The sequence below is a fragment of the Thalassophryne amazonica genome, chromosome 18 (genome assembly GCF_902500255.1).
Source record: "Thalassophryne amazonica chromosome 18, fThaAma1.1, whole genome shotgun sequence".
Classification (NCBI taxonomy): domain Eukaryota; kingdom Metazoa; phylum Chordata; class Actinopteri; order Batrachoidiformes; family Batrachoididae; genus Thalassophryne; species Thalassophryne amazonica.
The window spans coordinates 66632859-66692866 of record NC_047120.1 but is presented as its reverse complement, the minus strand read 5'-3'; the positions used below and the strand labels follow the sequence as shown (position 1 = coordinate 66692866).

The 60008-nt window shown below is 41.8% G+C and overlaps 1 protein-coding gene across 1 annotated transcript; it reads left to right on the top strand.

Annotated features, from left to right (window-relative positions):
* The first annotated feature begins 10048 nt into the window (after nucleotides 1-10048).
* On the top strand, nucleotides 10049-53995 carry shisa8b (shisa family member 8b). The gene is made up of 5 exons (XM_034194770.1): nucleotides 10049-10263; nucleotides 12473-13140; nucleotides 24658-24782; nucleotides 51821-51934; nucleotides 53287-53995. Exons 2-5 carry the CDS (start codon nucleotides 12485-12487, stop codon nucleotides 53814-53816), a joined length of 1425 nt encoding a protein of 474 aa, XP_034050661.1. The 5' UTR covers nucleotides 10049-10263; nucleotides 12473-12484; the 3' UTR covers nucleotides 53817-53995.
* Nucleotides 53996-60008: the final 6013 nt, after the last annotated feature.

Here is a 60008-nt window from a genome sequence, read left to right as displayed (position 1 = left end):
TTGAAATATTGAACATCTTGATTTATGATTTATTATGATTTATGATTCATGACAATTTGTGGCACTGCAAAAAAATGGTTGTTAAGTTAATGATGTGTATCATAGAGTTAAATTAATTTTGAAACAATTCATTGCAAGAGATTAAATTGTTATATTGGTATATATGGTTATATGGTTGAATGGTTATATTTGGATAATTTATAGGTGTCTTAGCTGTAGTGTCCATACATCAGTATGCACCAAAATAATTGGAATTAACAAGTATGTGAAACAACCATGATGTGATATATATCTGCCTGAAAAACCGTGTATGATATTCCATGTGTCTAAAAACCCACATCATCTACATTACCTAAATTATTTACTTATCCTTGTTCTGTTATACATACGAGGTCTATTAGAAAAGTATCCGACCTTATTATTTTTTTCAAAAACCATATGGATTTGAATCACGTGTGATTACATCAGACATGCTTGAACCCTCGTGGGCATGCCAGAGTTTTTTCACGCCTGTCGGTTACGTCATTCGCCTGTGGGCAGTCTTTGAGTGAGGAGTGGCCCACCCTCTCGTTGATTTTTTCATTGTTTAGGAATGGCTCAGACTGCTGCTTTGTTTGATCAAACTTTTTTCAAAACTGTAAGGCACAACTGAGTGGACACCATTCGATAAATTCAGCTGGTTTCGGTAAAAATTTTAACGGCTGATGAGAGATTTTGGTCTGGTAGTGTCGCCGTAAGGACGGCCCACGGTGCCTGACTGCGATCTGCGCTTCGAGGCGGCAGCGTCTTGTCGTTTCAAGTTGAAAACTTCCACATTTCAGGCTCTGTTGACCCAGGAAGTCATCAGAGAACAGAGAACTTTCAGAAGAAGTCGGCATGAGGAGTTTATTCGGACATTCCATTGTTAACGGACATTTTGTAATGAAAGAACATGCGGGCAGAGTCGTACGTCGGGCCGGACCCGACAGTGGGGGTCGCGACAAGAAAAACACCTCCGTTGGAAAACTTAACGGGCAAGTTGGAACATGCCCAAGCTGTTAAACAATTTCTCAGTTACTCACTTGCTGAAAGCCATCAAAAGCCGCCTGAATTTTACAAATGGTTTTCAACACGGAGGTGTTTTTCCTGTCGCGGCGCACACAGATTTGCCGAGTCGTCACGGGAACGACTCAGCAAATTTGCGCGCACGTCTTTCATTTAAAAAATGTCCTTAAACAAAGTCCTCATGCCGGCCTCTTCTGAATCTTCTCTGTTCTCTCACGACGTCCTGGGTGAATTAAGCCTTAAATTAGGATGTTTTCAGGTCGAAACAGGCCGACGACGGCGCCTGGAAGCGCTGCGCGACGTCCCGCTCCGTGGGAAGTCCTTACAGCGACAGAAACACCCCATAATCTCTCATCAGCCGTTAAACTTTTCACCGAAAACCAGCTTAATTTCTCGAATAGTGTCCACTCGGATATTCCTCACAGGTCCAGAAAAAATTCTGATAAAGCAACGCGCGCCTTCTTGAGCAGCGTGTGAAACAAAGGAATTCAGCCGAGAGGGCGGGACCACATCTCACTCAAGGCCTGCCCACAGGGAAATGACGTCACTGACACGCGTGAAAAAACTCACGCATGCGCACGAGGGTTCAAGCATGACTGGTGCAATCGCATGTCATTCAAATCCATATAGTTAAAAAAATAAATAAAAGGGTCGGTTTATTACCTAATAGACCTCGTATATTTGGTTGAACATGATACTAACTTTCCTGTAAAAAGTACAGTTCACACCAAGAACTATGGTCACATGTATCTCTGACAATACAAAGAACACTACAATCACAACCTAAAAACTGATAATATAATCACGTACAAGAGAGCTATTACAATAGCATGTAGTGTCCGTACATAGCCAATTTCAGAATTTAGCGTTTAGTTCAGTGCGCTGTAATTTTGCAATGACAGTTACTTCAAAAATAATTTCAGGCATTGAGCTCTGGATACCATAGATCGTTTTAGAAGTATTTTCAACTTCATCTGAAGAACTTCATTTTTCACCTCTTGTGCACCACAGTTGGTCCACTTGATTGTGATTCAGCTGTGTGTATCAACAAAACCGCGTTGTATTCCTGTGTGCTTGTGTTAGGGGACGTTGTAGCGCTTGTTGATTCCTCTTTGTCTTTGCTTTCCTAATTATGTACCAACAGCTAAACTCAGGAATGTCGCTAATAATTCAGCGGCTTCAGTTTTCTGTTCGCACACGACCCTCCGGTGGCCATATTGATGGTTGTCATCTTTTAGCTAATTTAACTGTCACTTCCTCCCGTCTGAGCCTTCGTGCGGACAGACTTATTAAGAAAGAAATGGATAAAAAAGGATAACAAGACCTTTAGAAGTCCAGAGGCAGCTGTTGGTTTGGCAGCGACTTTGAAAGAATCTCTAGCCTGTTTTCTAATTGCACACAATCCAGTTTTTCACCGTGTCTTCTACATTTCCTGATGGAATTTTTTTTGAAAGCATCGTCAGCAGAACAGAAAAACAGGACTAAGTCAAATTTTATTACTGCAGTTTAATCCTTTTTTTTTACTGTCTGTAATGAGCTTTTCCAGCATAATATCAGAAGAGTTAAATTAACAGTTGTAATTAATGTTCGTTAAAAGCTCCTCACGTGAAGTCAGTAAGAAGAATAAACTTCAAATCCAGAAACACCTCAAATCATATAAACACTAAGATATCATTAACATGATCATTTTAATCAAGAAATTTGACTTGATTGATTCCATAACAGAAGATTAACTGACAAATTCTGGCAGATTACAAATGTGAAATTATTTTACTGTTGCTCAAATTGAATGTGTGAGTTTAATAAATTAGAACAGTAATTTATCCTTGATATTGATGATGACTGAACCAGGATTACAATATTCTAACTCACTCCTGATATTCTTCAGTGATTTTAATAGACAATGTCACATCAGGTCACTTCTGGTTTCCTCGGCTGTGGGTTCCTCTCAGGATTGATTTTAAAACTTTATCAATTACTCCCAGTGTCTGTCTGAGGCTGATTCCTAGTTACATTTTTCCTCTTTTTTTTTTTTTTGCAGTAATCCTGTTTGAAAGACCAGCCTGGAAAATCTTTCACAGCAGCTTTTAAAAACTTTTTATTCTCTCCTTTTTTTATTGTTTTATATACCCTTTAAAAGTCTTCATCTGAAGCAGAGGAAACAAATGCTCTGTATATATTTTCAATGTATAAAGGTATTCTGTAAACATCACTATTAAAACTATTCCATAAAATTACTTCACTAAATAATGAAAATTTCAATTTATTTATTCACTTTGGCATTCCTCATTTCAAGGAACATCAGCTGTTTTAATGTTTTACCCACTTTAAAAATTCTTATAATTATTCTAACAAAAATTCCACTGGAGAATAAACTTGACTCTACAAAAGTTTCCCAATTTTTATTTTTTATTTTTTTTCCAAATGGGATTATTGAAAACATCACACTAGGTAATATCTTCCGTTTTATGACACCCTCCAGTATGAGTTCATCTACTGATTTTAGAAGTTTAAAAGGTTAATCCCCCCCACACACACACACACACATATACACTTTATTTCCCAGAATCCTCTGAATGGAGCAGCATCAAAGCCCTGGCCTCTATTATCTCATTAAGGTGCTTCTTTCTGATCACAGCCGTGCACGACTCCCGGGCTCTGTGCACGGCTCCTCAGCTGGAACAAAGCTCAGTCTGTGATGCAAAGCCTTTCCCACACATGCAGACAAGCGAGCGCACGATACCGCCAATTTAGAATTATCAAACGTTACCACAGAAGTCAGACCAACTGAATCAAAGTTTTAGGAAAAGTAAGACACATCCAGCATTCAGGCCGATCTCTCAAAAGGCTTTTTCACAGAACCTAGACGTCAGCGCCTCTGCACGCTCAGATCTGGAACATAAACCTAAGAAGAAGCAGTAAAATAACTTTGGGTGCCTGCATGTCCTCCTCTGGATGAGGAACACAGTCACAGAGTTTCAGCTGAAACAGAAGCTCCGACTGTTTAACGCCACGGAAGCAAAAGATGAAATCATTATCGCCTCCACCAACCAACATCAGACGTTTATGATGTCATAAGGGAGTTAAAGGATTGTGAACGAGATCAAAGGAAACATTTTGCAGCAGAACACAAACCCACCTGAACAATGAACCAACAAACTCTGGTAAATCACACAGACACACAAAGAAATTATTTATTTGTGATACTGAATCAAGAACATGTTTAAATCTCTCCTCTTCAAGTGTACAACGAAGCAAATTAAATTAAAATATGAAATAAACTGATAAACGACTGCTCCCTGCAATGAAATGATCACTTTTACAGCCACTTTTACAGGTGGCACAGACACAACTACATTTCCAAATCATTGAATATCTCTGTGTTCAGTCAAATCACTTTTTTTTTTACGTCCGCCAAGGACGTAATAAAATCATCAGTGTGTATTTATTTGTCTGTCTGTCTGTTAGCAGGATTATGTCAAAACTACTGCACGAATTTTGACGAAATTTTCACAACAGATACATATTAGGCCATAAGACGACATTCAATTTTGGAGGTGATCTGGATCTGATCCAGTGTCACCGACCTAACGGCCCCCCTTGCCTTCATTGCACATGCGTCATTTCTGAGCGTCAGCCGCGATTCACCGATTATCGCCTCGTTTCTGCTTCAAACGGCCTCCAGTCATCATCTGTCTGAGAGGCAGATATCTGAAGCTTTTGTACAACAATTATTTCCACATAAATTCAGCATTATGTCATTAAAAAAAGATGGGAGAGTGATCAGAGCGCCACAGCAGTGCAACTGAGTCTGACTCTCTGAGTCTGACTCTCTACACCCAAAGCGATCAAAGGGAATAATGTGATTATTAACCAGATCAGATGACAAAGTAAAAACCTCTTAAAGCATTCTAAAGTCAGTTTTAAGCAGAAACAAGGCGATAATCAGTGAATCGCTGCTGACGCTTCGAAATGATGATTTCTCACCACACTACAGATACAGTAGTGTTCAGAATAATAGTAGTACTATGTGACTAAAAATATTAATCCAGGTTTTGAGTATATTTCTTATTGTTACATGGGAAACAAGGTACCAGTAGATTCAGTAGATTCTCACAAATCCAACAAGACCAAGCATTCATGATCTGCACACTCTTAAGGCTATGAAATTGGGCTATTAGTAAAAAAAAGTAGAAAAGGGGGTGTTCACAATAATAGTAGTGTGGCATTCAGTCAGTGAGTTTGTCAATTTTGTGGAACAAACAGGTGTGAATCAGGTGTCCCCTATGTAAGGATGAAGCCAGCACCTGTTGAACATGCTTTTCTCTTTGAAAGCCTGAGGAAAATGGGACATTCAAGACATTGTTCAGAAGAACAGCATAGTTTGATTAAAAAGTTGATTGGAGAGGGGAAAACTTATACGCAGGTGCAAAAAATTATAGGCTGTTCATCTACAATGATCTCCAATGTTTTAAAATGGACAAAAAAACCGAGATGCGTGGAAGAAAACGGAAAACAACCATGAAAATGGATAGAAGAATAACCAGAATGGCAAAGGCTCACCCATTGATCAGCTCCAGGATGATCAAAGACAGTCTGGAGTTACCTGTAAGTGCTGTGACAGAAGACGCCTGTGTGAAACTAATTTATTTGCAGGAATCCCCCGCAAAGTCCCTCTGTTAAATAAAAGACGTGCAGAAGAGGTTACAATTTGCCAAAGAACACATCAACTGGCCTAAAGAGAAATGGAGGAATATTTTGTGGACTGATGAGAGTAAAATTGTTCTTTTTGGGTCCAAGGGCCGCACACAGTTTGTGAGACGGCCCCCAAACTCAGTTCACAGTGAAGACAGTGAAGCATGGTGGTGCAAGCATCATGATATGGGCATGTTTCTCCTACTATGGTGTTGGGCCTATATATCACATACCAGGTATCATGGATCAGTTTGGATATGTCAAAATACTTGAAGAGGTCATGTTGCCTTATGTTGAAGAGGTCATGCCCTTGAAATGGGTGTTTCAACAAGACAATGACCCCAAGCACACTAGTAAACCAGCAAAATCTTGGTTCCAAACCAACGAAACTAATGCCTCACACATGTGAAGAAATCATGCAAAACTGTGGTTATACAACTAAATACTAGTTTAGTGATTCACAGGATTGCTAAAAAAGCAGTTTGAACATAATAGTTTTGAGTTTGTAGCGTCAACAGCAGATGCTCCTATTATTGTGAACACCCTCTTTTTCTACTTTTTTTTTTTACTAATAGCCCAATTTCATAGCCTTAAGAGTGTGCATATCATGAATGCTTGGTCTTGTTGGATTTGTGAGAATCTACTGAATCTACTGGTACCTTGTTTCCCATGTAACAATAAGAAATATACTCAAAACCTGGATTAATCTTTTTAGTCACATAGAAGTACTATTATTCTGAACACTACTGTACATATTAGGCCATAAGACTCCATTAAATTTCTTCTGACTTTGCCCGTCTGTTGCGTAACCACAGACAGGCTGACATGCGTTAAATCTTTACAGCGTCGTTACTGTAAACCAGATATCATCTTTCCTTTCATTTGCACATCTCCTCATCGTAGCTCCTAGTTTCCTTCTTGCCACTACACCTGTCTGCTTGCTACATCCCAAAAACTCATTTCTCACTCATCTTCCTTCCGCCTACTTTTTCTTTCTAAACTCATCTCCTCTTCTTTTCCCAGTTTTCTCATCTTCTAGCTTCTCCTCCCCCACTTTCTCTCTCTCCGTCAGCCCCCCCCACCACCACCACCACCACCGCTGCCCTACATTCATCTTTTCATTCTCTCAACTAGACATTCCTCCCTCTCTACAGCGTGCATCATCTCACTCTGATATCCAGCGCGCAACAGAAACAAAAAAATATATATATCACACGAATGCGTCCAGTTTGTTCCCAGAATGACGAGACATAAAAGGGGGAGAATTTGGGAGGCGTGATTAAGTGAAAAAAGCAAACCGAAGAGCTCCTTGTCAGTCTGGCTTACTATTCCATTAAATCTGCACATGCACCAGTTTAGAAAAACTCCTATAATTGGCCTTGGCGGTTTGTGCCAGCTTGTCTTAGATCCTGGTTTTGGCAGAGACTCTTTCCCGGCATCCTACATCACTTTGGATTTAAACAAAGGAAGATGCAAAGCAGAGAATCTGGAGTTGGACCCTGCTGACTTCTGAATCTTTCTGATGCAAACAGACACAAACAGCAGCACAAATCTGCAAACAAATTTCTTATATGCGCCCAAGCGGGGATTTGATGCCAAGAGACGGAAGAAGAAAGCAATAAGGAGGAGAAGAGGGCTGATGGAGGGGAGGAGGTGCAGAGCTGATCGTAAGAGACGGTGATGAACGTAAGCAGGAGGTGTAAAAAGGAGCGGATGAGCAGGAGTGACCACAGCAGGTGTTGGTCATCCTGCATTTGCCACACAAATACACAAACTTTATACGAGTATTCTGGGAACTTCTACTTTTTAAATCTGCATAGGTTTGTCAGGTCAGGTCTGGGAGTGTGCACGTCACCACACCCACCACACATACTGTCATCCAGGCAGACCGCTATATAACACTGTACAATCTAAAGACTTTATTGTGTTGGTTAGGACGGTTTTGAGCTACTTCTAAAAATTAATTTATACAAACAAAATTTTATGCAGCAGTTTTCTCATCAATTGGAACCTATTTCGGGGGGTCAGAGTATTAACTTTCAAAACTTTGCAAAATTAAGGACCGCCCTACCGGTCCATCCCCACCAATCAAAAGTAATTATCGATCTTCTGCTGCCAGGTGAACTGTGGACATGTTCTTGACCTTCTGGGGTTCTCAACACTGAGGCACAGAGAAACGCACCACATGACCAAAATGTTTGACGACTGAGTTCATTCCATGTAATTCTCCTTCTTTTTGTTTTACTGAGGCAGACTCACATGGTACACATCCTGGAATCCAATAACAAAAGGAAAATGGCATATACATTATATGCACGTCTGTGGCACAGAGAGCATGTTCTCGTGTACTCATATAAAGTATGTTCTTAAAAAGTCACTCAAACTCCCAAAGTGCTCACGTCCCAACTCCATAAAAATAAATACATAAATAAAATGTACCATATGCCGAATCTGTAATTCTATCTCAAACATTTGAACACAGTCTTTGTATTTGAAATTGTTAAATTCTATTAAATTGACTAAGTTGAAAGAACTGAAAATATTAAGTTAATTTAATCAGTATTTTTAAGGAAGCCACAAACAAAAGCTATAAGTAACACTAACTTCAAAGTTTGAGTAACTTATTACTTTGGAGTATGTAAGCTTTGAAAATCTAAATTTTCCACCAACTTGTCTGGGTTAATAGTGTGTTGGTGTTGCAGGCTGACAAGCAAGACATCTAGCTGACAGCTTCAGGTAGATGGCAGTTAAACCTATCCAAGATGGCAGTTAACAAACCTATCCAAGATGGCAGTGGCTAACGTGTTAGCAAAACAACTGATTTTTATGAAGATTTGGCCTACAAATGTAAATACAGTTGTAAAAACAAATCAACAATTTTCTCAGTTGCAGCACAATAACAGATGTACAAATGCACACTTGTCATTCATTTATTACTGGCCAGTAGCTACACAAGCTATCCTAGCTATCATGGCAGTGGCTATCATGGTTAGGCTACACCCACCACAATTTACCAACTTGAGTCAAACTAAAATCCTGTAATATCTTCACACAACATTTGTATTGCATGAAGGTATTATGTAGAGTTTGGCAAATTTATCAGAATGTATTATTTGCTTCTGAATACACACAAAAAGCTAACAAGCTCATTGAGGTCATTTGCTACAAAGTCTTGCCAGGTTAGCCTGAAATGCTTGACAGCATGCTTTTTGTGTGTATTCAGAAGCAAATAATACATTCTGATAAATTTGCCAATGAACTTGTTAGCTATTACTTACTGGATAACAAGCTACCGTTTAGTTGTATTTTTTGAAATAATACATTTGAACAGATTTTGCATCAGTTCATACTTTGGTGGAGCCAGATTTAATAAAACTAGCTTAAAACAGCTAGCTAGTATCATTTTTGCCTCCATTTGAACACTGTTTCTACATAGTAACAAAACTTTGACCAACAATTCCGGTGAGGGTGTCAAAAATGGCACTTTCAATTAACTTGCCCCTTTGCAGATCAGTGCCATCGATTGCACTGGAGGACTATGTTACAGATTTTCATAGCCCAATCTTAGTTTTTTTTTCTTTTCTAAATTGTTATTGATTTGTTACCTCAAAATCATAATTATCACATACCCTGGAGTATAAGTCGTGACTTATAGTTACTAGTTTTCGATTGCGATTTATACTCCGGTGCGACTTATATACCAAAACAATATAAGAATAATATTAAAAAAATATAAGAATAGCTAATACGTTTATGTTGCGGACATGAATGAGCAAACTTTTTCTTTTGAGTAAATGCTTCTGGGGAGCATTAGCATGGCTAAAAACCTAACTATAATGGCTATTTACATACAACTTTCCCAGGAATCAAAGTATTAAACCAAATAAACTCTAATAATGAAATACAAAGTGCACTACAACAATGCACAAAAATCCAATTTAAAAAGCTGATAATGCAAAAAAGGGTGCAAGTTATACTCTTAACTACATTTGGACTTTTTTTTCTTTCTTTTTTTTAATTCAGGAGTTGAGAGATGCTAAGCTTGCCTCTCTCTCTCTCTCTCTCTCTCTCTCTCTCACTCTCTCTCTCAGCAGAAGTAAACAGAGGAGAGAATCTCACTTGGCTGCTGAACTGTTGCATTTTAAAGGACTCTGTGCAGTCACATAGTCTCTCTCACAAAGACGGATCCTGGCAGCACAAACCAACAACCTACCAGGTTCAAACATCTCAGACTGCAGCCAGCGGCGACTGAGCGGCAGCCGTTAACTACCAGGTGACAAGAGAGGAGAAGGGAAAGGAGGGCAAACAGGATCAAGAGCAAGCATGTGCTTTTTGTTTGATTCCTTTGGACCTCCAGCCCAGAGCTGAACATGGAGAACACCTGAGGAGGAGACGGAGCCACTGGGATGGTGCTACTGAGGAGAACCCACGGATGTTTCTCGAGAGAATTCTTCACGCAGAAACTTTGGAAGGAATTAGGAAAGCTGACGGCTTGCATAACCAAAGAGTAAAAAAAAAAAAAAAAAGAAGAAAAAAAAAAAAGAAGGTGAGAGTGCTTATACTGCTTACACACACACACACACACACACACGTAGTTTAAAAAATTAAAAGAAAATATGTTTATTTTTATTTATTTTTTAGCTAAAATGCAAGTTGGGCTTGCTGATTTCAAACATGTATCTTCTTTAAATATATATATATATATATATATATATATATATATATATATATATATATATATATATATATATATATATATACACACACACACACACACACACCAACAACAACTGCGATTCCAATCCAACTGACTTCTTTAAAACGTCCTCTGCCCTCTTTTCATGACTGATTGAATAAACGTGAGATCAATAGATGCAGCATGTATGCGTTACTTGGTCTAAAAATCAATACTTCAGTGTTTTCTGGGGAACATGACATCAGTTTGTTTTCGATTGGTTACACTCAGCAAGTTTCACAACTTAATCCGTGAACTCATGAATTTATCTGATGTGCTTTGAAACTCCAAAAACCAACATTACCAAAACTGAGCACAAATGGCCGATTGTTTAAAAAGTTTTGTGAAACAATAACCTCTGCAGGAGAAACTTGAGTGACATCATCTGTGTGCGTTCATAACCTTTCACCCCTGTTTGTTCGTCTGTTTGTGAACAGCCTGGAGCCCACAATTTTTCATGTATCTTTATGAGATTGTGAGTGAGGTGCAGACTGGCACTCACTATCACCTGACAAAGTTTGATCCAAATCTGATCCAGATTGTGGATTTTGCAGACATTTTAATTTAATATTGAAAAGGCCATTTGGTGTACATTTTGCATTATATCTCAATCAAACGTGCCTCTGTCACTCTTATTTGTGACAATGAGGTGCAAAGTGGCACTCTCAATGAACAGACTAAGCCTGATCCGTTTTGTGGATTTAGCAGATATTTGATATTAACATTGAAAAATGTCCCAGGTCACCCTGTCAAATTCTTATGTACAGAGAAATCTCAAATATTAAGCCTGTATAATTCATGCTTTTGAAACTACAGCCGTTTGAAATTTGAAATCATTTAATGCATTTTACCAAATAACTTCCAACTTCTAACATTTTGTAGGTCCAGCTTTGAAACTTTGCAACTTTTCTGTAAAATTCCAATATGTCACCAGATCACATGTATCCTGTACTTTTCCTGGCACAAGGTTCTGAATATGCCCAAAAGTTCCAAAAATAACAGCACAGCACTGCCTTTGAGAGTTTCAAAATGCCAGATAAAGCACTTTCCCCTTGTTGGTTATGATATGTTAGGCCATGTGTGTACAGGAACTATAGTACTGTGCAAAAGTTCTAGGCATCCCAGAGTTACAATAAAAGTAGCGTTTGATGCTACTCCGCACAAAACCTTTTTTTTTATTTGTATGTCAACACAAAATCATTTCCAACAAAAGTGAATATGTGAGCTATAATTTGCATTCCATAATAATAATAATAATAATAATAATATCTTTGTAAATACGTGGCCAGTAGAATACTACACAAACACAGTTACAAATGTTTATACATCATTCAAATGATTGTAAAACAAAATTACAAATTGAGGTCCTGCGACTTACATTCTGGTGCAGTTTATACTGTACACTGAAAAAATCACACGTAAATAGAACCCGATTTTCATATCGATTATCATTAAAGTGGATTCATCACATTTAATTTATTCATAAATATTTATCAAGTTTTCATAGATTTTAATGCTTTATGATGCATTAAAATGTGACTAAAATATTTGCACAGTACTGTATATTTATAAGTGTTACACAACAGTGTCAGAATACATTCTTTGAAATGTCCTCAATTTTAATATTTTTTTCAAATGTTCTTCTGATCATGTGGGTAGTAAACATTCTTTTTCATATTGTTACCATTTGTTCTTATATACCTGAAGATGTTCTGACAAAAAGTTGGTGTTGTTGCTGAGCTTCCTCCTGGAGTTATATAACTTTTTAAGAATGAGCTGCCATGTTCTCATTACTGTACAAATTATACAAAAATACAAGTCAGTTACAGAATTCTCACACAGACTTCCCTTCATAAAATTAGAGTGAAAATAAAGGTATGTATGAACTCTAACAGGAGTCAGTTTATTGTTTTGTTGGAAGTAACGTTCTCCTCAGCACTCTTCATTCTGTCTTCATCACTCTTCCACGTGTCTCCCGACTCCTCGTTCAAACCTCCAGGTTCCACAGTGATGCCCCGCAGCAGCAGCATGGTGACCATCAAGTCAACCTCCTGCCAGCTTTTCTTTCTCTTCTTCATCTTGTTCCTAATCACCCAGCTCAGCTCCAGCCAGGATCCATCTGTCACCACGGTGATGGTATCAGATGGAGAGCCGTTCATCGCTCCAACAAACCTGGTCAACCAAACAACTCCAAGCTACACAGACATGGACAGCACCCAGAACCCTCCTCTGGAGACGGGGCCGTCAACGCCCGCCAGCGGAGGGGATGCAGATGATGAGGACGTGCTTCCTGTCGGTGGGACCCGTTGCCAGGGTTACTACGATGTGATGGGCCAGTGGGACCCGCCTTTCCACTGTAACGCCGGTGTCTTTCTGTACTGCTGCGGGACCTGCTTCTACCGCTTCTGCTGCCAGTTCCGCCAGCAGCGGCTGGACCAGAGCATCTGCTCCAACTATGACACGCCCATCTGGGCCAATACCGGTAAGCCCGTGGCCACCATCACCGAAGGCCAAGAGGACCAGGACCGGGACCGCACTCATCTCATCGTCTACATAATATGTGGCGTGGTGGCCATCATGGTGCTGGTGGGCATCTTCACCAAACTGGGCCTGGAAAAGAGCCACAGAGGAGGAACCGGGGCGGCGCACGCCGACCTCAACGCCAGGTGATGTCGTTAGAGAGAATGCATGGGAACAAATAGCTTTGTGTGGATGCATGTTTGTTCCTGCGTGCACATTTCTGATGCACTGGCAGGAAGTTGGACCTTCAAGTTCCTTTAGTCAAAAAAAAAAAAAATAGTAATCATAACCAAAAGAAAAGAGAAAAACAGTGAGACGTCATGTTTGTCTGGTAACCTGAAACCTGACAGGTTGCAGGTGTTTTTCTGCAGAAGCAGTAAAATGTATTTTTGCACGTCTCCTTCACAAATGAGCGCTGCATTAAACCATTTTGTTGAAAATTACGTTTGCAATTTTGAGAGTGAGACTTGTGATGGTTTTCAGCCATGAATCATGTGATCGCTTACATACACCATTGATGGGTTTTGGATTCGAACAGAAAGAGGCAGGTCATTGTCAAAAAAAAAAAAATTAAATAAAAAAAACAGATGCCCTCTCCACACAGTCTGACCTATGAGTTTAACAAACGTTTCCACTCCTGCAGCATGTGGAGCATTTTATTTATTTATCTTCCCCTTCTGTAATGTCCAGACATTATAATTAATAATAAAAAAAAAATAGAACAGAAGCTGATTATTTATCCTGGAGGCAGAACTGGAAAGTTTGCCAAAGTTTCCATTAATGGAGCAAAAGTCAGGGATAAGAAAAAAAAATTGAAGAAAAATCTCTATTATCGATTTGTTATGTTGATTTTTCACAACAGACATTTAGAATTAACACCAAAAACTGAGAGCCCTGTCTGAGGAGTCCGAATGGGATCAAAATGTCAAAGCGGGCAAAATAATTAACATTAAAGGGATTCAAAGCTTCAGAGTTGTGAAACATCTATTTTGTGACTCAATCTTCAAACTGTAAATTGATGCATGTTCATAAGTCACAAATAACAAATATGCAGCAACAAATACAAACAGATCTTATTTTCATTTGCTCACTTTTTAAATCACGTCTCATTTTGCATATTTATTTTTATTGCACTGCATGTTTTTTCCATTTTCTCTTCTGTTTTAGCCCTTGTGTAGCTTTGCTTCTAATTAATATCTGGAATCAACTGATTTTTAAAAATGAACAAACTTTACCGTTGCAGAGTTGTCAACGAAGCGTTTGTGTGTATCTGTGGATGAGCTCGTTTCTAAATCACCTCAGGTGTGCAAATCCGTCACAGCGTTACAAAGAACGCATCTTAAATCACTTCTTTTGGATTGAAAAACTAATAACCATGTGGGCCGGACTGCATTTAAATTTGTGGAGGAGAAATTCATTACGTGCTGCTTTAATGAGAAACACAACCAAAATCAGTTAAGAAGTGAAACTCATCATCTTCTAGAATTTGCAGTTGACACACAAACTGGCCTGATGCTCATTAAGCCTGCGGTGCGGTTCGATTGTTCATGAGGTCGATACAGAAAATGACACACAGCGTGGACTCAGATTCCTTCAGTTCACCCTAATTATTGCCCTCCCTCTTCTTTTGGTGCTACAGGAACTCTTTCAGATACTGGGAACCTTTTTAAGAACTGTTCAGTTTATTATGCGTTTACTGAATCATTTTTATTTCCGACTCTAGAGCATTGCAACTATAAAGCAACTTACTTTAGCTTTCAGTTAAGTTTTTTTTTTTTGGAATGCTTAATTACTGTATTTTCTAGAGTATAAGTCGCACCTTTTTTCCTGTATGTGAAAATCACTGTTTCCCTGGAGACGGGTTTGATAATGGACAGGAACTCAGTGTAGCACATGTGCACACCACAGCCTGTGTTGTAACTTAATACAAGGACTTTTATATTAAAAAGTAACATGTTGGACAACATATTGGATGTAATTTGATGCAGTTCAGAGACAGTAACTTAAACAGTGGATTTATGCAAGGAGCCCTCAGCTTGTGGTGTGTAACATAAGGACTGTTAAATTCTTTTTAAAAACGCCCAAAAATTATATAAATATTATAATTTAATATGCAATTTTTTTTAATTTATTGGTATATAACTCACACTGCAGAATAAGCCACAGGACCTCCCAAACTGCTTTAAAAATAAGATGTGATTTATACTTTGGAAAATACTGTAATCAGTTTCATGTGTCAGACCAACAATGCCTCAATTCCGTTGTACATCTGGAAGGACTTCCAGAGTAAAACTTGTGTCAAACTGACTTGCAGACTCATACCAGATCTGCTGCAGAACAAGAAATGGCAAAATAAATTAGTTTAGCAAATAAAATCACTCGGATTTATATGTCGTGCGTCTTTTTCAGGTGCGATGTGAACGTGATCTTTGAACTAAGTGCAGGAACCACACAGTTCCTCTTCAGCAGAACTGTGAGTCATCTTCCTTCAGGCTCACTGAAACTCGCAGGGACAAACTCACTTTTTAAACTCCATCTCTTCTTTCCAGATCCCACCTGCGCCTTCTCTCACCTCCTTCTCCTCCTTTGTCAGAAAGCTGAACCTTCCTGATTCTCTCCTCCCTCTGACTTCACTTTGTGAGTTTTAAGTAAGTGATGGAGCATCACTTTGCTCAGTGAAGCTCCATCACGGTGCGTGCAGCTCCCATTAACCTGCACCGGAAAGCCACTGGGCGGATAATCCAGAACCAGGATTAAGATTTCCTGCAGTGTAGCACCTCGCTGAAATGGAGGCACAAACACATCCCTGTGTGCGCCCGTTCTACCGGATTACTGCTCTTCTTTTTTGTTAAATTTCAGCACGGCTCTGCCTGCACCAGTGTTTGGGTATTAGCCTGTTGACACAAATCCCTGGTCCAACAACCCTGCAAAGGGTACAGACATCATCAGGTAAAAGGAAATGACCATGCACATTAGAAGGCAAATAATGCAGCTCATAGTGCAGAACAGCAGCATTAATTTGAGGCTAATTGCATCCAAATTGGCTCAACTGTGCAGGAAAAACAGCAATTTTGGTGTGGGTCTTTGTTTTAGAGGACCAAAAGTAAAGTCCAGGTGTGTGTTCTAAAAGATCTGGAGTTGACACATATCTTGCAGTTTGGTTAAATCCATTATTAACACATTATGGTAAATCTGCAGGGGGGGGGTCATTGTTAACATAAAGTAATGTGCTCGCGGGAGACGCTGAGATATTAAAGACAACATGATGCATGGGTGACGCTAACCATTGGTGACCGCCGATCACAGTTTGACTGTTGCCAGGCCATCTTATGGAAATGGTATCCTGTTAAAGCCAAGAGTGTGCATCGTGGCTAACAGGGTAACACAGATTAGCATTTTTGCAGATACAGTCGTCAACAGTCAAATGCAACATGCTGACGCACAGAGCATCCAGAAAGTATTCACAGTGCTTCACTTTTTCCATGTTAGGTTACAGCCTTATTCCAAGATGGAGCAAATTCATTTTGCCCTTAAAATTCTACTCACAACACCCCATAATGACAACATATATTTTTTTTATTTTTGCAAATTTATAAAAAACTAAGAAATCACATCTACATAAGTATTCACAGCCTTTGCTCAATACTTGTTGATGTACCTTTGCCAGCAATTACAGCCTCAAGTCTTCTTGAATATGATGCCACAAGCTTGGTGCACCTTGTAGTGTAAAAATATCAAATTCTGACCCCCACCTGCTCTTTTATAATTAACTGTTCCTATGTTGCACAATCTTTTCACCCTTTAGTCCTCCATAAATACTGCAAGAAGAAGATGATTCACGCTTTGAAAAGGGACCATCAGGAACAGCTTTGAAAATTTAAAAAACAAAAATGCATATCACAGTGTGTGCCGTCAAACTGAACCAGGTTCAGTTGGTTCGTGTGGCGAACGGTGTCTCAGCCAGCAGAGGGAAGAGCAAAGACCACCTGAGGTCACACTTGTCACATCTAATGAAGGACCTGACCCGGAGCGGGTCTGGATCCACACCAGGAGAGTAAACAACCACTGATGACCTTCATGAGTTTACACAAACCCCAAAGACAAACACACGTATACATACACACAAACACACACACGCACAAGCAGTGATTTATAGTTCAATTAACAAAAATGAATGATAGCCGTGGCATTTAGGTTGCAGGAGCACGTTTCGGGTCAGCACCGTGAGGTCAGGCTCCTCCAACGTCCAGCAAACACTGAATGCCATTTTTAACAAAGCCGGAGTGAAAACAAACCATCTTCCTGTTCTTTCCTCTTCTCTTTGGGGGATATAATCTTACTTTTGCTTTTCGACTAATTTTCAGTGAAAAATGTAAAAATCAAATGTTTTAACTTCCTACATTTGTAATGTTGAAAAAAATAAATGCACAATTCTCTTTCAGCCGCAGTTCTAACTGCATCAACCATTAAAAAAAAAAAAAACCCTAAAAAAAAAAAAACAACCCTCGCCTGAAATACGTAATGTAGGTCTATCTCTGAATACAGTTTGTATCATGGACTCTTCCATTATCGCACATACTTAGAATTGCTTGCTTCAATAGCGAAATCTACACTGATCGAGGACCAATGTCTGCACCAATCCTACGGTCACATTAGCTCCAACTGACACCAAGCAGCAGAGGCAATGTAACTTACCGGAACTTACCGTTCATTTTCAGTCATAGTGGGTGTTACGCAGAGACAAGAGACAACGATCACTATGCCGCCAGCTAGGCGGCGCCGAAACAGACCAGAAGTCTATTTTATGCGAATGGTGACGACTGCCAATCTGAGTAAAAAGGCAGCGTGACGTCACTCCAACAAAATAAACCACGATGGTGGAAAGCACTCCAAAACAGCTTATTTCTGTATAAATCTAACGTGTGGCATTTTTCTCATTTATTTGGTGAATGTTAGTGAGAAATAAAATCTTCAAAATTGAAAAATGTTGTTTTTGTAACCAGATAACATCTCTGAAGTGATTTACAGGACATCCTACAGAGATGTTAGCATGCTAGCTAGCGATACGCAAATGTCACTAAGAAAGACGAACTGAAACATATCAAGGGAATTTTAGCTCCATTAAGCAGTCAAGCATGAAGTAAAAACTCACAGCAGCTGTGCACATTAACACCAAGTAACTACGAGCTAGCCACGCCCTGGGAACGCCCAAATGCCAATTGTTTGTCACCCTCATTTGTAGCTAATGTGACCGTAGGATAACGTTAGCTTGTCTTTTTGTTGCTGCACTCCATTCAATTCATTTTCAATTTATTTTCATTTATATAGCGCCAAATCACAACAGAGTTGCCTCAAGGCGCTTCACACAGGTAAGGTCTAACCTTACCAACCCCCAGAGCAACAGTGGTAAGGAAAAACTCCCTCTGAGGAAGAAACCTCAAGCAGACCAGACTCAAAGAGGTGACCCTCTGCTTGGGTCATGATACAAACATAAATTACAGAAACAATTCCCAGAACAATTCCCAGACGAATATACAAGAATTGCTATTGGCGTACAGGACAGGAGGATCGCCAACACAAATACACTCCCATCTCTGGATAAAGCTGCACCTTAAACAGAGAAAAAAAAACAGAATCAGGCATCAGAAAGACAAAAATACTGTATAATTTGCCAGCATTAAACAAGAAAAACAGAGAAATACTAAGGTGACCACCGGCCACTAGCCCTAAACTTCACTAAAAGACCCAGAATTTAGGTGAAGTTGAGGCAGCAGCCCGCTCCAATTACTAATAACATGAATTAAAAGAGTAAAAAGCGTAAAACAAAACTGTACCAGTATGCTAGCCATATGAAAGGGAAAATAAGTGCGTCTTAAGTCTGGACTTGAAAGTCTCCACAGAATCTGATTGTTTTATTGATGCAGGGAGACCATTCCACAGAAAAGGTACACGATAAGAGAAAGCTCTGTGACCCACAGACTTCTTATTCACCCTAGGGACACAAAGTAGTCCTGCACCCTGAGAACGTAAAGCCCGGGCCGGTACGTAAGGTTTAGTTAGGTTAGGTAGGTAGGGAGGTGCCAGTCCATGAATAATTTTATAGGTTAGTAACAGAACCATTGTACTCAGAACACAGGGAACAAAAGAGCTTTGAGTTGGAAAAGTGCAATGGAATGGCCATTCAAGTTGGATTTCCAAATCGGACAGTTGGGCAATATCCATATAACCAGAGTTCGTCAAGCTGATGTCCCGCCAATATGGCGGCACACACAGTGAGCAGTAAGCAGAATTAACTTTGATTCATTTGTACTTGTATGTGGTGTTTGATGGAAGGTTTTATGCATTTGATCGGTATTGACCCGAGTTGTGGATCTTGGTGTTGCCTGTCAGCACAGCAGCGGGTCGCAAGCTTATGACAATCCCCTTCCCAAGATGGCAAATGAAAATATCATAGAAAAAACTTTGATGTCCTGAGTCATAAAACAGTGAGACCTCTCGTGTTTTCCTGAGCAGATGCACTGGAACACATTTAGACCGGATGTCGGAAATAGCAACTCGAAATTAATGACTTCCGACATGTTCAACGAACAGCAACAACATTTGGGGCACCAGGTCAGGTCTGGGATCATGCGCTGGGGTAACATGTCCCCTCATCCTTCACAATACAGAACTGCCCTATCTATGTCCTGGATGGCAACCACCCAGGCAGGCAACCAGTTCATCTCCACTTCTCCAAAGTAACCATCTATTGGCTGCAAGGAGGTGAAGTGTGACTTTAATCTCACTTTTTATCACTGGTTGTATTTTCACATGTGCAGTATTTATGCATTTAGAGATGCATGCTGACTGTTGCCCGCTGCAGACCCGAACACACTCAAAAGATGCAAAAGAACCTGCTGTTAAACAGGTGTGTGCAGTATTTTCTTGTAAAACATGCTGTGTTTTAAGGGGATGTAGGACGTCACCAGTGAGTGCGTTTGGCACCTTTGCCCGTGACCCTGTTTTCATTGGCTCCGCCCTCTTTACTGTATTCCTGACGCTGTGCATTAGAGCCATCAGTGGAGTGATGCTGCAGAGAGAGACAGCGGGTCGATTCCACTGCAGAGTCCTGATCCAGGCGAGCTGATGGATTGTTACAGGACATTAATAAAGTCTCATCTCACCGTGGCAATGACGTGAAGTGAGCGCACGAAGGAGGGCTAATGATATCACAGACGTCTATGTTGCATAACTAAAAAAAATAAAAAAATACAGTCACCAGGCGGGAACGGATGGAACACAAGATGCACGGAATTCTAACAGTGAGTGTGTAGTTTACATTGAGAAAAAGCAGAATGACATCAGTGGCCGGGCAGCACGGTGGCTTAGTGGTTAGCACTGTTGCCTCACAGCAAGAAGGTCATAGGTACAATTCCCACCTGTGGCCTTTCTGTGTGGAGTTTGCATGTTTGTGTTGGTTCTCTCCGGGTGCTCCGGCTTCCTCCCAAATCCAAAGACACACAGGTTATATGTGAGTGTGAGAATGTGACCTTTGACCTTGAACACAACTTTGATGCATTGGGTGCAAATCTGGTCCAAATTAGAGAAGAACTAAAGGAGGAATCGTGTTTTTCCAGAAAACTGATTAAGTGTACCCACTTGATTTTAGAAGTTGACCTTTGACCTTGCACAATACTTTGATAGAGGTGAACCTGGGGGACATTGTGTGCAAATTTAATCCAAATTGGACCAACTTAACTGCAGGATGGTCATGGTAAGAAATCAGCTGGATTTTGATGGATCTTTAAAAAAAATGGTGCCTGATTGGCCGTTATATGTGATTTTATTTTACTGATTTCATCACAAGCTTTTTTCAGACTTGGTACGTCTTAACCTTTGGCCTCTTCTAACCAGCTGCAGCGTCAATGTATCTCGGTATTAGCAGACACTTAGCGACGCTCACCCAGCTCTCCATAAGCACCGCGCAGCCTGGAGACAGCTGCCGTTTTTGTTGCAGATTAAAAGTCGGAATCAGCAAATTGCTTGAGCAGTGAGCTAACAGATGAGAGTGCCGAAGCCCGAGGCGCTCCACGGTAGCAACGAGTCACAGCAAAGAGAGTTTAAAGAGGACAGAGAGGAGCGAGAGACAGATTCAGGGCTGTGTTCGGGTGATACAGTGGAAACCACATTAGGAGGCGTTTCAAATCTTTTATTCTGCGACGCATGTGTGTGGAAGTGAAAGATTTCATGTCATAATCTAATACTCTGACAAATACATATGTGCACACTGTGTATGTGAAAGGACTCACAATAAGATGATTGAAATCTGAATTCATTTAAATAAATGAATATGATTTCACTTCCAAAATCAGCTTCCATAAATAGATTGTAGCTCAGCTTTTCAGCCATTTTTCATGTTATTTCTCCTATTACTGAGCTGTTCTGGTGTAGGTAAACTATTAAGTCCATGCATGTATATTAACATGAGTGATTTCCTGCATTTAACAAAAACCTTTAATCATCTTGCAATTAAAATATCTTTATTCCAAGCGATGATTGTGTATGTTATCAGTGTGTGAAGGAAAGAGAAATGTGAAGTCGGAGAAAAAGATCAGGCAGTCGTGTATTTTAACTTGATTGCAGTGTTTTCCCTACTGTATTATAGGCCTGTAGGGCCGCCAGGCCAACCAGAACCCTCGCAAGGCCAGAAATGTGTTGTTAACTCTCTGAGGATGATGGATGCTCCAACTCTGGTTTTTGTCATGTTTCTATGAATAAATGAGTGACGGAACATCACAGAGACGTCATTTGACCACTTCCTGAAACTACAGCATGCCACCTCTAGTTTCAATCCCTGTTCTAGACAATCTTTACCTGACAGCATCTCTCTCTCTCTCTCTCTCTCTATATATATATTTTTTTTTTCCCCCAGGATCTACAAGCTACTCTCACCACCCTAATGCCACAAATGGGCATTTTTTGTGAGGGACTTTGCACTTTTCATCCAGTGATGGATTTTAATGGACATTTCTACAACCCCTGGCAAAAATTATGGAATCACCGGCCTCGGAGGATGTTCATTCAGTTGTTTAATTTTGTAGAAAAAAAAGCAGATCACAGACATGACACAAAACTAAAGTAATTTCAAATGGCAACTTTCTGGCTTTAAGAAACACTATAAGAAATCAGGAAAAAAATTGTGGCAGTCAGTAACGGTTACTTTTTTAGACCAAGAGGGAAAAAAATATGGAATCACTCAATTCTGAGGAAAGAATTATGGAATCATAAGGAATGTTTTCATAGTTTTTGCTCTATGGCAAGATGCATTATCATCTTGAAAAATGATTTCATCATCCCCAAACATCCTTTCAATTGATGGTATAAGAAAAGTGTCCAAAATATCAACGTAAACTTGTGCATTTATTGATGATGTAATGACAGCCATCTCCCCAGTGCCTTTACCTGACATGCAGCCCCATATCATCAGTGACTGTGGAAATTTACATGCTCTCTTCAGGCAGTCATCTTTATAAATCTCATTGGAACGGCACCAAACAAAAGTTCCAGCATCATCACCTTGCCCAATGCAGATTCGAGATTCATCACTGAATATGACTTTCATCCAGTCATCCACAGTCCATGATTGCTTTTCCTTAGCCCACTGTAACCTTGTTTTTTTTCTGTTTAGGTGTTAATGATGGCTTTCATTTAGCTTTTCTGTATGTAAATCCCATTTCAGTTCGGTCACAGACGTTGACTCCAGTTTCCTCCCATTCATTCCTCATTTGTTTTGTTGTGCATTTTTGATTTTTGAGACATATTGCTTTAAGTTTTCTGTCTTGACGCTTTCATGTCTTCCTTGGTCTACCAGTATGTTTGCCTTTAACAACCTTCCCATGTTGTTTGTATTTGGTCCAGAGTTTAGACACAGCTGACCGTGAACAACCAACATCTTTTGCAACATTGCGTGATGATTTACCCTCTTTTAAGAGTTTGATAATCCTCTCCTTTGTTTCAATTGACATCTCTCATGTTGGAGCCATGATTCATGTCAGTCCACTTGGTGCAACAGCTCTCCAAGGTGTGATCACTCCTTTTTAGATGCAGACCAATGAGCAGATATGATTTGATGCAGGTGTTAGTTTTGGGGATGAAAATTTACAGGGTGATTCCATAATTTATTCCTCAGAATTGAGTGATTCCATATATTTTTCCCTCTGCTTGGTCTAAAAAAGTAACCGTTACTGACTGCCACAACTTTTTTTCCTGATTTCTTATAGTGTTTCTTAAAGCCAGAAAGTTGCCATTTGAAATTACTTTAGTTTTGTGTCATGTCTGTGATCTGCTTTTTTTCTACAAAATTAAACAACTGAATGAACATCCTCCGAGGCCGGTGATTCCATAATTATTGCCAGGGGTTGTACATAGGGTGAAGACAGAAAACTGGAAATGATGAGTGATTAAATTTTTCATTTATTTACATTGATATGTAATTTTCTTCATATGTATTAAACTAGTTGTGTGAGCCAAATTCTTTGGTGAACCCATTCCTAGTGTGATGGAGGCCGTCTGAGTCGCTGTGCATATGGAAGTCAATAGACCTCACTCCCCTGACAGCCAAAGGATTCTGTGGCCACTCAGGCCAGATCCTGGGTTTTAGCCGACTGGACAGACTGTACGCCTACCACATTAGAGGTTGTGAGTTTGCATCGTGAAGGGGAGGAGTCAAAAACAACAACACAATGCAGAGCAAGCTGCTACACTAGCACAAATATAGTTCATCCACATAAATAAAGGTGCATTTTCAAGAATTTTCTAAAAATGTATTTCCTGTTTTACAGATTTAGAGACATATTTCTAAATACAGTGTTCTGGACAAATATGTGTCAAATATTCTGATAGCTGTAATTTGTCTGAACATTTTGATATGCAACACATTGGCATTATCCTAAAGAAAGTACTTTAAAAGGGGAATTACTGAGGGTATGGGAAAATCAAGAAAATACCCTTATGGCTTTGAGAGTTAATAACATCAACAACAGCAGCAAAATACTGGCAATTATCCATTTTATTCATTTAATGCCAGTAATGATTTCAGTGCATCTGCAGAGCTTTGATTGTGGTATCTTCTCCCACAAACAAACAATCCCCTGTGGAGTAACTGGTATTTTTTGTATAGTGACTTGACAGCTCTAATTGGTTTGTTCATTTATTTATTTTTATTATTATTATTCTTTTACCAGTGGTCAGCTGACAGCAACAGGAATTTTTTAATGTCATGCAGCTCAGTCAAAGCTTTCAACAGAAGGCGTCAGACATCGCAATCTGACATCTACTCCACAGATTTTGACTCATATCAACATAACAGAAGTCAGACATTACCCTCCACCTCAGGATAGAATTTTTTTGTACGTCACACATTTTTTTTTTTCATGAAATGCTGTCTCAATGTTTGTGGTGGTCTTGTTACAACATCTTCTCAGTAAGTCCTGTTTCACACCAGGCCTCTGTGCTGCTAAAGGCAAAGTGTCATTTTAAAAAATCTATAAAACTCTGTGATGGTTTGTTGGACGACAGCTTTAGTCTGCTACTGAGTGGTGCATGAATGGCTGCTGTCGTCTCTGCTGACATCAGTGAAGTGTTTAACGACGTCTTAGCTGACAGACTGTGTGTGTTTTTTCCAGGACGTTGACAGACCTGCTAAAGCAGCAGGGCAGCGAGGTGAGCTCAGTGGAAAACACAGCCACCAGTTCACCCAGCCGAGGCGCCGCCAACGGCACCTCAGCCAGGATGCTACGCAGCCGGAGCGGTGAGTTCTAAAATGCTTTGGACATCTTGAGGTCTCCGGTGTCAGTACTGCAGCAATCCAATTTAAAACAATGTCAAAGCCTCTCAAATAACAGGCAACACCAAAACAGGTAAAGAGACTAACAGATTGTGCTTCCATATGGGAATTATCCTCAGGGACTGTAGCATGAAGCAGATCAATACCCATGACTCACCTGGATGGGATAATGTCAAAGGTTATCATAGGACTCATTTACAGCTGAGCGGACTGGGACAATGCAGATGAAGTGCCTTCTCCAAGGACACAGACAGGTAGCAAAACAAGGAATCAAACCCAGGTCTACATGTTGGTAGCCCAACTCCTTATCCCACTGAGCTACCTGCATCTACCTCCAGCTGATAGATGCTTACTTTTGAGATATGAGGATGGACAGCTGTCTGCCTGTGTGGTTTCCATCCAAGACCCATGGTGTGGTGGATGCTGTAACCCACAGCACCAGCACATGACCTGACCTGACCTGTGAGCCATGTAACAACTCAGGGAAAAGAAAAACATGGTTGGAGGAACAGGTTTGAATAAAATGGTTTTCCGGTGTGAAACAGCTATAAAACGTTTCCCATCTGCTGTTTTTTCTGTGCTCACGCCCGTCCTTCTTCCTGTTGCTACCCTCAAAAAGGTTTAAGTCTAATTTGGTTGTGGACGGCACACTGGGGGATTTTAAATATTCCACTGCTGAGAACTGCTGGCTGCTTGGAGTCTGAGTCGGTGATCAAGCAGTTGTTGTTGCCAAACAGCCAGAAACGAGTGGATGTCTTCCAAGTGGACTCCTTCATGGAGGAGAACAAGAAAGTGTACGTAGGTACTAGATAGGAACCAGTACACGGAAATGTCTTCCGGCTGTTTGTTATCAATAAACAAAGATACATATGGTCTAGTGGTTAAAGCGTTGGGGTTGAGACCAGAGGATCCTCGGTTCAAATCCCAGCCTGACTGGAAAATCACCAAGGGCACTTGAGCAAGGTCCTTAATCCCCTAGTTGCTCCCGGTGTGTAGTGAGTACCTTGTACAGCAGCAGCCTCACATCAGGGTGAATATGGGGCATTATTGTAAAGCACTTTGAGCATCTGATGCAGATGGAAAAGCGCTGTATAAATGCAGTCCATTTACCATTTTATATATACAGTGAGGAAAATAAGTATTTGGACACCCTGCGGTTTTGCAAGTTCTCCCACTTAGAAATCATGGAGGGGTCTGAAATTTTCATCTTAGGTGCATGTCCACTGTGAGAGACATAATCAAAAAAAAAAAATAAAAAAAAATCCGGAAATCACAATGTATGATTTTTTTAATAATTTATTTGTATGTTACTGCTGCAAATAAGTATTTGAACACCTACCAACCAGCAAGAATTCTGTCTCTCACAGACCTGTTAATTTTTCTTTAAGAAGCCCTCTTATTCTGCACTCTTTACCTGTATTAATTGCACCTGTTTGAACTTGTTACCTGTATAAAAGACACCTGTTCACACACTCAATCAATCACACTCCAACCTGTCCACCATAGCAAAGACCAAAGAGCTGTCTAAGGACACCAGGGACAAAACTGTAGACCTGCACAAGGCTGGGATGGACTACAGGACAACAGGCAAGCAGCTTGGTAGAAGACAACAACTGTTATGATTATTTATTAGAAAGTGGAAGAAACACAAGATGACTGTCAATCTCCCTCAGTCTGGGATTCCATGCAAGATCTCACTTTGTGGGGTAAGGATGATTCTGAGAAAGCTCAGAACTACACAGGAGGACCTGGTCAATGACCTGAAGAGAGCTGGGACAGAAGTCACAAAGATTACATTAGTAACACATGATGCTGTCATGGTTTAAAATCCTGCAGGGCAGCAAGGTCCCCCTGCTCAAGCCAGCACATGTCCAGGCCCGTTTGAAGTTCACCAGTGACCATCTGGATGATCCAGAGGAGGCATGGGAGAAGGTCATGTGGTCAGATGAGACCAGAATAGAGCTTTTTGGAATCAACTCCACTTACCATGTTTAGAGGATGAGAACAACTCTAAGAAAACCATCCCAACCGTGAAGCATGGGGGTGGAAACATCATACTCTGGGGGTGCTCTTCTGCAAAGAGGACAGGACGACTGCACCGTATTGAAGGGAGGATGGATGGGGTCATGTATTACGAGATTTTGGCAAACAACCTCCTTCCCTCAGTAAGAGCATTGAAGATGGGTCATGGCTGGGTCTTCCAGCATGACAATGACCCCAAACACACAGCCAGGGCAACTAAGGAGGGGCTTTGTAAGAAGCATTTCAAGGTCCTGGAGTGGCCTGGCCAGTCTCCAGACCTGAACTCAATAGAAAATCTTTGGAGGGAGCTGAAACTCCAAACCTGAAAGATCTGGAGAAGATCTGTATGGAGGAGCGGACCAAAATCCCTGCTGCAGTGTGTACAAACCTGGTGAAAAACTACAGGAAACATTTGACCTCTGTAACTGCAAACAAAGGCTACTGTACCAAATATTAACATTGATTTTCACAGGTATTCAAATAGTTATCATACAATGTGATTTTCGGATTTTTGTTTTTAGATTATGTCTCTCGGACATGCACATAAAATGAAAATTTCAGACCCCTCCATGATTTCTTTTTTTTTTTTTTATTATATTTTATTTTATTAACAACACCACTAACAACACCAAAAACACCACTGAGCAGACCAAATGTAAACCAAAACAATAATGTATAATTAGAAGTTATACAAAAGGATATGCTGGGATGTAGTGAGTCATTTAGGAAAATAACTAAAAATAATAATAATAAAAAAAAAAATAGCCTTTTCAACCAGCGCACTCAAAAATTGGAAATGGAAATCAAAGTAATATTTAACCTTAAGTACCCGAACCTCTCATAATAGTAAATCTCAGATGAGGAGGCAAATAATTTATAAATGGCTGCCATATTTCACTGAATAATTTACTGTTACCCTTCAATTTAGCACTAATTCTTTCCAAAGGCAGCATTTTAAGAATTTCTCGATACCACTCTGTAACTGATGGAGGTTTGTCTTTAATCCAATTATTTAGTATACATTTCCTAGCCAGGGAAAGAAACTTTTTAATTAATTCAAAATGTGGGTATATATTTTTTGTTGGTAATCCTAGTACAAATTGTCCCGCGTCCTTATTAATTTTGCATTTCACAATTGTACCAATTTCTTTAGTAATATAGGACCAAAACTTAGATATTTTGGGACAGTTCCAAAAACAGTGTATGTAGGTAGCGGGTGACTGTGAACACTTAAGGCAGGCTGAAGATCTGTTAGGATCCACTTTGTTAAGAACATAAGGAGTTCTATGCTGTCTATGAAAAAATTTAAAATGCATTTCTCTGTATTTAATACTCAGAAACACTGCTTGAATATTTTTGATGGATTCTTGCCAATCAGTTTCTGTAAATGTGCCCTGGAGATCTTCCTCCCACTTTCCGACAACTTTCTCTATTTCATCTCTCTTAGCGCATAGTAAAGTCCTGTAGCAATGTGAAATAAAACCTTTTGACAGTTTAAATGTAACCATAAAAACCTTAATTGGATTTAACAACGGAGTTTGCAGTTTGCATGTGTTAATGAAATGACGAAGTTGAAGAAAAGCGAAAAAATCATTCTTAGAAAGGCTAAAACGCCTCTGTGCCTGAGCAAAAGACATAAGATTGCCTCCTTCATTATAAAGATCTTTGATAACACGTATTCCCTTTTTATACCAGTCTGAAAACACTTTACTTTTAATCCCCGGAGGGAACAGTCTATTGTCCACAAGAGACATATTAAAAGAAAAGTTGCTCCTGTGTCCCATATGAGTAGACATGTCCCTCCATGTTTTCAGATAGTTCATCCAGATTGGATTAGACCGCATCTCTGGCTGAATCTTCTTGGCCAAAATTTCCCCTAGAATATTGTATGGGGCACACATCCAGGATTCCAAAGGGTGCGAGAGCCCATTCAAATAAAACTGAAACCATTCCCGGATGACCCTGCCTTGATAAGCCCAGTTGTACAGAAGTATATTAGGAAAGCCCAAACCTCCTTTGTCTCTTGAACATTGTAAAACACTCATCCTTAATCTGGGCTTCTTATCCTTCCAGACAAATTTGCTCAAGTCTCTCTCAATCTCTTTAGGTTTTGTTCTTGACACATACACAGGTAACATTTGCAATGGGTACAAAAGTCTTGGAACTACATTCATTTTTAACAAGTTGATTCTACCCATCCAGGATATTGGCAAATCCCTCCACCTGAGAAGGTCACTTTTAATATTTCTACACACATTCTGAAGATTCACTTTAAGAGTGATTTTTATGCATGGGGAAACAAAAATTCCCAAGAAAGTAAAACCTGAAACAGACCATGTAAATGGAAAATTAGGTATAGAGGGAAGGCATTCACCATAACCCAGTGGTAGTGCCATTGATTTATCCAAGTTTATTTTATAGCCAGAAAGTGAAGAAAATAACTTAATAATTTCCATAAGCTCTGGGATAGATTCCTCTGGATCAGAGATGAACAACAGCACATCATCAGCATAAAGTGCAATTTTATATATTATATATTGTACATCTCGAATCCAGAAATAATATCATCACCCCTAATGGCCTGAGCCAAGGGCTCTATTGCCAGAGCGAACATTAATGGTGATAATGGATCCCCCTGCTGAGTGGATCTGCCCAATTGGAAGGGTGGAGATTTAACTCCGTTAACCAATACACAAGCCATTGGGGAAAAGTATAAGAGTTTGACCAAATTTATAAAGTTACTACCCAATCCAAATTTTTGCATGACCATGAAAAGATAAGGCCACTCGACCCGGTCGAACGCCTTCTCAGCATCAAGAGAGACAATGATACCTTTTTTATTATTATGTTTTGTATGTTGGATTAAGTTAAGTAAAGTTCTCATGTTTGTGAAAGATGTCCTGTATTTTATAAAACCTGTCTGATCTTTGTTGATTAATAAGGGAAGGAGAGCCTCCAACCTCTTGGCCAATATTTTAGACAGAATTTTACTATCTACATTTATTAAACTTATAGGGCGATATGAGCAACATTTATCATTAGGTTTATCTTTCTTCAATATTACCAAAATATTTGCTAAATATTATATGCATATATATACACATATACATACATACACATACGTATACATACACACATACGTATACGTATACATACACATACGTATACGTATACACATACGTATACGTATACATACACACGTATATATATACATACGTATGCATATACATACGTATACATACATACGTGTTGTGAAAGTGTCGTGACACGGACCCACAACAGGGGGCGTAAATGAACGGACAATGGATAAGCCAAAAGTAACAATTTAATGTTGTGAATCACAGACCACCAATAACCAGCAAAAATCTATTTAAGCATAAAAATTCAAAAAGAAAAAATAATATAGCACCTTCAACTGCACCACAGACTAAAACAGTTAAATGTGGTCTATTAAACATTAGGTCTCTCTCTTCTAAGTCCCTGTTGGTAAATGATATAATAATTGATCAACATATTGATTTATTCTGCCTAACAGAAACCTGGTTACAGCAGGATGAGTATGTTAGTTTAAATGAGTCAACACCCCTGAGTCACACTAACTGTCAGAATGCTCGTAGCACGGGCCGAGGCGGAGGATTAGCAGCAATCTTCCATTCCAGCTTATTAATTAATCAAAAACCCAGACAGAGCTTTAATTCATTTGAAAGCTTGTCTCTTAGTCTTGTCCATCCAAATTGGAAGTCCCAAAAACCAGTTTTATTTGTTATTATCTATCGTCCACCTGGTCGTTACTGTGAGTTTCTCTGTGAATTTTCAGACCTTTTGTCTGACTTAGTGCTTAGCTCAGATAAGATAATTATAGTGGGCGATTTTAACATCCACACAGATGCTGAGAATGACAGCCTCAACACTGCATTTAATCTATTATTAGACTCTATTGGCTTTGCTCAAAAAGTAAATGAGTCCACCCACCACTTTAATCATATCTTAGATCTTGTTCTGACTTATGGTATGGAAATAGAAGACTTAACAGTATTCCCTGAAAACTCCCTTCTGTCTGATCATTTCTTAATAACATTTACATTTACTCTGATGGACTACCCAGCAGTGGGGAATAAGTTTCATTACACTAGAAGTCTTTCAGAAAGCGCTGTAACTAGGTTTAAGGATATGATTCCTTCTTTATGTTCTCTAATGCCATATACCAACACAGTGCAGAGTAGCTACCTAAACTCTGTAAGGGAGATAGAGTATCTCGTCAATAGTTTTACATCCTCATTGAAGACAACTTTGGATGCTGTAGCTCCTCTGAAAAAGAGAGCTTTAAATCAGAAGTGTCTGACTCCGTGGTATAACTCACAAACTCGTAGCTTAAAGCAGATAACCCGTAAGTTGGAGAGGAAATGGCGTCTCACTAATTTAGAAGATCTTCACTTAGCCTGGAAAAAGAGTCTGTTGCTCTATAAAAAAGCCCTCCGTAAAGCTAGGACATCTTTCTACTCATCACTAATTGAAGAAAATAAGAACAACCCCAGGTTTCTTTTCAGCACTGTAGCCAGGCTGACAAAGAGTCAGAGCTCTATTGAGCTGAGTATTCCATTAACTTTAACTAGTAATGACTTCATGACTTTCTTTGTTAACAAAATTTTAACTATTAGAGAAAAAATTACTCATAACCATCCAAAAGACGTATCGTTATCTTTGGCTGCTTTCAGTGATGCCGGTATTTGGTTAGACTCTTTCTCTCCGATTGTTCTGTCTGAGTTATTTTCATTAGTTACTTCATCCAAACCATCAACATGTTTATTAGACCCCATTCCTACCAGGCTGCTCAAGGAAGCCCTACCATTATTTAATGCTTCGATCTTAAATATGATCAATCTATCTTTCTTAGTTGGCTATGTACCACAGGCTTTTAAGGTGGCAGTAATTAAACCATTACTTAAAAAGCCATCACTTGACCCAGCTATCTTAGCTAATTATAGGCCAATCTCCAACCTTCCTTTTCTCTCAAAAATTCTTGAAAGGGTAGTTGTAAAACAGCTAACTGATCATCTGCAGAGGAATGGTCTATTTGAAGAGTTTCAGTCAGGTTTTAGAATTCATCATAGTACAGAAACAGCATTAGTGAAGGTTACAAATGATCTTCTTATGGCCTCAGACAGTGGACTCATCTCTGTGCTTGTTCTGTTAGACCTCAGTGCTGCTTTTGATACTGACCATAAAATTTTATTAAAGGCACTGCGCTGCGGTGGTTTGAATCATATTCGTCTAATAGATTACAATTTGTTCATGTAAATGGGGAATCTTCTTCACAGACTAAAGTTAATTATGGAGTTCCACAAGGTTCTGTGCTAGGACCAATTTTATTCACTTTATACATGCTTCCCTTAGGCAGTATTATTAGACGGTATTGCTTAAATTTTCATTGTTACGCAGATGATACCCAGCTTTATCTATCCATGAAGCCAGAGGACACACACCAATTAGCTAAACTGCAGGATTGTCTTACAGACATAAAGACATGGATGACCTCTAATTTCCTGCTTTTAAACTCAGATAAAACTGAAGTTATTGTACTTGTCCCCACAAATCTTAGAAACATGGTGTCTAACCAGATCCTTACTCTGGATGGCATTACCCTGACCTCTAGTAATACTGTGAGAAATCTTGGAGTCATTTTTGATCAGGATATGTCATTCAAAGCGCATATTAAACAAATATGTAGGACTGCTTTTTTGCATTTACGCAATATCTCTAAAATCAGAAAGGTCTTGTCTCAGAGTGATGCTGAAAAACTAATTCATGCATTTATTTCCTCTAGGCTGGACTATTGTAATTCATTATTATCAGGTTGTCCTAAAAGTTCCCTAAAAAGCCTTCAGTTAATTCAAAATGCTGCAGCTAGAGTACTGACGGGGACTAGAAGGAGAGAGCATATCTCACCCATATTGGCCTCTCTTCATTGGCTTCCTGTTAATTCTAGAATAGAATTTAAAATTCTTCTTCTTACTTATAAGGTTTTGAATAATCAGGTCCCATCTTATCTTAGGGACCTCGTAGTACCATATCACCGCAATAGAGCGCTTCGCTCTCAGACTGCAGGCTTACTTGTAGTTCCTAGGGTTTGTAAGAGTAGAATGGGAGGCAGAGCCTTCAGCTTTCAGGCTCCTCTCCTGTGGAACCAGCTCCCAATTCAGATCAGGGAGACAGACACCCTCTCTACTTTTAAGTTTAGGCTTAAAAGTTTCCTTTTTGCTAAAGCTTATAGTTAGGGCTGGATCAGGTGACCCTGAACCATCCCTTAGTTATGGTGCTATAGACGTAGACTGTTGGGGGGGGTTCCCATGATGCACTGTTTCTTTCTCTTTTTGCTCTGTATGCACCACTCTGCATTTAATCATTAGTGATCGATCTCTGCTCCCCTCCACAGCATGTCTTTTTCCTGGTTCTCTCCCTCAGCCCCAACCAGTCCCAGCAGAAGACTGCCCCTCCCTGAGCCTGGTTCTGCTGGAGGTTTCTTCCTGTTAAAAGGGAGTTTTCCTTCCCACTGTAGCCAAGTGCTTGCTCACAGGGGGTCGTTTTGACCGTTGGGGTTTTACATAATTATTGTATGGCCTTGCCTTACAATATAAAGCGCCTTGGGGCAACTGTTTGTTGTGATTTGGCGCTATATAAAAAAAATTGATTGATTGATTGATTGATACACATACACATATATGTATATATACACATACACATATATGTATATATACACATACACATATATGTATATATACATATACACATATATGTATATATACATATACACATATATGTATATATACATATACACATATATGTATATACATATACACATATGTGTGTTGGGAAAGTGTCGTAACACGGACCCACAACAGGGGGCGCAAATGAACGGACAATGGATAAGAAAAGGAGTAACAATTTAATGTTGTGAAAGAACACAACGGAATACAAACAAGAATAATGATGCCAATTATATACAGGAGGACTGTGGGCAGGCTTGAAGATAGGAGACCTCGGATGAACGAAGAGCCGGGGCCCACACCGCTTCTACCACCAACGGCCTGAAGAACACCGAAGCCGCCAAGCCCTGAGTCCCCAGGTGGTCTCTGTCCTCCGTTGTCGGCCCTGGTACTGCTGGCACACAAGAAACAGAAGGTGGTGAGTGTGAGTCCTCACACCCAGCAACCTTTACAATTAATTCCTCTGGGAGGGATAACCTCCACCTCCAGGTACGTCTTCACTCGTGCAGCTCCCGTTTGTCCCTCCTCTGGGTCTTCACGGGCATGCGACTGCACACAGAACAATATTAGATTATCAGTAATCACAGCAGAGAAGGTTACCTCTAGTCGTAGAAGATTTCTCGGCGAGGAGGTGGAGTTGCCGTCCGGCCTTTATGGTGATGGTAATGAGATGAATGAGTGACAGCTGGTGCTGAGGATGAGTGACAGCTGTCACTCCCAGTGGCTCTGGCGCCCTCTTGTGCTTGGAGCCCGCACTCCAAGCAGGGCGCCATCTGGTGGTGGTGGGCCAGCAGTACCTCCTCTTCAGCGGCCCACACAACAGGACCCCCCCCTCAACGGGCGCCTCCTGGCGCCCGACCAGGCTTGTCCGGGTGTCGGTGGTGGAAATCGACCAGAAGGGCCGGGTCCAGGATGAAGCTCCTCTTCACCCAGGAGCGTTCTTTGGGTCCGTAACCCTCCCAGTCCACCAAGTACTGAAAACCCCGACCCTTCCGACGGACGTCCAGGAGCCGACGAACAGTCCATGCCGGCTCCCCGTCGATGATCCGGGCAGGAGGTGGGTCGGGTTCAGGGGTGCAGAGTGGTGAGGTGTGGTATGGCTTGAGTCTAGAGACATGAAAAACCGGATGGATCCGCAGTGAAGCCGGGAGTGTCAGCTTCACTGCGGCCGGACTGAGGATTTTGGCGATGGGGAATGGCCCAAAGAAACGGTCCTTTAGTTTTTGGGATGTCACCTGGAGCGGGATGTCCTTGGTGGATAACCACACCTCCTGCCCCGGTTGGTATGCAGGGGCCGGGGAACGCCGGCGATCTGCATGGGTCTTGGCCCTCGTCCGGGCCCGCAACAGGGCAGAGCGGGCGGTCCGCCACACCCGGCGGCACCTCCGCAGGTGGGCCTGGACCGAGGGTACCCCGACCTCTCCCTCCACAAGTGGGAATAATGGGGGCTGGTAGCCCAGACACGCTTCAAAAGGGGAGAGGCCGGTGGCAGATGATACTTGGCTGTTGTGAGCGTACTCGATCCAGGCCAGATGGTTACTCCAGGCCGCCGGGTGCGCGGAGGTGACACAGCGAAGAGCCTGTTCTAGGTCCTGGTTCGCCCGCTCTGCCTGGCCGTTCGTCTGTGGGTGATACCCGGACGAGAGACGTACGGTGGCCCCCAGCTCCTTACAAAAACTCCTCCAGACTTGCGAGGAGAACTGGGGACCACGATCCGAGACGATGTCCGACGGTATCCCATGCAGACGCACAACGTGGTGGACCAGGAGGTCTGCCGTCTCCTGGGCCGTCGGGAGCTTCGGGAGGGCCACGAAGTGGGCCGCCTTGGAGAACCGGTCCACTATCGTCAGTATGGCGGTGTTGCCCTGGGACGGCGGGAGGCCCGTGACGAAGTCCAGGCTGATGTGGGACCAGGGGCGATGAGGCACAGGCAGGGGTTGGAGTAGACCCCTGGTCTTGTGATGGTCCGCCTTGCCCCTGGCACAGGTGGTACAGGCCTGGACGTAGTCCCGGATGTCGGCCTCTAGTGACGCCCACCAGAAGCGCTGCTGTACTACTGCCACGGTCCTACGCACTCCGGGATGACAGGAGAGCTTGGATCCGTGGCAGAAGTCCAAGACGGCAGCCCTAGCCTCTGGTGGGACGTAGAGTTTGTTCTTCGGACCGTCTCCCGGGTCCGGGTTCCTTGCCTGGGCCTCCCGGACGGTCTCCTCCACGTCCCAGGTGAGGGTGGCCACGACAGTGGACTCGGGAAGGATGGTGTCGATGGGGTCCGACAACTCGGCCTTGGCCTCCTCTTCGTGCACCTGGGACAATGCATCGGATCGTTGATTCCTGGTCCCGGGGCGGTAGGTGATCCGGAAGTCAAAGCACGCGAAGAACAGGGACCAGCGGGCTTGCCTGGGGTTCAGCCGCTTGGCGGTCCGGATGTACTCCAGGTTCCGGTGGTCCGTAAAAACCGTGAAAGGCCCCGTAGCTCCCTCCAACAGGTGTCTCCACTCTTCCAGAGCCTCCTTCACCGCGAGGAGTTCTCGATTGCCCACGTCATAATTCCGCTCAGCGGGGGTCAACCTGCGGGAATAGTAGGCACAAGGATGGAGAACCTTATCGGACTCCCCGCTCTGGGACAGCACGGCTCCTATTCCTGAGTCTGAGGCATCCACCTCCACTACAAACTGGCGAGTAGGATCAGGCTGCACCAGAACTGGCGCAGACGAAAACCGGCGTTTCAACTCCTTAAACGCGGCCTCGCACCGGTCCGACCAGGTGAAGGGGACTTTAGTGGAGGTCAGGGCGGTCAGGGGGCTACCAACCTGACTGTAACCCTTAATGAACCTCCTGTAGAAGTTTGCAAAGCCGAGGAACTGTTGCAGCTTCCTACGGCTTTTTGGTTGGGGCCAATCCCTCACCGCCGCAACCTTGGCCGGATCCGGGGCGACGGAGTTGGAGGAGATGATAAACCCCAGGAAGGACAAAGAAGTGCGGTGAAACTCACACTTCTCGCCCTTCACAAACAGCCGGTTTTCTAACAACCGCTGTAGGACCTGACGTACATGCCGGACATGGGTCTCAGGGTCCGGGGAAAAGATGAGTATATCATCCAGATATACGAAGACAAACCGATGCAGGAAGTCCCGCAAGACGTCGTTAACCAATACTTGGAACGTCGCGGGCGCATTGGTGAGACCAAACGGCATGACCAGGTACTCAAAATGACCTAACGGGGTGTTAAATGCCGTCTTCCATTCGTCTCCCTTCCGGATCCGAACTAGGTGGTACGCATTCCTAAGATCGAGTTTGGTGAATATTTTGCCTCCATGCAGGGGTGTGAACACCGAATCCAAGAGGGGCAATGGGTATCGATTGCGAACCGTGATCTCGTTCAATCCCCTGTAATCGATGCATGGACGGAGTCCGCCGTCTTTCTTGCCCACAAAAAAGAAACCAGCACCCATCGGGGAGGTGGAGTTCCGGATCAACCCGGCGGCCAAGGAGTCCCGGATGTAGGTCTCCATTGATTCACGTTCCGGACGTGAGAGGTTGTACAGTCTACTGGACGGGTACTCAACGTCCGGAATCAAATCAATGGCACAATCGTACGGTCGGTGCGGTGGAAGAGTGAGTGCCAGATCTTTGCTGAAGACGTCAGCCAGATCATGGTACTCTACTGGCACCGCCGTCAGATTGGGAGGGATTTTAACCTCCTCCTTAGCCGTGATCCCGGGAGGAACCGAGGATCCTAAACACTCCCGGTGGCAGGTTTCGCTCCACTGCACCACGGCCCCAGACGGCCAATCGATCCGGGGATTGTGCTTCACCATCCAAGGAAAACCCAAAATCACTCGGGAGGTAGAAGGTGTCACGTAAAACACGATCTCCTCCCGGTGATTCCCAGACACAACCAGGGTCACAGGCTGGGTCCGGTGTGTGATTAGCGGGAGTAGAGTGCCATCTAGCGCCCGTACCTTCAAAGGCGAAGGCAGAGCCACCAGAGGGAGCCCCACTTACTTTGCCCATCTGCTATCCAACAGATTCCCTTCGGACCCCGTGTCCACCAGTGCTGGGGCGTGAAGGGTTAAATCCCCACTCAGGATTATCACTGGGATTCGTGCTGATTTGCGGGGTTTCCCCGTGTACATGTTATGGCCCACCCTTAGCCCAGTTTCTAAGGACGGGCGTTGGTGTTTGACCGTTTGGGGCAGTCTTTTAACATGTGTTCACATGAGCCACAGTAAAAACATTCCCCGCGGGCCAGTCTCCTTTGTCTGATATCAGATCTCACTTTGGCCCTGCTCGTGTCCATAGCTTCGTCAGCAGGGGGAGCTGTTGCCACACGGAGCCCACTGGCAATGGAGCGTGGGGACGACGTCACCCTTTCAGACCCGGAAGAGAGAGGGACGGCTTGTGCCCGACCACGCCCCCCGGCCTGCTCCCGACGGTGTTCATTCAAGCGGTTGTCTAAGCGTATAACCAGAGTGACAAGCCCGTCGAAATCCTGCGGTTCGTCCTTAGCCAGTAAATGCTCCTTCAGTACTGGAGACAGTCCGCTTATGAAGGCAGCGCGGAGCGCAACGTCATTCCAACCCGACCTCGCAGCCGCGATGCGGAAGTCGACAGCGTAATCAGCTGCGCTCCGACGCCCCTGTCTCAGTGACAGCAGCACGGTCGAGGCGGTCTCGCCTCTGTTGGGATGATCAAACACATGTTTGAATTCCCGTATAAACCCAGCGTATGACGTCAGGAGCCATGACTTCTGTTCCCAGAGCGCTGTAGCCCAAGCGCGTGCCTCACCTCGAAGCAGATTAATTACATAAGCCACCCGGGTGGCGTCTGATGCGTACATAACTGGACGCTGTGCAAAAACGAGCGAACACTGCATTAGGAAGTCTGCGCACGTCTCCACACAGCCTCCGTACGGTTCGGGAGGACTTATGTAAGCTTCAGGGGACGGTGGGGGGGGTAGTTGAACGGCCAGTGGAACATCTACATTAGGCCCCGGGCCAGCAGGAGGAGACACTGCAGCGATGCTCGACTCGCGTGCTTCCACTCTGGCGGTGAGAGCCTCCATCCTCTGATTGAGGATTGCATTTTGCTCGGTTACTAGCTGTAACTGAGCAGTGAAAGCGGTAAGGATTTGCTGCAGATCACTTACCACGCCTCCTGCTGACGCCTGCGCTCCTTGTTCTCCCATTGGCTGTTCAAGCTGTGGTTGACGCCCCTCGGGATCCATGACGAATGGCCGAGAAATCCTGTTGGGAAAGTGTCGTAACACGGACCCACAACAGGGGGTGCAAATGAACGGACAATGGATAAGAAAAGGAGTAACAATTTAATGTTGTGAAAGAACACAACGGAATACAAACAAGAATAATGATGCCAATTATATACAGGAGGACTGTGGGCAGGCTTGAAGATAGGAGACCTCGGATGAACGAAGAGCCGGGGCCCACACCGCTTCTACCACCAACGGCCTGAAGAACACCGAAGCCGCCAAGCCCTGAGTCCCCAGGTGGTCTCTGTCCTCCGTTGTCGGCCCTGGTACTGCTGGCAGACAAGAAACAGAAGGTGGTGAGTGTGAGTCCTCACACCCAGCAACCTTTACAATTAATTCCTCCGGGAGGGATAACCTCCACCTCCAGGTACGTCTTCACTCGTGCAGCTCCCGTTTGTCCCTCCTCTGGGTCTTCACGGGCATGCGACTGCACACAGAACAATATTAGATTATCAGTAATCACAGCAGAGAAGGTTACCTCTAGTCGTAGAAGATTTCTCGGCGAGGAGGTGGAGTTGCCGTCCGGCCTTTATGGTGATGGTAATGAGATGAATGAGTGACAGCTGGTGCTGAGGATGAGTGACAGCTGTCACTCCCAGTGGCTCTGGCGCCCTCTTGTGCTTGGAGCCCGCACTCCAAGCAGGGCGCCATCTGGTGGTGGTGGGCCAGCAGTACCTCCTCTTCAGCGGCCCACACAACGTGTATATATACACATATGTGTATATATACACATATACACATATACACACACATACACACACACACACATATACACATATACATACACATATATACATATACATATACACATATATACATATACATATACACATATATACATATACATATACACATACACATATATATACACATATACATATATACATATACATATACACATACACATATATATACACACATACACATATATATACACATATACATATACACATACACATATATATACACATATACATATACACATACACATATATATACACATATACATACACATACACATATACACACACACATACACATATACACACATACACACATACACATATACACACATACACATATACACATATATACACAGATATACATATACACATATATACACATATATACATATACACATATATACACATATATACATATACACATATATACACATACACATATACACATATATATATATACACATATACACATATATATATATACACATATACACATATATATATATACACATATACACATATATATATATACACATATACACATATATACATACACATATACACACATATATATATATACATATACACACATATATATATATACATATACACACATATATATATATACATATACACATATATACATACATATACACATATATACTCAACAAAAATATAAACGCAACACTTTTGGTTTTGTTCCCATTTTGTATGAGATGAACTCAAAGATCTAAAACTTTTTCCACATACACAATATCACCATTTCCCTCAAATATTGTTCACAAACCAGTCTAAATCTGTGATAGTGAGCACTTCTCCTTTGCTGAGATAATCCATCCCACCTCACAGGTGTGCCATATCAAGATGCTGATTAGACACCATGATTAGTGCACAGGTGTGCCTTAGACTGCACACAATAAAAGGCCACTCTGAAAGGTGCAGTTTTGTTTTATTGGGGGGGGGGGGGGGGGGAGAATACCAGTCAGTATCTGGTGTGACCACCATTTGCCTCATGCAGTGCAACACATCTCCTTCGCATAGAGTTGATCAGGTTGTCAATTGTGGCCTGTGGAATGTTGGTCCACTCCTCTTCAATGGCTGTGTGAAGTTGCTGGATATTGGCAGGAACTGGTACACGCTGTCATATATGCCGGTCCAGAGCATCCCAAACATGCTCAATGGGTGACATGTCCGGTGAGTATGCCGGCCATGCAAGAACTGGGACATTTTCAGCTTCCAAGAATTGTGTACAGATCCTTGCAACATGGGGCCGTGCATTATCCTGCTGCAACATGAGGTCATGTTCTTGGATGTGTGGCACAACAATGGGCCTCAGGATCTCGTCACGGTATCTCTGTGCATTCAAAATGCCATCAATAAAATGCACCTGTGTTCTTCGTCCATAACAGACGCCTGCCCATACCATAACCCCACCGCCACCATGGGCCACTCGATCCACAACACTGACATCAGAAAACCGCTCACCCACACGACGCCACACACGCTGTCTGCCATCTGCCCTGGACACTGTGAACCGGGATTCATCCGTGAAGAGGACACCTCTCCAACGTGCCAAACGCTAGCAAATGTAAGCATTTGCCCACTCAAGTCGGTTACGACGACGAACTGGAGTCGAGACCCCGATGAGGACGACGAGCATGCAGATGAGCTTCCCCGAGACGGTTTCTGACAGTTTGTGCAGAAATTCTTTGGTTATGCAAACCGATTGTTTCAGCAGCTGTCCGAGTGGCTGGTCTCAGACGATCTTGGAGGTGAACATGCTGGATGTGGAGGTCGTGGGCTGGTGTGGTTACATGTGGTCTGCGGTTGTGAGGCTGGTTGGATGTACTGCCAAATTCTCTGAAACGCCTTTGGAGATGGCTTATGGTAGAGAAATGAACATTCAATACACGAGTAACAGCTCTGGTTGACATTCCTGCTGTCAGCATGCCAATTGCACGCTCCCTCAAATCTTGCAACATCTGTGGCATTGTGCTGTGTGATAAAACTGCACCTTTCAGAGTGGCCTTTTATTGTGGGCAGTCTAAGGCACACCTGTGCACTAATCATGGTGTCAAATCAGCATCTTGATATGGCACACCTGTGAGGTGGGATGGATTATCTCAGCAAAGGAGAAGTGCTCACTATCACAGATTTAGACTGGTTTGTGAACAATATTTGAGGGAAATGGTGATATTGTGTATGTGGAAAAAGTTTTAGATCTTTGAGTTCATCTCATACAAAATGGGAGCAAAACCAAAAGTGTTGCGTTTATATTTTTGTTGAGTGTATACATACATATATACACAGATATACATACATATATACACAGATATATATATATATATATATATATATATATATACACTCAACAAAAATATAAACGCAACGCTTTTGGTTTTGCTCCCATTTTGTATGAGATGAACTCAAAGATCTAAAACTTTTTCCACATACACAATATCACCATTTCCTTCAAATATTGTTCACAAACCAGTCTAAATCTGTGATAGTGAGCACTTCTCCTTTGCTGAGATAATCCATCCCACCTCACAGGTGTGCCATATCAAGATGCTGATTAGACACCATGATTAGTGCACAGGTGTGCCTTAGACCAGTGATTCTCAACCGGGGTGCCGCGGCACCCTAGGGTGCCGTGATCGATCGTCAGGGGTGCCGTGGGTATTTTTCATATTCGCGATTACCGTGAATTATTTATTTTATCCATAAAGCATAAAACGACTCAGAATCTGATGTCAAACGTGCTGCAGCCTCGCTCTCGTCTTAAGGCGGGACAATAACAAGGAGGCTGACGGCCGATTAAAACAGTGCCGTCTCCTTCAAAAGCCATCTAAAATGCGGAGCTGTTGGTGTGTGTGTCTGTGCCTGTGTGTGTGCGCGCGCGCGGAGTTAACAGGCTGAAGACTGCGAGGGAGGGGGTGGGTGAGGGAGATTCCTGAATGCAGGCGCGACACGTTCAGTGCGCAGCGAGCGCAGAGCAGAGAGGATTTTAACCCAAGTGAACATTAACAAAACGGAAACGTGAAGCTGCCTTTATTTCTCTCTGAACTTTCTCTAAAGGTGTGATTCTGCCGTTACCGTCCTGTTCACACCATGTGCGCGTCGAATGCTGAATTTATGAGATCATGAGATGAAATAAATGGTCAAACATATTTAAAAAATTAGAATATATGAATGAACTGAGCCACAAAAAAACAAAACAATGTTCAGACGCACAGATCACAAAAAGCAGGTGAGAACTCTGAACTTTAACAGCTGTTATTTTCCAAAGGTATTTATTTGTGTTTATTTGTTCAATCTTGAGCTTAATGCAGTGTTTAAGCACAAAACGTGACTGATGAGGAGAAACAGTTTCAGAAATGCAACAGAAACAACCACAAATCAGAAAAAGTTGGGACTGTATGTAAAATGAAGATAAAAATAAAAATGTTGCACCATTCCCAGTTTCGCCACTCACAGAAGCCAAACGTTCTTCCAGAGTTGTGTAATTATACTACAATAGTAGAATATAAAGAAGGGGAAAAAAAGAAAAAAAAATAGACAATATATTCGTCAATCACAATTATTTGTCTGACAATTAATCAATTAAACAGAAATTCTTAATCATGACAGCCCTACTTGAGATCAGAGCGCAAAATGCTTGAGGATTTTCGAAATGCGGTGTTTTCTGTATCGATTTTCTATTGCAATAATTGGGTTTTGCGCAAAACCAGAGGTAATAGCATTATAATATTATTTTGGTTGGTGGTGTGCCGCAGGATTTTGTAAATATAAAAAGGGTGCCGCGGCTCAAAAAAGGTTGAAAATCACTGCCTTAGACTGTCCACAATAAAAGGCCACTCTGAAAGGTGAAGTTTTGTTTTATTGGGGGGGATACCAGTCAGTATCTGGTGTGACCACCATTTGCTTCATGCAGTGCAACACATCTCCTTCGCATAAAGTTGATCAGGTTGTCAATTGTGGCCTGTGGAATGTTGGTCCACTCCTCTTCAATGGCTGTGCAAAGTTGCGATGACGAACTGGAGTCAGGTCGATAAATGAACATTCAATACACGAGCAACAACTCTGGTTGACATTCCCGCTGTCAGCATGCCAATTGCACGCTCCCTCAAATCTTGTGACACCTGTGGCATTGTGCTGTGTGATAAAACTGCACCTTTCAGAGTGGCCTTTTATTGTGGACAGTCTAAGGCACACCTGTGCACTAATCATGGTGTCTAATCAGCATCTTGATATGGCACACCTGTGAGGTGGGATGGATTATCTCAGCAAAGGAGAAGTGCTCACTATCACAGATTTAGACTGGTTTGTGAACAATATTTGAGGGAAATGGTGATATTGTGTATGTGGAAAAAGTTTTAGATCTTTGAGTTCATCTCATACGAAATGGGAGCAAAACCAAAAGTGTTGCGTTTATATTTTTGCTGAGTATACATATATATATATACATACATACATACATACATATACACACATACATACATACATACATACATACATACATACATATACAGCTTGTGTCTTTTATTTGTAGTTCTGGTCACCGATTTGATCATGATCACCTTCTATTCTTATGTGACTGTTGAGATACGACACAGAAAACAAACATTAAACCAGATGAGAAAGACTAACTTTTACACCTGCTGTTCCGCATCTGACCAGTTTGTGGCTTGAATCTTTCACCTGCAACTTATTATTATTATTATTATTAACAAAAACAAGTAGCATTTGAGGGTTTTTTTTTTAATTCAAGAACATTAAACACTTCAAAAACACCCAAAAATGTGACATCCCTGTGCCAACTTAAAAAAAAAAAAACTAATCAATTGTCAAGTTACAAACATTATTCAATTCAAATCAATTTTATTTATATAGTGCCAAATCACAACAAACAGTTGCCCCATTTTCTATTATTTTCTAATAATAATAATAAAAGTCCCCCATAAGGGCAGGGACACAACACCAAAAATTAACTTATGAAATAAATAAACAGTCGAGACGTTGCCACAGAATTGAACCACTTTTATCGCCATCTAGCTGGTGATGTGAACATTTCAGCACTTCTGGTACATTTCCTACTTGAAACCTAAAATTCAGTTAAAAAAAAAGAAAGGCATTTATAAATATCAGAAATGTTTGATTTTTTGGGGGGGGAGCACACAGAGCTTTGATCTCCCAGTATAAATGTATAAAGATTTTAATTTTGGGAATTTTATGGTTCTCGAGTTTTTAGATATGAAGGTTTGCCGGAAGGACAGAATTTCTCCTGACAAGTACAACTTATAGTTGTGAGTAATAACAAAAACAATAAATATAACTCCTAAATATAACCGTCGGCCATATGAGCCTTGTGTTCTTTATAATTTGCAGTTGTTTAAGATCCTGTTGTCTTACATACAATTTGTACATGTTCAATGAAGCCCCTCTATTAATCAGTCTATCAAAAACAATATTTACATTTTAACAGCGTCTGCAGGAGGCTTTGCGTGTGTGTGTACATGAGAGACCAGCCACTGATGTCACTCTACAGCTCTACTCTGATTGGTTTTCATGCCCGCCACTCAAAAACAAAACAGAACAGGTTCACACAGAATGTAAGATTTTAACCTCTCAAAATACGTCAAGGTTAGCCATCTTTGAACTTGTCCAAGGTCTGTGTCCCAAGAATGTTCCCTGTGAATTTGAAGACTGTGGCAGCAAAAGAACTGGACTTATGCTGTACACAGACAGACAGACAGACAGACAGACTGACGCCAAGTCTTCGCAATACCCGATGGCCATATGTTGGCCTCGGGTAATGATGATAATTTACTGTATGACAACACAAAGGCATTTGCTAATGATTATTCAGTATTAACGTGACTGTAAAACAACCTAATTAATTATAACTCCAAGAGAATCTTTAAAAACAAACAGATGAGTTCTCCGCAAATTACCAGATTCACACACTTGTAGCATGACACCATTTATATGAGACATTTTTACACCAACATGTTTGATCACTGATGTCATCTATTAATGAAAACTCCCATTACCATCTTCCGTGGTTAGCATCAATGTTGGTGTCAACTAGTTTTAGTATTTATCCCCCCCACCACCACCACACACACACACACACACACACACACACACACACACACACACACACACACACACACACACACACACACACACACACACACACACACGTCCTCAACAAACTTGTACAGTGCTTTATGTGATCCTCTCCATTTCATCATAAATCAGTTGAGGACCTTCAATGCCTGCCCGCCAAAAAAAACCCATCTGTTAAAATCCACTCACTTAATCGCACTTTATAAATCTGCAACAGAATTTCCAAAAATACAAATGCAATGGATAATCTGTGCCTTTATTTTGAAATATGATTTGAAGGTTTATTTTGAACATAACTGAAGAAAAGAAAAGACAAACAGAAAATGTCAAATTAAAATTAGTTCAAAAAGGAGTGAGAAGTCGAAACTTATCGAGCCCCACGCGTTCTCCCTGTATGACGATTTACGTATATATCAGTTTCCTTAAAAATGCTACTGTTAACAATCATAATAATAATAATAACAGCACTCAGTACAACTCAAATATAGTTCAGCTGACATTAGCACAGGAAATTAATTATCTCAGCACTAATTTGATTTTTAGCACTGCAGTACCAGCGATGTGTATGCTCATGCACAGACCCTACACTGAAATATGAAATTTGTAATTTGCTATGGACGCATATGAATGTAAAATTTGCGACTTATCTTGCTAAGATCAGCTCACTGTGGACCTGATGCACATTAGTTCACGGTAACATTTAACCATGTTAATTTGGCTGCAAGACTGAAGCACAACATCAATCGACATGATAACTAATAGAAAGTTAGAGTGAGAATTTCACTTTTAATTCAAAGATTTACTGAGAGCTGCACAAACTGCATAACCTCAGCTTCAGATGGTAAGAACTCAAAAGAGCCAAATGTTGTTTTTTTTGTGTCCCGTGAATATGAGTCATTGCAGAATAAAAGCTTGAAGCAAAAAAAGCAGCGACCTATTTATCAAAGACGAGAACCAAGTGTAAAAGAAGTCTGAGCCTGGAACAAACATTATTCCTACAAGGTGGATTCAACCTCTTATTTCTTTATTTCACTCCAGCTGACAGAACAGTTATTTTAATATTATTTCTCTCCTGCAAAATGTTTTCACTCATTCTGAAAATAACTAATTCTTGTAAATTCATTATCTTGGTGTTCGCTCTCCTGCTGGTCTCACTGTGCAAACATTCACACACTTTATGATGTCACTGATGACACTTTTTCCACTTTGATCTCAGATTTGTTTCGCTTCATCCCAAAACAAACTCTCCTTTCTCTTTGTTGCTTCCCTCTCAGTCGAAGTCTGTTTGGGTCATATTAAAGCAGGAACAGCAGGCGGGTGTTACACTACGAGTGTCAAGTCACATTAAGCACAAACATTAATTCCTAAAACGTTTGCCTCCTCTTGAGTTGCTGCCCTGAAAATGAATGCAAATCTGAATATCCACCTCTTACTGCTGCATCATTAGTGCTCCTTCAGAACATCCAGCCCGTGTGCACCGCGATGGGTTCAACGCTTTTTTTTCTTCATATCGTATTTCATATAATGAGGAACTGTCTCGTCTGGAGAAATTGCCAATTAGAGAATACTTCAGGTTTGAAAAACATGGCCTTATTATTAATAATGAATCTCTTTATTGGGTGAGTAGACTAACATTTCTGATAGAAGGCATTTTTGTTTTTTCTTAACGATATGGAATTTGTGACTTTTTTTATTAAACAAACAAATCAAAAATTTGTCTTTGGATGGAATTTTACTGCTTATGATGATGCTGATCGTGCTGATGCAGATCCAGAGATGATAATACTGTTTATGTTATGTGCATAGACATCATGTGACTGGGCATCCACAGAACCAGTGTGTTCTGGATTTGAATAGATGAGGAGATCTGTTTACAGGAGTATGTCCTCTAGGAAGTTCTATTCCAGCTAAAACATTTCTTGACTAACATTAAAGTAAGTCCCTTCGGCTACTCCCTTGTTTGCACTTGGGGTCGCCACAGCAAATCCAAGGTGGATCTGCATGTTGAATTGGCACAAGTTTTACACCGGATGCCCTTCCTGACGCAACTCCACATTACATGGAGAAATGTGGCAGGGGTGGGATTTGAACCCGGAACCTTCTGAACTGAAACCAAGCGCATTAACCACTTGGCCACCACCCCTGCTATTTCTTGACTAACATTGTAAACATAAAATTATGGTATAACAGGATCTATGATATGATAGGCTTAGTGCAACGGTCACCAACCCTGCACCTGAAGATCACCTGCCCTGTGTATTTTCCCTGCGTATATATCTGCTGTAACCAAATCTGATGAGTCAAATCTGGTGTTTCTTATCTGTTGATTGGTTCATTACACTCAGCTGAATTTCCATGATGACTGCAAAAAAAACTATGGTAAGAACAATGCAGTAATAAAAGTTGCAACCGATAAAGATGTGGCATGGTCTCCACGGACGTGGAGGAAGTTGTCGAACTTTGGGCATGTTCAAAAAATATGTAGTGAGGATGTGGTCAAATCAGGACGCAGTAAGAACTTATTAATGATGTAGTAATGACAGGACTGATGTAATAATAATGTAATTAAACCTAGCAGGGTACGCTGTGTTGTCTCGTGCACAGCAAATTAAACCGATGGCCTCCGAGAAATGCGACATTCTAAAAGAAGTAGAGCTGGGCAACGATAAAAATTTTTAATTGCGATTAATCACATGATTTGCATGATTAATTGCGATTCATCGCATTGTTATACACAAAATCCAAAAATGAATTCAAAAGTAGTGTATAGGAAAATTTTATTTTAAATGTTCTGCCATAGAGGGGGTCTGGTTTGGGAACCACAGAATCTCATCTCTGCTGTTTGCGGACGATGTGATTCTGTTGGCTTCATCAAATCAGGACCTTCAGTGTGCACTGGGGTGGTTTGCAGTCAAGTGTAAACCGTCCGGGATGAAAATCAGCACCTCCAAATCAGAGGCCATGGTTCTCAACCAGAAAATGGTGCCTTGCCCTCTTCAGTTCGGTGGAGTGTCCTTGCCTCAAGTGGAGAAGTTTAAGTATCTCGGGGTCTTGTTCACGAGCGAGGGACGGATGGAGTGTGAGATCGACAGACGGATCGGTGCAGCGTCTGCAGTGATGCGGTCACTGTATCGGACCGTCGTGGTGAAGAGAGAGCTTAGCGGGGGGGGGCAAAGCTCTCGATTTACCGATCGATCTACATTCCAACCCTCACCTATGGTCATGAGATTTGGGTGAGAAGCTCGGTCACTCGGGGGGAGCTCGGAGTCAAGCCGCTGCTCCTCCACATCGAAAGGAGCCAGCTGAGGTGGTTTGGGCATCTTTTCCAGATGCCCCTGGAGGCCTCGCTGGAGATGTTTTCCGGGCACGTCCTATTGGTAAGAAACCCCAGAGAAGACCCAGGACATGCTGGAGGGACTTCGTCTCTCGGCTGTCTTGGGAATGCCTCGGGGTTCCCCCGGAGGAGCTGTGGGAGGTGTGTGTGGATCGGGAGGTCTGGGCGGCTTTGCTTGAACTGCTGCCCCCGCGACACGACTCCGGATAAAGCGGAAGAAAATGGATAGATGGATGGTCTGCCATATAAACAAAAGTGCCATAATGTTTGTTGTGCAAACACTAAACAACAGCATTTTGTTTATGCCGTTGCAGTTAAATAAAAATAAATTCTGGTTACCCATTGATGCCCAGTAGTCCCCAGTGAGAGCAACAGTGGGTGCATATTGTAAAGTTGTGGCTTTTGCAATGCTCTCTTTTATGGTGTGTTGTGAGGGAAACTCATAAGTGCCATCATTTGTTGCAATTCTCAAAATGTCAAAATGACGTCCTCCACAACACTAAATCGGCCTGCAGTCTGTAGCAATCCATTTCGCTGTCATATTTGTGACCTCTGTTGCCTTTGTTTATCTATACTTTTCCCACAGGCTGCATCTAACGTAGTTTGCCGAAGCCTCGCGCCACAGTTTGTTTCGTTGAATGATTTGCTGGTATCAGCTGTGTGTGTGCTGCATTTAGGTGAAATTTAAGACTTTAAGTACTCAGCTGATAAGAAAATTCAGCTTTGCAGTGGCTACAAATAACTTTGGTTCTGTCGACTACGTCATCTGGAAGCACTTTAAAATGAAAATGGCCGTGTAAAGGTTCCGTGCCCTTCTCCTTGATGGTTCGTTTATCCATCAATTCAGCAGTCAGTGACAGACTTGCAAAACAAAAGGCTGTGAGCAACAGACAATAACAATACAAAAAAAACCTGTGTTAATGTGCGATTAAAAAAAAATGTCGGCGTTAATGCGATAACCCTAAAAAGAACTTGTGGAGAAAATTTTATTAAGGACTTGGGTTTGACCCTAAGAATGTAAGGTTGGGGTCAAAGGTCATGTTTTTTTGACATGGACACACATGGTTGTGGTTCCATGTTGATGTCTTTTTCAGTTTGAGATAACATGATGCACCGACATTTTCCTCTACTATAACGGTAAATATTGTGTCATGAAATACCTGAAATAAAGTCAACCTCTGCACTGAGGAGCCCAACAGGTCTTTTATATGTGCAAGTGAAAATCACAATGCATGAAATCAAATCAAATCATGTGCTACCTGTGTGCAAAATGCCACTAAAATCCAGCAGCCACTTTAGCAAGAGTTGTGCATTCGAGATTCAAGGACAGATGGATGGACAGACGGAGAAGATGTTCCATCCAGTGGTGGCTTCAAGCATGCCGGTAAACACAAGTGACACCAGACATCACGTGACCCAGGAGATGGTTGGTCTCCAAGGAGGATCAACCAGACAAAGCAACAGGTTTTAAATCCCGCATGATGGCACAGATCCCCCCCCCACACACTGTCCAGGAGGTACAGGATGCAAACAAACATCACTGTTGTTCTGCCCCAGCTGGACTTAAAAAACAGCATATTGTTTGGATGTGTGTGTGTGTGTGTGTGTGTCTCTCCATGTGAACACTAGTGAGTGCTGTTGGCGTTCGACCCTGAGGCTGACATCAACCGTGCACTGGCTGCATCAGTGGACTTCATTAAAGCCAACAGCCGGGGCTTCACTCACGTGGCAAATTTGTTCCATTGTTCATTAACCTCAGTTCATTTAACCTCAGACCGGCTGACCAACAGGGTTGGGCTACTGCCTCTCCCAAAGTCACCAACTTCAACTAAATGGGACACGCTTTTATTAATGTATATGAGCTCCAACATTGACATGACATTCGTGCAGTATACGTACCCCCTCCAGCACAACCACAGCATTTTGCTACTGACCACTTACAGCCATCAGTCAGGACTTAACACCCGAGTTCACCCAGCCAGCTGGACAAATTTTCTATTAAAAGCCAAGCACATTATAGACCCCGACCAATATGGATGTTTTGGGGGCTGATACGATACCGATATTAGGGAATTTAAAAAAAATTACGATACCAACAAATGTATACAGAATGCCAGTGATTCCTAACATTTTGTTATCAAAACCTTATGACAAAGAAATGTAATTGAAGCTTGATGCTTTACAGTTTAAATATGTGATTTATTATAAATAACTATAAATATAACCAACCAAGCAAACCCCCTCATGCTACCTTCACTGAGATTGTGTCATATCACTCAGCATTTGCATAAAATAGACTTCACATCTATTTTGGCCCCACCTAGCTGGTGGCATAGCAACCACTTGTTTCTTGTCACTGTAAAATGCCCACTCTGATTGAAAATGAATCGCAGCAATTTGCTTTGCCTCCGTCTCTTTGACCTAATGAGACCAAGGGGTGGTGGGATCCCAGCCATGCTTGACAGCATTGTAAACAATGAGCTTAGTTTGTCCAGAGTGGCTGCTGCTGGACAAACTATGACCCCATAATTGATCCCGCACAAGTTTGGATTATACTTGTCACATGGATCAGCCGATCTTTGCAAAATTCTATGAGCACATGCAGAACAAATAGGAAACGTTTTTCTGATTAAAATTAGAAAAATGGTGCACAAAAATAAATGACCCCACTCCGTCGCTTGAGGTTTATGTTTGTATAGTGGGATTAACTGGTTACTGTATCTGTTTATTACCAGAACAATACTACCTGAACAGCACATCTTATGGACCATTTGGACAAGCGCTTCCACACCAGCAGAGCAACTCGAGTATAGTGGGACTCAACAAATATAGTTCCCTCAAGGCTGTAGGTAAGTCAAACACACATTCTTCCAAACACTCCAAACTGTGCCGACTCTACGTGACACAGCAACGTTTAAAGTACAGACGACAGGAGAAACCCACACGCTGCTCATAAACCAGACTTTGGAATGACTGCTAAATGGCTGTTACAGTGATTGATGGGAAATTGGACTTTTGTATATTTTCATAAATATCTGTAATTTTACAGTCGCGTCATCGTTATTCACTGCAGATTGTGTGAAATTGCTCTTTCAAATTTGATTTTGCACATTTAGGAAGGAAGAAAGTTAGTGACAAGCTGCTTTAACATAGAAATGAAAAACTGGAATTCTTCTATCCATTTGAAAATTTTTATTCCTCTCACACTCTTAGGGCGGTGCCCCACTGCCCATTTTTGGTTCCAATTTCCATCCTGATTTAATAATTCAGGAAATCCAGCCAGATTTCTTTTTAAACAGTAGGGAAAAATCATAACTAATTATTGCCAAATACACAACTCCTATTACATTATTGTTACTTTTGTATTTTTCTCCCCACACTATTCCAAAAAGCTAAAATGTCTCTTAACAACTCAAAACTGCCTCAGTTGAAGATGCAACATGCTTTTCATGGGTTTCAAGTATCAGAAGAACAGTAGCTCCTGATTACTGCATATTGTACCCAAATCAACATCAATCAACATTTATTTATAAAGCGCTTTACAGCACCGACTGGTGTCCAAAGTGCTTAACATTATGTTAACTTTCAAATGTTCACTTTCAACTACTTTATTCAACATTGCCCCAATCTTGCACCAGTGACATCAGATTATTGACATTTTGTGGATCAAGATGGATCTTAAGATGACTAACAAAATTTTAAAACTTTCCCGATTGCTCACATTACTTTTGCCAACGATTATACCTGATTTTAGGCCCCAATTGGGTATTCTGGGTTTTTTCTTTTTTTTAAGACACAAACATAGACAATTGGGCATCAAAAATTGGCAATGGGACGCTGAAATTAGAGGATAGAGATTTGCCAATTCCTTTCAAATATTCCCAAAGGTAACTCATGGTGGGAACACCCCCTAGGGTAGTACTCTGAGCTGTACTCTGGATAGTGTGGAAACTCTAATCTACAACTGCAGCAGTAAAATGCTGGTACTTTTAATAAAAACTTGATTCCTTATTTTTGCTTCTAGAAAACGAATGTTGTAATCTGTGTCTCTAACTACCATCCTTTTGGACATGATCAGACTGTGACAAATCAAAAATCACTAAAGTATAAATGACTTTAATATAGAACAGCTTGGCTTCACTGTCCTAAAGGTTACTTTGCTGGTGCCATGATGGTATCACCGTTTCTTTCCTCTTTGTAGCAGACAGCGCCAATCGTAGCTACTACAAGAGTTTCCCGCTCATGGACTTCTCCCAATACCAGCCTGTGGCGCCTCCCACCTTGCCGCCTGTGCCACAGCAGCCCAAAGAGACGTCCTACATCCACCAGCCTGTGCCAACGCACCACGACGTCCACAATCCTTTGTCCATTTCTATCCCGTCCAGCCATTTGGAGCAGGCGTGCCTCCCGAAAACAACCACACACCTGCAGCTCTCCAACTCAGCCTTCAAAGCCTGGGAGCCAGCAAGCCGTTACGTCCAAAGACAGACCTCCGCCCCGGGTCACACCACTGGCTCCATGCACGGTTCAACTCGGAGACACGATTACCAGAGCAGGAGGCAGCAGAGCATGGAGAACATACCTGATCTTTTCAGTCAATCCTACACAGGTGCGTACGGAGGAGAAGCAGGAGGCGGGACTGCGCCGGTGCAACACCTAGCTCAACTGTCCTACCACCACAGCAGGAAGAAGAGCTACTCCACCCACAGTGCAACTGAGGTGACCGTCTGAGACCTCACATTCAGTGATGGAGGCGTGCTCTACCTGCACCCCAGGAGCAATTTGGGATTGGGTGTTTTGCTCAAGAGCACTTCCGACAGACAGGAATACACAGAGATCAAACATTCAGTGCTTGGGTTACACAACAGCCTGCTCCCACATCTTAGCCCCGGGTCACGCCATCAAACTCGAATACAGTCAATTCCAGAATTTGGGAAAGTCGGACCAAGAGGTGACGGGCATTAAATGATCAAAGAAAAGCATACATTCTCACATTTAAAAAAAAAAAAAAAATGGAAGAGCTGCCCGATCCTGCTCAAAACCTCAAACTGAACCACCAGGTAAACAGAACAGTGTGACCTCATAAACCTGGTTATACAAACCCAAGTAAACTTCCTGAACCTTAAAGTTATTTCAATAAAGAAACTCTTAACAGTTAATCTCAAACTACAAACAAACAACTTGCCCAGTGGCCACATCTGTTTCCACGCATGTGAGCAGGTGGAGTCCATCGGTCAGAAATCATGACTGCACATCTTAAAGGACAAGTTCACCGTTTCCTAGGCTACCACCAAACCATGTAGCCTGTAAAATACAGTGAGTGAATAAATAATGGTCCAAATAAACAAACATCTCCTATTTAACATAATAATAAATTGTATCACCTTGTAAGTCTCCAGTTTAAAAGGGCATATGATGCAGTGAAACTGTTTAAAATTTGGCTAACTGATCCACCAGATTAATAGAAAAATCAATTTTGTTACACTCCTTGATGATGCCATATTACCATTTGCCGCCTGGACGTGTCTGGGTTTACTGTCAAAGTCAAACTCACCAGTCCTCAACGTTACTGTGTTAATGTTACGATATCCGCTACAAATAGTGGTACACTGCACATCTGGAAACGTGTCTCTACAAATCAGATTGGGGCCACTTGCTTACAGTAACCGGCCATTTTATTAGGTACACTACCCACTTTTGCCTTTCGAACTGCCTTAATTCTTCATGTCATGGATTCAACAAGGTGTTGGAAACATTCCTCAGAGATGTTGGTCCATACTGACATAATACCATCACACAGTTGCCCATTCAACCAGTCTGTCCATTCTCCTTTGACCTCTGACATCAACAAGGCATTTTCGTCCACACAACTGCTGCTCACTGGATATCTTCTCTTTTGTGGACCATCCTCTGTAAACCCTAGAGATGGTTGTGTGTGAAAATCCCAGTAGATCAGCAGTTTCTGAAATACTCAGACCAGCCCGTCTGGCTCCAACAGCCATGCCACGTTCAAAGTCACTTAAAGACCCTTTCTGATGCCCAGTTTCAACTTCAGCAAGTCATCTTCATCATGTCCTCATGACTAAAGGCATTGCGTTGCTGCCATGTGATTGGCTGATTAACTATTTGTAGTACACTCAACAAAAATATAAACGCAACACTTTTGGTTTTGCTCCCATTTTGTATGAGATGAACTCAAAGATCTAAAACTTTTTCCACATACACAATATCACCATTTCACTCAAATATTGTTCACAAACCAGTCTAAATCTGTGATAATGAGCACTTCTCCTTTGCTGAGATAATCCATCCCACCTCACAGGTGTGCCATACCAAGATGCTGATTAGACACCATGATTAGTGCACAGGTGTGCCTTAGACTGTCCACAATAAAAGGCCACTCTGAAAGGTGCAGTTTTGTTTTATTGGGGGGGGATACCAGTCAGTATCTGGTGTGACCACCATTTGCCTCATGCAGTGCAACACATCTCCTTTGCATAGAGTTGATCAGGTTGTCAATTGTGGCCTGTGGAATGTTGGTCCACTCCTCTTCAATGGCTGTGCGAAGTTTGCTGGATATTGGCAGGAACTGGTACACGCTGTCGTATACGCCGGTCCAGAGCATCCCAAACATGCTCAATGGGTGACATGTCCGGTGAGTATGCCGGCCATGCAAGAACTGGGACATTTTCAGCTTCCAAGAATTGTGTACAGATCCTTGCAACATGGGACCGTGCATTATCCTGCTGCAACATGAGGTGATGTTCTTGGATGTATGGCACAACAATGGGCCTCAGGATCTCATCACGGTATCTCTGTGCATTCAAAATGCCATCAATAAAATGCACCTGTGTTCTTCGTCCAGAACAGACGCCTGCCCATACCATAACCCCACCGCCACCATGGGCCACTCGATCCACATTCGATTGACATCAGAAAACCGCTCACCCACACGACGCCACACACACTGTCTGCCATCTGCCCGGGACAGTGTGAACCGGGATTCATCCGTGAACACCTCTCCAACGTGCCAAACGCCAGCAAATGTGAACATTTGCCCACTCAAGTCGGTTACGACGACAAACTGGAGTCAGGTCGAGACCCCGATGAGGACGACGAGCATGCAGATGAGCTTCCCTGAGACGGTTTCTGACAGTTTGTGCAGAAATTCTTTGGTTATGCAAACCGATTGTTTCAGCAGCTGTCCGAGTGGCTGGTCTCAGACGATCTTGGAGGTGAACATGCTGGATGTGGAGGTCCTGGGCTGGTGTGGTTGCACGTGGTCTGCCGTTGTGAGGCTGGTTGGATGTACTGCCAAATTCTCTGAAATGCCTTTGGAGACGGCTTATGGTAGATAAATGAACATTCAATACACGAGCAACAACTCTGGTTGACATTCCTGCTGTCAGCATGCCAATTGCACGCTCCCTCAAATCTTGCGACATCTGTGGCATTGTGCTGTGTGATAAAACTGCACCTTTCAGAGTGGCCTTTTATTGTGGGCAGTCTAAGGCACACCTGTGCACTAATCATGGTGTCTAATCAGCATCTTGATATGGCACACCTGTGAGGTGGGATGGATTATCTCAGCAAAGGAGAAGTACTCACTATCACAGATTTAGACTGGTTTGTAAACAATATTTGAGTGAAATGGTGATATTGTGTATGTGGAAAAAGTTTTAGATCTTTGAGTTCATCTCATACAAAATGGGAGCAAAACCAAAAGTGTTGCGTTTATATTTTTGTTGAGTGTAACAAGCAATTGAACAGGTGTACCTAATAAAATGGCCGGTGAGTGTACGTCACCCTAGATCTGAACATGAGCTGTGCAGCTGCTGTGATGGCCAGAATAATTAGAAACCTCTTACATACATAAGTGAACTGTCCAAACTAAAAAGTATTTAAAAAAAAAAAATAAAAAATAAAAAAAAAAACACCTCAGGAAGGGCATCAACATGCAGATCCACCTTGGATTTGCTGTGGCAACGCCGAGTGCAAACAAGGGAGCAGCCGAAGGGACTTACTTACTTGCAGACCCGGAGCGTTAGAGAGATTCCACGTGTCCACTGAAAGAAGGACACAGAGTAGAGACGCTGCTGCTCCGAGCGTGCAACAGTTAACGTCACACTTTCGCAGCTTCTGCTGGAGAAAACATTCATGGCTGCAACACCTTCAGGGTGTGCACAACAAAGGAGTGTTACTGATGAACACACGTGCCCAGACAACACTCCAAAATATACATGTGGTTAAAGCGTGACGTGGTTGTTCTTTGTAGTGAGTCTGGTCAGAGCACAAACAAGATTTAAAGGATAAAACACAAAACACGGTCGCACAATGCTCCACCTCCCTTTACATAAAGCACCAATTAACAGCGTGTTGCTGAAGGAGAGAAATGTGCTCGTGTTAAATGCAGCCCCATATCGACTACAATTTAAGAGTACTTAATGTTGCAAGATCGGAACCAGCAACCAACTGCGTTACCATCATTTTTGACAACACAGTCATGGAGACATTCATGGGGTTGTTTCTTAAGCTCAGTCACCTGAACTCAACAATGAGGCTACAGCGACATCTTGTGGACGTCAGTTTCATTACATGACTAGAAACTGCTGGCAGGAATAATACTGTAATTATCATTAATGTGTCCCTCCACCTTCTGTAACAACTGTAAATGTATGACGCAGCTTCACTGACAACAGATTACAGCAGCTACATGGCACACAAAACATGCAGCCCCATCTCATCAATGACTGTGGAAATTTACATGTTCTCTTCAGGCAGTCATCTTTATAAATCTCATTGAAACGGCACCAAACAAAAGTTCCAGCATCATCACCTTGCCCAATGCAGATTCGAGATTCATCACTGAATATGACTTTCATCCAGTCATCTACAGTCCACAATTGCTTTTCCTTAGCCCATTGTAACCTTGTTTTTTTCTGTTTAGGTGTTAATGATGGCTTTCGTTTAGCTTTTCTGTATGTAAATCCCATTTCCTTTAGGCGGTTTCTTATAGTTCGGTCACAGACGTTGACTCCAGTTTCCTCCCATTCGTTCATTTGTTTTGTTGTGCATTTTCGATTTTTCAGACATATTGCTTTAAGTTTTCTGTCTTGACGCTTTGATGTCTTCCTTGGTCTACCAGTATGTTTGCCTTTAACAACCTTCCCATGTTGTTTGTATTTGGTCCAGAGTTTAGACACAGCTGACCGTGAACAACCAACATCTTTTGCAACATTGCGTGATGATTTACCCTCTTTTAAGAGTTTGATCATCCTCTCCATTGTTTCAATTGACACCTCTCGTGTTGGAGCCATGATTCATGTCAGTCCACTTGGTGCAACAGCTCTCCAAGGTGTGATCACTCCTTTTTAGATGCATACTAACGAGCAGATCTGATTTGATGCAGGTGTTAGTTTTGGGGATGAAAATTTACAGGGTGATTCCATAATTTATTCCTCAGAATTGAGTGAGTCCATATTTTTTTTCCCCTCTGCTTGGTCTAAAAAGTAACCGTTACTGACTGCCACAATTATTTTTCCTTGATTTCTTATAGTGTTTCTTAAAGCCAGAATGTTGCCATTTGAAATGACTTTAGTTTTGTGTCATGTCTGTGATCTGCTTTTTTTTCCTACAAAATTAAACAACTGAATGAACATCCTCCGAGGCCGGTGATTCCATAATTATTGCCAGGGGTTGTAGTAGACTAGAAGAAAATTAGTTGATGATAACTACTAGTCATCCCAATCTTGGTAAAGAACTTGAAAATAATTGTACGATTCACACATACACTTGTGAAGCTACGGCCTCAGTGCAGGAGGTAAGAATTACGCAATCCTTTTTCTGGAACCAATCCACTAGTTGTGGCATGCACTTTCCCCACTTCCCTAGAATTGTAGTTTCCTTGACCAGTCTTGGATTTAGTTTCAAGCTCTGTTTCAAAGTACGTCATCTGTAAGCGACTACAATTTAAGAGTACTTAATGTTGCAAGATCGGAACCAGCAACCAACTGCGTTACCATCATTTTTGACAACACAGTCATGGAGACATTCATGGGGTTGTTTCTTAAGCTGAGTCACCTGAGCTCAACAATGAGGCTACAGCGACATCTTGTGGACGTCAGTTTCATTATATGACTAGAAACTGCTGGCAGGAATAATACTGTAATTATCGTTAATGTGTCCCTCCACCTTCTGTAACAACTGTAAATGTATGACGCAGCTTCACTGACAACAGATTACAGCAGCTACATGGCACACAAAATATTTTAAAACTTATTTAAAAGAAGGGACAAATTGTAAACACCAAGGAAAATTAAAATGGAAAAGTCTCCAGTCTGCAAAGCTGGTGTGTCAACTTGTATTTAAGAAATTTGGAACCAGCTTGATGGAGAATAGCTTGTTTTCTCCCATTAGTGAGAAGTCATCAAAGAATTCAAACCATCATAAACCCAAGTAGGAGTAACGACGTACTATGTGTAGTTCTTCTTGTGGTGGATTCTCCTCTATTTGATGTGGAAAACAACATCATTGATTCAAATAATCATACACCCCGTTTCTTCACAAAGCCAGAACATTCAGATGTTGAACAAAATGTTTCATATCTGTGATTTGTTTGCCATTCCTCTATATGCATGTACTGTTAAAATGTAATTAATTATCCACACACATTAAAGAATAATTTTTTTAATGTCACAACATGAGTCAAACAAATAAAACATTGCACAAATGCAGGAGTTAAAGTCAGTGTTTAAAAACACACCCGCAGCTCTTTTCTTGGATAACCAGTGCTCAGTTAACATACACCGCTTGAAGGAGATTTAAGCCCCACTATGTTCGCCTCAGCAAAAAACAAGTCATCCTGAATTAAAAAATAAAAAATAAAAATCACAGAATAGTACAACCTTGGATGCATCCGACTTC

Excerpts from the sequence above, each read along its gene's own strand:
- shisa8b (XM_034194770.1), top strand. The coding sequence starts at position 12,485 with ATGCCCCGCAGCAGCAGCATGGTGACCATCAAGTCAACCTCCTGCCAG. Across the intron at positions 24,783-51,820 it reads GATGCTACGCAGCCGGAGCG|AACAATACTACCTGAACAGC; the intron begins GTGAGTTCTAAA and ends GTTTATTACCAG. Across the intron at positions 51,935-53,286 it reads TAGTTCCCTCAAGGCTGTAG|CAGACAGCGCCAATCGTAGC; the intron begins GTAAGTCAAACA and ends TCCTCTTTGTAG.